Genomic DNA, 72,089 nt, shown 5'->3' with positions numbered 1-72,089 from the left:
GCATCACACAACGGTAACAACTACGACTCCATTTTCATCGATATGTTGCGAACATGTAACACCTTTTCGGCATTAGTTATTTCACAGATATTCCACCACTTTCGTAAGGCGCTACACTAAACAGCTGACAATATCAGAACTCCCTCGCGGTTTCTATGGTACTCCTAAGTGCCATCACAACATCGAGTCCTAAGACAAAAGTTACGAAGAACAACATCTTCTGTCACTCCCTGCCCATGTAATGTGTCCAATGATTGGTCTGTAGCTTCGGCGTTGTAGTATTCTTGTTGTACCCCGTCACATTTCCTGTACATTGTCTACAGGAATTCGTTTTTGTGGTAGAGCGTTGGACCCCATGTTCTGACGTGTTACACAGTCATCATCTCACACACCGAAATATCTATAAATGTTCCCGAAGATTAGACAGAAATACGTGTTTATATTGGCTTTGTGTTCGCCATGTAACTATTGATGATTTTCTAAATGTCTAAAAAAGTATTCATTTTTTCGTGTGTAACGAAATGAAAGCAGGTGCAAACATTCTTAATTAAGATGGGGCATTTCACTTCAAGAAGATTGCAGATCGAATGATGTATTTCTTTTTCACTCAAAACATTCAAATAATAAGGATTGTTTTAGAGACAGAGAAAGTATATGAGGACATTGAAAGGATAAAACAGGACGTAAAGGGAGATATAAATAGTAATGTCGTGTGGCTTGGGCCTCCCGTCGGGTAGACCGTTCGCCTGTAGCAGGTCTTTCGATTTGACGCCACTTCGGCGACCTGCGCGTCGATGGGGATGAGATGATGATGATTAGGACATCACAACACCGAGTCCCTGAGCGGAGAAAATCTCCGACCCACCCGGGAATCGAGCCCGGGCCTTTAAGATTGACAGTCTGTCACGCTGACCACTCAGCTACCGGGGTGGACGTAAAGGGAGATGAAAATCTAATAGTCATGAAGGACTAGAATGTAGTTGTAAGGAAAGGAGTGGAAGAAAAGGGTACAGGAGAATGTGGAACTGGGACAAGGAATGAGAGAGGAGAAAGACTGATTGAGTTCTGTAATAAATTTCAGCTAGTAATAGCGAATACTCTGTTCAAGAATCACAAGAGGAGGAGGTATACTTGGAAAAGACCTGGTGATTCGGTAAGATTTCAGTTAGATTACATCAGGTCAAATAGAGATTCCGAAATCAGATCTGGATTGTAAAGCGTACCCAGAAGCACATACTGACTCAGATCACAACACAGTAGTGATGAAGAGTGGGCTGAAGTTTAAGACATTAGTCAGGAAGAATCAATACGCAAAGAAGTGGGATATAGAAGTACTAAGGGATGACGAGACACGCTTTAAGTTCGCTAATGCCATAGTAGAGTGATTAGGAATAGCTCGGTAGGCAGTACATTTGAAGAGGTGTGGACGTCTCTAAAAAGAGCAATCACAGAAACTGGAAAGAAAAACATAGGTACAAAGAAGGTAACTGCGACGAAACCATGGGTAACAGATGAAATACGTTTGCTGATCGATGAGAGAAGGAAGTACAAAAATTTTCAGGGAAATTCAGTACTACAGAAATATAAGTCGCTGAGCAATGAAATTACCAGGAAGTGTAGAGAAGCTAAGACGAAGTGGTTGCATGAAAAATGTGAAAAAATCGAAATAGAAATGATTGTCGGAAGGACTGACTCAGCATATAGTAGAGTCAAATCAATCTTCGGTGACATTAAAAGCAAGGGAGGTAACATTAAAGACTGCAACGGGAGTTCCACTGTTAAATGCAGAGGAGAGAGCGAATAATTGGAAAGAGCACATTGAAGCAGCAACAAAACGATTATTCACGTTGTTGTGTAGAATGTATGAGTTTGGTGACATACTATCTGACTTTCGGAAATAATATCATCCACACAAATTGAAGGCTGCAAGAGCTGGCAAGTGCGAGAATTATAGCGAGAATTAACAAGCTCTTGCATCCAAGTTGCTGTCAATAATAATATACGGGATAATGGAAAATAAAATTGAGGATGTGCTAGATGAAGATTAGTTTGAATTTAGAAAAAGTAAGGGCACTAGAGACGGAATTCTGACGTTGTGGTTGATAATGGAAGAACGACTAAAGAAAAATCAAGACACGTCCATAGGACTTGTCGTCCTGGAAAAAGCATTCGGAAATGTGAAATGGTGCAAAATGTTTGAAATTCTGAGAAAAATAGAGGTAAGCTATAGAGAGAGAGGGATAACATACAATACGTTCAAGAGCCAAGATGGAATAATAAGAGTGGACGACCAAGAGGAAGAGGAGATCAGTGTTTAACGTCCCGTCGACATCGTGGTTATTACATACGGAGCACAAGCTCGAATTAGGGAAGGAACCATCCCGGTATTTGCCTGAAGCGATTTACGGAAATCACGGAATACCTAAATGTGGATGGTCGGAAGCCGGTTTGAATCATCGACCTACCGAATGCGAGTGCAGTGTGCTAAACACTGCCCCACCTCGCTCTGTGACGACCAAGAGCTAAGTGTTTGTGGTGTCACCGCCAGACACCACACTTGCTAGGTGGTAGCTTTAAATCGGCCGCGGTCCATTAGTACATGTCGGACCCGCGTGTCGCCACTGTCAGTGATCGCAAACCGAGCGCCACCACACGGCAGGTTTCGAGAGACTTACTAGCACTCGCCCCAGTTGTACGGACGACTTAGCTAGAGATGCAACACTGACGAAGCCTCGCTTATTTGCAGAGAAGATAGTTAGAATAGCCTTCAGCTAAGTCAATAGCTACGACCTAGCAAGGCGCCATACCAATTGATAGTTATCGTAAGAAGCATGTCTCATCAAGAACGATGTATACAAATGATGGATTAAAGTTAAGTATTCCAGAAGCTACGTACTTTTCTTTATAGCATTCATTACGTATCCTGTTTCAGACCTCACGCCATCCTGCGTGAGCTTATAGCGTGCATTTCGGCCTTCCCTAGCTATATAACAGTGTTCGCATTAAAAAGTGTGTAAGAACCCAACCCTGTTCAACCTGTACATTGAAGAAGCAATGATGGAAATAAAATAAAGTTTCAGGAATGCAATTAAAACTCAATGGGAAAGACAAAATTGATACAATTCGTTGATGACACTGGGATCCTGAATGAAAGTGAAGAAGAATCACTTGATACGCTGAATGGAATGAACAATCTAATGAGTACAGAATATGGACTGAGAGTAAATCGAAGAAAGACAAAAGTAACGAGAAGTAGCAGAAATGGGAACAGAAAGAAACTTAACATTAGGATTGATGGCCACAAAGTAGATGAAGTTAAGGAATTCTAGTACCTATGCAGCAAAGTAACCAATGACGGACGGAGCAAGAAGGGCATAAAAAACGGACTGGTACTGGCAAAAAGTGCATTCCTGGCCAAGAAAAGTCTACTAGTAGCAAACATAGGTCTTCATCTGAGGAAGAAATTTCTGAGAATGTACGTTTGGAGCAGAGCATTGTATGGTAGTGAAACATGGACTGTGGGAAAATCGGAACAGAAAAGAATCGAAGCATTTGAGATGTGGTGCTGGCGAATGTTGAAAATTAGGTGGACTGATAAGGTGAGGTATGAGGAGGTTCTGCGCAGAATCGCACACGATAGGAATATGTGGGAAACACTGACAAGGAGAAGGGGCTGTACGCAGCTGTAGAAGACAAAAACTGTAGAGGAAGACAGAGATTGTAATACATTCAACAAATAAATGAGGACGTAGGTTACAAGCGCTACTCTGAGATGAAGAATTTGGCAGAGGATGACCTAAAAAAAGTAGCTCGGACAGAAGTCTGCTTTTTTCGGAGTGAGAATCCTAACGGATAATGCAAAATGTTGGTGGAGATCTAGATTAGAGAACACGTTTCTTCAATTGCTTAGAGGTTCCAAATCGGAACCAGTAATAATATGCGTCATAACTGCTAAAAGCAACATTCTCGGAAATATCTGGATCACTGTGTTTTAATAGGTATTATAAGAGTATACACGTGAAATATGCTACCGATTGTTGTAACATTAGAACCAGGGCGGCGAGGCAACAATATCGCTACGGGTTTCCTCGGAAACAGCAGCTCAACAGAGCTGCGGTGGCTATATAAGGAGGCACCCTGTGCATGAAATTCAGTCCAGTTCAGCAGCAGGTGACGGCAACACGGGGTGACGGCAGCTGCGAGTTTTCACCCGAGTGTAGCCAAGTCTGTGACTCGACAGGTTGTTCGGCGACTACGCATCTACAGGTCTTGGCGTCTGCGACTCTTCACATCTGCGAGTTACACGCCTGAACGATACGCGCTGGCGACTGTACGCCTCTGTGGTTCACCATATCTGTGCGGGACTACTCTTCTGTGACACCTACATGTGTGTGAAAGTACGTCTGGGACTCTTCACCATTTGTGCGTACAGGACTGTGACTCGGGCGAATTTCGGACTCCACATCCAGGACTGCTGCGTTTTTGTACGCTGCTCGTCTGTGAACGAAGCTGTCGACGACTCCACGTTGCGCGTCTGAGAATCTTTCCAGCATTACGCGGTCTGCGAGTCTGTGCTGTGCCTCCACAAGTCTACGCATCTGCTACTCTTAAGTAGTTACGCGTTCGTGAATCTACGCTATGCACCTACACTAAACGTCCACGAGCCTACACTGTGTGTCCTCGAGCTTACGCGATGCTTCGATCAGGAGAAGAACACTGCAAGGGCAATGGCAAACGCCTTATAGCCGCGGTGCCAGTCCTGTTGCTACCACGTGTAATACCCAGAAGACCTTGCGCTGGACCTTCTAGGCCATGCGTTGCCTTGCTGGACCGTTCGTCGGTCTTTCGCAGGAGGGTCTTTACGGTTAGTGCTTCAGACTGTCGGGGCTGGCCGTTGGCGAGAGAGCACAAAGTGTAGTCTCGTGTACGTGTAGCGTAAGCTGCTTAGCGTAGATTCTTGGCCGTGCAATGTAGAGTCGCTGACGCCTAGACTTTTGGATGCCTAGTATAGACTCGCAGAGCGCGGACTTATTTCGAAGATTCTCAGACGCGCAGCTTAGCGTCCCCAACAATTCGATTCGCAGATAGTACAGACACGTAGGAGGGTCAGGTATGTAGTCCTAAATACGTGAGTCAGAACCCAGCGTGCAAAAATTGTGTATCCCAGATGTACTGCCCCATACATGTAGGAATCACAGAAGAGTAGTTCCAGACGTGCTGAACCACAGAAGCGTATCGAGCAGGCGTGTGATTCGCAGATGTAAGAGGCGCAGACGTGAGTCGCAGAGGCATATTCGTTGGCATTTCTGTGGTGTGACGAACTTATCTGCACTCACGTGAAAAATTCTTGCTGTGTAAAACTGCCGTCGCTCCGTGCTGCCCTCTCGTGCTGGAACGAACCGGACTTTTTTCCATGAACAGTGCGACACTACGCTGGGGGCCGGTGATGGTCTGCTACGTGTCGGCCACCCTACGCAGAGAGGGACTCTACCGACACTTCGCGCCTCTACCGACACTTTGCGCCTGTGTCACGCATGACGCCTCTACATGACAGATGCTTAGCGTCGCCGCCCCATCCAGTGCGTCCAGCTGACTACGGACCCTCAGTTCCGACCAGGGTTTTCGGGAGGTTTTCCTTGGTTGTAAAGCAAATGCCGGGACTGCTTACCCCCTCCCATCGATACAGAGATAAATCATGTACAGAAGAAAAATCATGTACAGAAGAAATTGCAAAATAAATACTATAACCTTACTTTGCCTTGTTTTTTTTTTACTGAATTTTGACATGACAGTCCCATTACTGCGCCCGTGATTACGGTGAATGGCTATCCGACAGCATTGCATGAAGCTGTGGTACAGGAAGAGAGATCCGTCGACGCCACAATAGGGGAGCAAACAGCTGTCGAAAGACACACACATACAAATCGCACGAGAGCGAGAGAGAGAAAAAATGCAGCAAAACTGTTATGTCTTAGATTTCTTTTATGTAATCATAAAATTGATGTCTTACATTTCTTTTATGTAATCGTAAAATTGATTGCCAATTACTATCTTCCTCGCCAACGTAACGTCAGCGTAGCATTGAGAGACATACGACTCTGCTTTCTTAACGATCAGTGATAACAGTTTCGTAATACTCCACTGTTCAGAGCGTATAGAAGCTTCAAGTGTGACCTATCGATAACAATCCCTGACAGTCCGGTTTTTACTGGTGACGAGATGCCGCACCAGAAAAACTGAAAAAACTTTGCGTTGTGTCTTAATGTACAAACAACAGCAAGCGTTTTCTGTATCAGAACGTGTTATGCTGACGGTACGTGCAGATTCCCACTGGAGCTAAGCAAACGTCTGTCTCCATTGTGAACATAGTAAACTATATTCCCGGTGGAGCCGGTAAGCCTTATTCAGTCGTCGTAAACCAATTAATTAGGATGCTTCGAAAAATCGCAATCTGTCCATTTAGCTTAGTGTTCACCGTAACAGAGATCGCTAACGCAAGCTTCTGCGATGGCGCTCGACTCGGGCAAAGCTGTTATGTTAGAATCCTGTTACAATATTTTCACAGGTAATATTTGGCCGGCGGAGAGGAGAGGTGGCGACGTAAAGTTCCCGAATCACCAGTCTTTGCGCCAGCACCCTGGATTAAATTCCAAAACTCTCCGCAGTGTCTGAGGAAGTGAGGGCATGTGGCACTGTTGCGGTCACTCCGTCGTAGGGGACATAAAGAGTCGGAAGCCCCCTTCATGCTCTTCGGGCGGAGTAGGCTACGTGACGGCGTGGGGTTTAACCCTCTCTCCCTTCCCTTCGTCGTTAACAACACAAAGGCAACACCGCATTGTATAAGTACCCATCACATTCATCAACGCTGTAGAGATGCACACTTGACACTTCATAACAGGTCAGAGGAAGGCATTGGCAAACCACCACCATTAGAAGCTTGTCCAGGACGGCGATGCTACTTCTACTCCCCTACATTCACTGTCTCAGTACAATACTCTATGTTATGTATTATGTATGCATCTTACTTTTACTTATAACAGCTAAAAGAAAAAAAACACTTACTGCGACATGTGTAACATAGTCAGAGGCCAGCTACAGTGTGCAGTACCAAGACGACAAAATGAGCTCACTATCGTGAGCCACTGCTCTTCGGTTACAGAAGCCGTTGCTCTTATAGAATAAAAAATTTGCCATGCGAAACAAGAAAATGACACTATCTTGAATCGAATTAGAGCGTAGTATTATTGACCGTGGCATTTCAACTAAGCCGCGTACGGAACCTGGAAGTTTCTCAACCAGTTTAGAAGAATATTATGCTGGTTCGCGATCAGCACGATATAAAGCTAATACGAAAGCTTGTTCAACAGTCTACATATCCACCCACGTCAACATACCACAATACGTCTTGCCGTAGGTGGTGGAGGGTACTTTTTGCACCACTGCCACTGCCTCTCCCCTCTCCTTTTTTCTGTTCCATTGACAAAACGTACGTGAAAGAAATTATCGTCGGTAAAGCGGTATCAGTTAAGAAGTTTGAACGGTTTTGACAAGGGCGAGTTTGGAATCGTTTTGAATATATCGAAATGCGTGTTCGGTAGGGCAGAAATTACATTCTTGGGATACTTTATTTCCTCTGAGAGCTCACGCTCGCTGCCAGAAAAGATAGAGGCTATCCTCAGCATAGCTCTATCAGAAATGGCCATGGAATTGCGCCGGTTCTTAGGGGTCCTCAACTTTTATCGTTGCCACCTGCCCCATGCAGCAGGGATCTAAAAACTCTAGCGGCGAAGCGAAGCATCTACATCTACATCATATTCCGCAAGCCACCTAATGGTCTGTAGCGGGGGGTACTTTTTGTACCACTAACTGAGCCCTCCAAACCTGTTCCAGTCCCGAACAGCGTGTGGGAAGAATGACAGTCGGTAAGCCTCAGTATTGGCTCTAGTTTCTCGAATTTTCTCCTTTTGCGAGACGTATGTAGGGGAAAGTAATATGTTGTCTGACTCTTCCCGGAAAGTGCTCTCTCGAAATTTCAATAGTAAGTCCCTCTGTGATGTACAACGCCTCTCTTGTAACGTCTGCCAGTGGAGTTCGTTAAGCATCTCCGTAACGCTCTCGTGCCGACTAAACGATCCTGTGACGAAACCTGCCGCTCCTCGTTGGATCTTCTCTATCTCTTCTATCAGTCCTATCTGACAGGTAACACAGATACATGAACAATACTCAAGAATGTGTCGAACAAGCGCCTTATAAGCCACTTCTTTCGTGGATGAGTTACATTTTCTTAAGATTCATCCTATGAATCTGAGTATGGAATCTGCTTGTCCCACTATTTTTTTATGTGGACATAGTTGAGGCGGTACTACTGGCACTTCCTGCTTTGGACGCTCCTCTCGCGCTTGTTGTTGGCGCGAGCCACTGTCGTTGACGCCAGCCAATCAGTAAAGCCTTATGTTGGACAGAGATTCGAACCCAGAACATAATCGGATTGTTATCTAAGCACAATGAACTGTTACATATAGGATTTTCTCGGCAATTGCTAGATGTTTTAACTGAAATGACGAGACGAAACATTAATTTTTTTCAGCCCAAGACTCCAGCCCGGCACCTATCGCTGTCATATTCTAGAGAAAACGAACAATTAATATGGGTTTGTTACACCAGCAACAACATGTCAACATGTTTGTACTAGAAATAATATGACGAATTGTTCAGTGCTGACTGGTAATCGAACCCCACACATATCGTTGTTGACTACACACAAAGAGACGTCAGCTACCGAATTTTCCTCCACCACCAACACGGAATAATATCCTTGAACTGACAGTGATCTCGCAAATAGTTCTGTGTCTCACTGGGAATCAAAAACGTCAGATATCATTAGTGTTGTCAAGGAGTGATAATACACTAAAAATCTAAATTATTATCCACCAGCAGATAGGTGTTATGATACGACCGCTACGGTCGCAGGTTCGAATCCTGCATGGGCATGGATGTGTGTTAGGTTAGTTAGGTTTAAGTTGGTCTAAGTTCTAGGGGACATGACTTCATAAGTTAACTCCCACAGTGCTCAGAGCCATGAATAGAATTCCGTAGACAGGAAAAGATCCTGTTCCTGGCAATTACTTCTATAATGAACAAATGGCATTAAATGATGTTCAAGCACATGTGTTCCAGCAGCAGTATGAAGAAAATGATAGTAATTATTAGCGTAATATTCGAATCATCCGGTGACTTCTCACTTCACAGTGGATTTTCTCGAACTAAAAATTTTGCTGAACTAGTGAAAATTTGAAAATGGCTTCACATCGAGGATATGATGCCTAGAAGAGTCTTTACATCCGGCTGACATGAGAATAGCATAATCTCTGTGTCAGAAGATTGCTTCTACTTAACCATTTAATAGACTCGCGTGTTTTCCACCATGACTAATTTTGTAAGCTAAGCATATCGTCCGTTGCAGCACACTCCAGGGGCTGGAAAATGTGGCCACAATGGTCTGGTGGAACAACGTATCACAGGTGCAATGTGTGGGTTCAGGCATTTACTTTTACGAGGCACAAACAGATTTACTTTATCTCTGGTAACCTCAAATGAATGACGTTATAATTCATAATCCACATTAAACATCACGTTCCTTCATTACCAACTAGGAGGAGCCAGTTTACGTTGGGAAATGACATAGGCGGAAGTCACGGTAAACAGTAATACTGTCGCCAGTAAACTTACTTACGTTAGAAAATTTAATTTTATTTGATGAACCGATAGTCATTCAAAGGAACAGGGCTCTCATATTACTTGTACTTGATTGAACTGCAGACGTAGAAAAATTGGTGCTGAACTGTGATTTGAATTCGTATCTCCTCTCTCGAAGATTTGAATCTCTCGGAACAGTGTAGTTCAGTCATTTCGTTCCTTTCCTCAAGACTGCAGTCTCCTCTAGTTCTACTCAAAAGGTAAGTATGTGTGTCCGAATACTGATCCAGTACAGAAATATTCATAATTTCATTTCAAGCCCTATGACGTGCATACCGGCGTGCTAGTGAATATTAATAAGCATTTTTAATGTCTGTTCATGTGTTGCCAACATTCCCAATATATATCGTTATTTCTGGTCAAGCACGCACACATCTTGCTGTTGGTGAGTAACCAATTGATACTTAAGCCATATTCGTGGATGATAAAGAAGGACGGTAGGTGTGCAGTTCGATTGTCGTTCAGGCACAAAAATTTGTATCCTTATTTCAAATTCAAACGCCTAGCAGCTGGTAAGAAAAACCGATACATAACATTAGATTTTACTTAGTTAACAAACTGATTACGTGTTGGTTTCGTATCTCCGTCACAGAACTTCACATCATGCGCTCCATGTTTAAGTGCATGCACACTTTGTTACTTCTGAATGGAGGTATATCAGACATCTTTCGTGGTTAGTTAATAGAGACGAAAGGGTCTTGATAGGAGTCCCGGTTTATTACAAAAACTGTGGTCTTTTATTTTCAAGTTTAGATTTGGTTACCGATATTGGCGAATATTTCGGTCAATCATGACGCTTCATGGCTAGTCAGCAATATGATTAGATTTCATTAGATTTGATTTGATTCGATTAATATTTGTTCCATGAATCATGAATACGAAATATCGTAATAATGTGGAACATGTCATTTTAATGAAATATTTCTTTACATACCATGATGCAATTTCTTTACAACAATATTTACTCTCACTCGCTCTCTCTCTCTCTCTCTCTCATTCTTATTTATATTTCTCTCTCTCTCTCTCTCTCTCTCTCTCTCTCTCTCTCTCTCTTTCTCTCTCTCTCTCTCTCACACACACATTCTTTTTTATTTTTCTTCTTTGTTGTGCTCGACTATCGGCCAGGCACGAAAACGTCCATGAATGAATATCTTAGTTTTGAGTACACTTACGAAAGTAATATATAAACAACTATGAGAGTTACTGATTTATGATGCTTAGTTTACAGTCAGTTCTGATTATTCTTAGTAACTACGCTCCAGTCGCTAAACCTAGTTACAGAAATGCAAATCAGACGCATACCAGACCGTGCCAGCTCCGTCTTTGAGATGCCAGCTATGCTCACATCCCAACCCTCTGTAGGAACACATCGGTTCGTCCTTTCCTGCTGGTACTGTAACTGAGATTAGGCAATAATGTAAGGTATGTATGGCAACTCAGTGATCGACGAGTTACTTCCTGGTGTGCACGGAATTAAGTCTCAAAGTTCACGTGATTTTTCTTGTCATTTCCATTGAATAATCTGAGTTATTATCGCTTGAGGTGTAACAAACGTCTATACATTTACGGTTTTCAGCCCAGGAAAGTCGTTGCACATGGAAATTGCAACTAATCTTGTCCTTTAAATAGCGATTTACGAGTTCTTTTCACTATTGGCCTCTTAATAGGAATGCCAAATGTATACCTCTGCGCTAGCTCTGTGATAACATGCTGCTCTCTAAAAAAGCGTCTGTCCTGGGTCCCGGATCCAGTCTCGCTGACTGTGACGTTTATATCCATTTTGTCAAAGAGCTACAAACAGGCAGATCAAACATCGATAAGGAAAACGCAAGAAAATACTTTCGGCTCATAATGCAATGGTGAAAAACTTACAATGCTGCACAACAGGTAATGCCTCTTTCCGTTGCTGACAAACAAATTTTGGGTTTCTAGGAATACATAACTTCATTCATGAAATGCTATATTTGCATATCTCTTGAGTATGACACAACATACCAATTAAACACAGACTCAGTCGAAATCAAAGTGAGTGGTATTTTACTATTTCGGTTTGAGAAAGGCACGCTTGTGTACAGATACACAGCTATATTAAAGCAGACTTTCGTCGTAAAGTTATTGTGGGTAGTTTGATTATATTTCTTATAATACAGTGCACAATTTTCGTAGGGTTTCTTTTAGTGTTGTTTAAACAATAGTAAACATGAGAGAGAAATTAATCGTCAACGATATATGCGAATTCTCAAGGTTTGAAGAAGAATAAAATGTCACTACCACACGACAGCTGAAGTAGAAAATACTTTTCTGACGTATTTTGTCACGATGCGCGTTCCCTAATCATAATACAAAAGTTTAGGGATGCATTTGCTGCCTGCCCGTCTATTAAACTTGAAAAATACAAAATGTTGCAGTAGTTAGCCCTTTTCCCACATGCAACTATTTTGAGTTGAGAAGTGAAGGGAATTATGTTCAAAGTTCCATTAGACTGATAGCTTCAGCAGACAGCAGAATTGCGTTTTAAATAATGTAGCAGTGGATGTATTTGAACTCGGGTCACTTTGTCTATAGTACATTATACTTACAGCTACACTACTAGCAGAACAGTAGCTATGCTTGCTCAAGAAGTCAACAACAAATCCTACAGAACTTCCGCATTCCACAGTGTTGTGAGATAATGCATATGGGCGGATGTAGACTTGTGAGAGATAGAGAGTTATAGTTTTTCTTTTGCACTGCACGACGCTTTCAACAAATAGATAGCGCGATAGAGTAGCTCAAGTGGAAAGGAACACTTCCTATATAAATTTCTGGATCCTACAATTTTGGCAGTTCTGTGTAAGTGGCAGTTACGTGATTTTATTTCGGTGATTACTAAATAGTCGAATGTATGCACTGGGTAGCCGAGGCAGCTAGTTCATGGCGATTCGGTCAACCAAGTAAATGAAGGTTCTGAACATGCTCAAACCATTACAGGGAGCCTGTGTGTCAGAATTGTCTTCCAGTGTGACACAACGGCGTTACAATAGAAAAATGAGCCACAGAGATGCGTGTCTGGTGGACTGTTGGGTTGCTGAGAGGTTGAAATACTCATGGTCTGGTTTCGATTCGAACTTCTGCCGATGATTTTTGATAGGGAGAGACAGATTCTATTCTCTTCTGGCTACGCCAAGTGAAGAAGGTATAATGGCATTGTGGTCTGAAATTCACATTAAACATGATATTCCTTCTCTACCAAGTAGACGTTAGGTTGAACCTGTAACGTCTAGTAAGAAACAAAAACAACATATTATGTAGTAACGAGAAAATTATATGTATCATATTGTGTTATTGTATAAAATTATGTATTTTTTTTTATTATTTATTTTTGAGAATATCTGCGTCGGCGAGTAATGAAACCGCCACAGACGATAAATGTCGAACAAAGATTAAAATAAGTAACTAGTATATAATACGTGACGAATAGCAATTTCTTTGTCTTCTTCATCTGGGAGTCGAACGAGTAAGATATCCTGTGTCGTAGTAGCGAACGCTAGTGTAGCATTCTTTTGTCGAGACTAAGCAATGTACGCCATTACGTGTGAATTCACAAAGGTCTGTAATCACTGAGATATTTAAAGGTTTTAATAGAGTTGTTTAAATGAAAACTTGTATTATTTATTGTTAAGCTTGCTTGCATATTATCCCATCCTTTCAGACATTTTTCAGTGATATAAATATTATCTGTTGTGCTGAGCTGCGTGGAGAACGAAGAGCCGCTGCCGCGGCGTATTTAAACGACTTACAATATAGTCGAGCATACCGCAAGGAAGCGGTAAAATAATAGTAAAATAATATTATTTCTTTTAGCTCCCAGACTGGCAGTGAAGATCAGCAGATTTTATGATGTGTTGCAGATTGACGCGGGCTGCTGATAGGATATAATTTACAGTGCAAATAATTTAATGTACCTTCAGAATCTGATAGGAATCTTGCTGTGCTCCGTTCTGATCTGGCAAACTTTATAGTGACAACGTATTTTTTAATGAGAGTCTCATGTTCTTGGGCTAGTCGTGGTATGAAATAGCATTTTAACGAGAAATAAAATCCACTGGGAACTTGTGTTTTTGAACGATCACACGGACTGTAACATCAGTGCTCATAACAAAGTAATTTCAACTTTTAATCACTATGAAGTAGGGAAGATATATTGATTCTTAGCATGAGTTGCAGTTACGAAAAATCGTTCCTTAAATTGTAGGCCAGATACAGAACAATAAGACTTCCATATATACATTTTATTCCGCTAAAGGGTAATGATGATAAAGAAAAGCAAAGCACAGCATTATTAACAGATATTTCGCGGATCTTTTCGTATATGCGATACCAAAATCGCGAAACTGTCGCCCAAAAACGCGGGGCACGAATTTGCAGTGGCCACAAATATAAAATTTTATGTATTTTTCTTTTAGTGTTGATTGTTATGTATGTGTAGATATATATGTATTTAGTGATAAATGTATGTATGTATATCATGATCAATGCTATGTATTAATGAATGTGTAAACACTCTTTCATGACAAAACGTACTACTGCAAACGAGTCTGAGAAGACGATCCTGATAGTACTGAGAAGCTGTAACGACTACGTAATCCGGGGGCAGCCGAACCCCGAGATAAGATAAACTAAAGGTAAGACTACAGTGTAGTTGTCCTGTTTGTAGAAGTCGAGCTCCAGTGAAGTGATCTCATTTCGCTAGTGGTGTGCATATGGTGCGTAGTTTGATGTTAGTGTTTGTGACAGGACAAAGTTGATGGTAGATAGTAATTTTTAGTGTGCAGTTAGTGGAGATAAATTAACGTATTTTGTGTGCAAGGGGCAAAACTGTCAGACTTTGTGGTTTAGTAAGCAATTTATGAATATGGTTAAGTTGCGTAGTCAACGTCCGAGCAATATGGATACTGAGGAACAACAATTAGTTTCTGCAGGAAATGTGGAACCGGGTACCTCAAGTAGTACTAATACTCTCTTTGAGGATATAACATGTGAGAATGTGGGGGCAGGGGCACAGGAAGTGGTGCCACCGCCCACTAGTCCTCAAGGGGATGTAGAGAAAGAAGTTGTACCACCACCAGAAAAGCAGGAACCAGAGAGTGGTAATCTGCCTGGTGGGTATTCGCTTCAGGCTATATTAGAGCGCGTGCTGAATTACCAGGCAGAATTTGTGCAACAGCAAGTCGAGCGAGACCGCCAGCAAGCTGAGCGAGATCGCCGGCAAGCTGAGCGGGACCAGCAACTTGTGCAATCGTTAGAAAACATGAAAAAAGAGATTGCAGATATGAAACAGAATTATGAGTCGATACCTAAGGCCGTGCAGGAGCTGACTGAACAGGTCAACAACCTGCAAGTAGCAAACACTAACAGGGTAGACGAAATAGGTGTATTAGCCAATCGAGTAGAAAAGCTAGAAATAGATTCCACGCAGCTTGTAGAGCAGAAGTGGAACGAACAAGCGACTAAAATTGAAACAGAATTCAACTCATGGCTAGAAGTGAAGGAGTGTGAGATTGACAAGAACGTTAATTCCAAAGTACAAGCAGCCATAGCAAATAGAGGCTCCGAATCGTTCAATACCGCAGTGAATAGTCAGGTACAGAACGACGTGCAAACCATCAAACAAATACTCAGTGAGGATATTCTGCAGTGGCAAGTGAATATGAACAAACGGATATCCGACCTGGAGAAGGGTTTAGCACAAAGCAGAAAACATTTGGAACAGGAACCTCTGTCGCCAACAGCCCATGGTTTCGGCAACGCACAAACTTATACGCGATACAACAATGGGGAATCTGTAGTCGATAATGCGAAGAGCTGTAGCTTCGGTTCGGAGCACACAGCATATGTCCAAGGAGCAAAACCATGTAGTTCAAAAATATTAGTGGAAGAAAGTTTAATCAAAATTAGACAATTTCAAACGTTTACTACTGAACGGAAATCAGTACACCCAGTAGTATTCATAAAAAGCTTTAAAAATATCTTGCCCAGTGTGTGGAATGAAGCACAGAAAATTCAATACGTAATGTCATACATTCAGGGTGATGCAGCGTTGTGGGCTACGGAAGTTGCAGACAACTGCATGACATATGAACAGTTCGAAAGGGCGTTTCTGTCGAAATATTGGTCGCCTTGTATACAAGAGCGTCTAAGAAAAGAAGTATATAATCCCGAACCGTACTCACCCCGTCTTGGGAATTTGAGACGGTATTTTGAAAAGTATATAAACAAAACGCGCTACTGGGACGAGCCTATATCACCAAGAGACATAATAAGACTACTAAAATCACATTTACCCATTCATATCAAAGAGAAATTAATACACGTACCAGAAAGCGACATGGAACATTTCCTGTCTGTTCTAGATTCAATAGACTTGATCCAGGATAACGCAAAATCAGCGTGCGATCACTCGCGGAATAATGGATCAGGGTGTAACCATGACAGAAATAATAGTGCACAAAACCACAACCATGGAAATGGTGGGGGTGGTAACAAGCGGCAAGAGCATTCGCAAAATGGTAGTAATGGTAGAAGCCAGAACGGGTATGGGCAACCAACTTATAACAAAAAGCGTCGATTTGACGACCGGTACGAATCCGGAATGTCATGGACCAACCGCTGGAAAAATGCGCGAGGTCAGTGGCATAGCAATTATAGTGATAGTAATCGAAATTGGCATCAGAATCAGAGAACAAGCCCAGAGCGACAGGGTAATGACCGGGGTGACAACAATAGACCACCACCGCAAAATGCGCCTATTGCGCAGCCGTGGCGGCCTACAAATCAGAATGTACACATAGTGGAGGTCACGGACAATAGCCGTCCAAGTACCTCACAAGTAAGCAACCCAACAAACTAGGATCGGCCTCGATATGCTCTCCATCGCGGGCCGAGGGGTGGAGTGAGAGCAACACGAATGATAATAATATACCTGGAATATGTATGCTGCGATACAACGACGGTATCAGTATGGATAAAGATCTACTGAACGAACCGCACGAATGTAAGAAAGATAATAACGAAAATGTGCAAGCCATAATAGAAGCGAAAATCAATGATGTTGCAGTGAATATAATCATCGACACAGGTGCCTCAGTCAGTGTAATGAGTATAGAGTTATTTAAAGCACTGGGAAAAGGACGTAGCATACCGACTTTCCTGGTTAATAATTGTAAGGTGTCTGGAGCCATAAGTGCACAGAGCCAATTAGTTAAATACCAGGTGCAGGTAGAGATTTGTAAGGAGGGCGAAGCCATAGTGAGCTCGTTCCTCATTGTTAAAGGACTAAAGGTGGCCTGCATTCTGGGAGTAGATTTTCTCCGTGAGAGGGACGCAGTGATCGACCTCTCCTTGGGGAAACTAAGCATAGTTAATAAAGGTAGGAGGATTGAGTTGTCTATGATGAAATCGAAGGAGGTACTTGTGCCATGTTGTAATCGAATTAATATCAAATGTAGGAACCCCTGGGTACTACACCTCGATGATTTTTCACATGTAGCAGACCTCTATTACCCGAATTTAGAGGATCGAAATTTTGAAACAAATGTTGAGGCATTTCAAACCAAAGTGCAGGAATCTGAAGGTTTAAGCGGTAAACAAAAGCAACAGTTGACGCAGCTGCTATCGGAATACACTATGGTATTTACCGACCGACCAGGAATAGTCAAAGGGTACCACTATCACATAGAGGTGATGCCCCACAAAACATACTGTCGCGCAACTTACTCCATCCCTTGGTCGAGGAGGGAATTAGTAGCTAAAGAGATTCGGAAGATGTTAGAGTGGGATATCATTGAGCCCTCCTTCTCTCCATACAGTAGTCCTCTTGTAGCAGTGGCGAAAGCCAATGGAAAAATCAGGCTAGTGTTAGATGCGAGGGACATTAACAAAATTATCATACCTGTCCGGACTCGCCCTGAGAATTTAGATGAGCAGATACAAAAATTTCATGGAGCACAGTACTTGACCTCGGTCGATCTGAAAAGTTCATATTGGCAAATTCCCCTTACACCGGAATCCAGGAAGTACACAGCTTTCATATTCGGAGGGCGGAGTTACCAATTCAAGGTACTTCCCTTCGGATTGAATGTGAGTGCTGGAGTGTTTATTACTGCACTAGACACGGTACTGGGTCCAGACTTATTAGAAAAAATCACTGTATATGTTGATGATCTGGTAATCGCTACTGCTACTTGGGACGAACATATGGAATTGTTGCGTAGAGTACTAGAGAGATTTAAGCAAGCAGGTGTGACAGCAAACCTAGAAAAGTCAAAATTTGGACGAAATAAAATTAAATTTTTAGGCCATCTTATTACACCACTTGGTATACGCCCAGACAACAAAAAACTAGAGGCGATCCGAGAATTTCCAAGCCCCCGCACTAAGAGGCAATTGAAAGCGTTCCTTGGGCTCACGTCTTTTTTCAGAAGGTTCGTGCCCAATCAGTTGTTAAATGACGCGTCGCTACTAAATCTGCTACGAAAAAGTGTGCAGTGGGTTTGGACTGACAAATGTCAACAAGCTTTTGAAGCGATTAAAACCGCCCTACTGAATGCAAATATTTTGCAGCACCCAGATCTGTCAAAAGATTTTTGTCTTGCGACGGATTCATGTTCCTATGGCCTGGGAGCGTGCTTATTTCAGTGGGAGGAAGGAAACGACCCGACAACAATAAAGATTATCGGCTTCGCCAGTAGGACTTTAACTAGCTGCGAGAGAGCCTACTCGGCAACCGAACTGGAAGCACTTGCAGTAGTCTGGGCTGTGAAAAAGTTTAATTATTATTTACAAGGGAAGGAGATTAAAGTGTATAGTGACCACCAGGCGTTAAGTTTTTTGATGTCATGCAAACTATTCCATACCAGACTGAGGAGATGGATGCTTGTCTTACAAGAATACCGGATAAAGATTATGTACATAAAAGGCCAAGATAACGTAATAGCGGATGCTCTGTCGCGACTGCCGGTAGGATTACCGGATTTAGCAGAAATGTTAGAGCAATCCGCGGAGTATAAAGTGCTGTTAGTGCGTGACAATACTTACATGAAGGATTTTTTATATATATGTAAAAACCTGTGCGAATTACAAAGGGCAGTACACCGTTGTGGAATGTTTGTTTCATGCGCTACAACGGGGAGCCATGTGGAGAAGCCGAGACGAGTGCCGTGCCGCCAGCCAGCCGGTCGCGGTAAACCACTGCCACTCACCGACATCGGCGAATGGTTCGCCGCGGTTCGCGACTGCTTGGGCGCCACGTCAGCACGACGTCGCTGTTACTGAGAGCAGGTCGTCGAACCCAGCGGCCGTCGGCACGCGGCGTTCCAGACGACGCGACTCAACAATTGCTTCGCGCCGCCAGCTCCGTACAACATTGTTGTCATTCAAATGAACTACCAAATATGTGTTTAATGCACTAACATGAATAGGGTTTAGTGGACACGAAATGACGTGACAAACATTTGTTTTTTTTTCTTGAGTTATTCAATACGGACCCAAAGTATTCATTGGTTCAGTGATATATAGATATAATATGTTTTCGTCATGTTAATGGAGTATACTCGCATGAATGCTAGACATTTTAAACCAATTGTCGCGAGTAAATGCAAGGACGATTCATGATACTACTGTAAAAATGTGTAATAAGTGACTTTCATTACAATCCAAAACACAAATATTATATGGGTAACAAAGAGACTAAAGGTTTAACATGCTCTCACAAATAGCCTTTGTTATATGTGAACATTGGATAGAATCTGAACTTTTTGTGATCAAACTGGGTATTAAAACAAACCAGACGAGATGACCATGGCTCCGGCGCAGTTTTCCCAGGTTTTCTGATCGCACGTAGCCCGAATGGGGGAGCCAAATAAATGTAATGACCCTGGGACTAGGTTTATGGTCACCTCGCAAAGTGTAAGAACAGTATAAAAAGTGTAATTAAACCTACAGTGTAAAAGAACTAAGAAGTTTAAAGTGAATGTTCTAACCAAGGTAACAGACAATAACCAAACAGACGTTAGTGGCAGCATATTGCCGAACATTCTTAACGTTAGTCAATTGCTGCCAGGGGGCATTGTAACGTCTAGTAAGAAACAAAAACAACATATTATGTAGTAACGAGAAAATTATATGTATCATATTGTGTTATTGTATAAAATTATGTATTTTTTTTTATTATTTATTTTTGAGAATATCTGCGTCGGCGAGTAATGAAACCGCCACAGACGATAAATGTCGAACAAAGATTAAAATAAGTAACTAGTATATAATACGTGACGAATAGCAATTTCTTTGTCTTCTTCATCTGGGAGTCGAACGAGTAAGATATCCTGTGTCGTAGTAGCGAACGCTAGTGTAGCATTCTTTTGTCGAGACTAAGCAATGTACGCCATTACGTGTGAATTCACAAAGGTCTGTAATCACTGAGATATTTAAAGGTTTTAATAGAGTTGTTTAAATGAAAACTTGTATTATTTATTGTTAAGCTTGCTTGCATATTATCCCATCCTTTGAGACATTTTTCAGTGACATAAATATTATCTGTTGTGCTGAGCTGCGTGGAGAACGAAGAGCCGCTGCCGCGGCGTATTTAAACGACTTACAATATAGTCGAGCATACCGCAAGGAAGCGGTAAAATAATAGTAAAATAATATTATTTCTTTTAGCTCCCAGACTGGCAGTGAAGATCAGCAGATTTTATGATGTGTTGCAGATTGACGCGGGCTGCTGATAGGATATAATTTACAGTGCAAATAATTTAATGTACCTTCAGAATCTGATAGGAATCTTGCTGTGCTCCGTTCTGATCTGGCAAACTTTATAGTGACAACGTATTTTTTAATGAGAGTCTCATGTTCTTGGGCTAGTCGTGGTATGAAATAGCATTTTAACGAGAAATAAAATCCACTGGGAACTTGTGTTTTTGAACGATCACACGGACTGTAACATCAGTGCTCATAACAAAGTAATTTCAACTTTTAATCACTATGAAGTAGGGAAGATATATTGATTCTTAGCATGAGTTGCAGTTACGAAAAATCGTTCCTTAAATTGTAGGCCAGATACAGAACAATAAGACTTCCATATATACATTTTATTCCGCTAAAGGGTAATGATGATAAAGAAAAGCAAAGCACAGCATTATTAACAGATATTTCGCGGATCTTTTCGTATATGCGATACCAAAAACGCGAAAAACCACAATAAAGTTAGGAGTGTCAACATGTAGAATCTCTATCACCAGTAAGCTTCCTTATACTAGTTATTTTTTTATAGTGACGAAACAAACGTTTTGTAGGGTCGCAGGACACTTATTCCATCTTTTATTTGAGCTTCTGTATGTCGATAAAATTGGTTCTGAACTGGGAATGCAACTCAGACCACCCTTAACACGGAATTTGATCCCTTCGTGACAATACAGCTCGACGATAGTTTCTTGTTTGTTCAAAACTGCAGATTCCTCAACATCTCCACATATTGCGCCTGAATGGGTTCGAATCCTGGCACGGCACTAAAGATTTCATTATGTATTATCAAGCTCTGGCATGAGAACACCTATCTGCTGGTGGATAATAATTTTGATTTCTAGTGTATTTTCATTTGTTGTCTACACTAACGGTATCTGATGTTTTTGACTCCCAGTGAGACACAGAACTATTTGCGAGATCACTGTAAGTTCAAGGATGTTCTTCGGTGCTGCTGGTGGAGAAAAATTCGGTAGCTGACGTCTCCTTGTGTGTAGTCAACAACGATATGTGTGTGGTTCGATTACCAGTCAGCACTGAACTCTTCGTCATACTATTTCTAGTTAAACACGTTGACATTGTAAGGAGTATGCTTCGCCGGCGATGGGCGAAGCATGTCAGAATCTCTGACCAGAGAGTAGTTTATTGTTTGTTCTTGCTTGTCGCGAGTCTGCGCTAATGTGCGCGAGTCGACAGTAGTAGTCTGCGCGAGTCTGCAGTAGTAGTCAGTCGGATACAGTAGTAGTCAGTGTGCAGTAGCAGTCGGTCGGCTTTAGTAGCGAGTGGACGGTTGTAGCCTGCGGGAGTCGGCATGCGTCGGCTGTGTGCTCTGCTCGCGACTCTGGTCAGGACTCTGGGCGATGAGTATTGTTGTAGAAGGTAAGAAGCAGCATTGCGCATATCTAATATTGTATGTTAAATGTAATTAATTTGTTCAAAAAATGCCCCAATAATAATTTTTTTTATAAAATAACCCTTTTAAAGAAAAACATTCATTTCAATTTAAAGAATATTTCCTATGCATTCCCTCCAAGAATCAATATATATATATATATATATATATATATATATATATATATATATGCCAGCATTGCACGAAGCTGTGTCGAAGAATGTATAATTAAGAGCAGATATAGATGCAGTTTTTATTGAGGTAAGAATTTTTGCTTTTTTATTCAGAATGCAGGGCCGAAGGTCAGCGCTGCTGCCCTTATAAAATTTACCAGATATCATTATTTCTGTTGAGAGGTTACATTTGGTTCATGGTTCATTATTTAATTAATATTATTGTGGGTTCATGGTCAATTTTCATTCATTAATTTTTGTGTGAGGGGGTTACACTTGGCTCCGTTTTGCATTATTATTAAACATTATTTTTGTTGGGAGGTTAAACTTGGCGACATCCGCCCAGGATCGTATTTCTTTGGGAATCTTCTGATAAGTAGTCACATATCTGCTCTTCATTGCTTAAATGTAGTTTGCATCTGGCGCAACGCATTTACTAATTTGTCACTCTTTCTTTCACAGATCATCGGCAATTTGTTTGCTCTTTGTTGTATTTGTGTTTGTTGCATTTTGCATTATCTTTGTTTCATTTGTAAATAATTTTGATTTGTGAAAAATGCCGCGAAAAACTGTTAACAGTACATCGCGATGTGTAATGAGTGAAATAGCCAACTCAAATAATACGACCGATAGTACTTGCGACACTCAGTGTAATGATGACAATCCTCCATTTGTAGACAATCAGTGCGTACCGACCACTTATATTGATTTTGATCCTAGTGATGAGCAAACGAATTCAGTTGTGTCGTCTGTTAATTTAATGACAATTGATGACGCGGGACGTTCTGTTACAATGAACACTGCCCAGCTTGACACACCCGGTTTGCAAAATTTACGTAACGAACAGACAAATTTTTCTAATGAAAATGAACAGTATACTCAAAGTAGGGCAGATTTATTAGATCCCGGTGTAGTGATTAACAGTGCACATCAGATTGGCAAACATTTTCAAGAATCACAGAATAACCAAATGGTTACACAAAACCTGACAATTGCAGGTACGCCATCAAACAGCACAGAGAATAGAGTAGGTAGCATTGGCTTGGATCAAATTATGGCAATATTGCTACAACATAGTGCATATTTCGAACAACTTAACGAGAGTCTCAGACAAGAATTTAGTGAAAATTTCAAACAACAGAGTGAAAAATATGACAACCTTAATGAAAAATTAGACAACAATTCCAGACAGCTTAGTGAACAGATTACAGCCGTTGCCGCGCAGTGTCATGATACTAAGGAACAATTACGTGTGGAAATTGAGGCTTGTGCTAGGAAAAGTGGTGCAGAAATTAGATCTGTTGCTCAAGAATTAAGGAATACGCTAGCAGCTGCAACAGAATCACTTGCACACGAAATTAGTGCAGTCGCTAAACAATGCTCTGAAAACACAACACAGTTACGCGAGGAGTATAAATTAATGACAGTAGAACTTTCGCGCAAACTGGATGCAAAAATAGACGCGAAATTCGACCAACAGAACAGTCAAATTGACGAACGCTTTAATCACCGCCTACAAAACAGTGAAACGCGTTACCGTAAATTCCTACAGGAACAAAATAAAGTAAAACGACAGGTCATGGAAACAATTACCGCACAGAGACAGGAAGATAAACGTAAATTGTTTACGAAAGCAAAAACATACGTAGACAACAATATTGCTACAGTATCGGACGAAATTAATACAATCAAGCAGTTGAACACAGAATTGCGTGATGAAATTTCTGCTCTTAAATCAAAAACAGATTCACACACAGTAAATATTCAGACGGTGACAGACTCGAACAATTAGAACTAACACAGGATTCCGATGACATCAAAGCTGACGTTAAAAAACTGAACGAAACCACACGTAAAATACAAAAACAAATTAATGCTTCTGACACTAAAAACGATGATCAGGTAAAAATACGGTTTGAAAAATATGATGAATTGTCCAGTCGTATTGACGTTATTGAAAGTAATAATGACAGCAAATCGGACGATACTTCACCGATTTCGTTTAATCAAACACCTGAATTCCAAAATCTACAGCAGACAATCAGTGAGATAGATTCGTCTAATAATACATTACGAAGAAAATTGTCAACTTTACAGCAAGAAGTGACAGAGATGAAAAGTACATCAGTTAATAACACGTCACAACATACGGCACATTCGGAACATTTCTCACACTCACACAGCCAGTATAACTTAAGTAATTTACAGAGACTACGTGACTTAAAATCCGAAAAGATAAAGACAAACAGATTCTTATGTAATCATGAACCTGTTCACACATTCAGAAACGATAACGATGACGAGCAATTTTTATCCGTAAGAAAATCTAAGGAATTTAATAATGACAGAGCACAGATATACGCTTTGAACCGTATACAACAATTTGTGTTTGTATTTTCAATAGCATTGCCTGTAATGCAGAAACTACAGTTAGCATGGATACAGCAATTTGCTTTTGATTTATAACGGCATTGCCTATAACGCAGAAACTGAAATTTACTTACAGCGCGTAATAGACCTCAGGGGATTCATTATGCTTTAATGAATATGTGCCGTAGCGTGCACAGGGCCCCGAGCCGTAGTAGTGCTGTTTCATCTTTAGTTTTCTGCACTGCTGCCTTCTCTTCTACTATCCTTTATATCTATCAAGACAGCTCTTCAACTATTGCTCTATCTAGGATTAAGAATGTATAAAGAAAACCTGATACGACAAGTTTTACCGAAAGTGACATTTATCTTTAGACACTCCCGAAATGACAACTGCCGCCGTAACTTTAATAACAGTGAAAAACTTTATAATCATCAGTATGTGTAAAATTATCAGCAACAGGAACCACATTTTAGTAACAATACAGGTTTTTCCCAACAACAGCAACAAAACCAACCGGTTAGCATATCTAACCAACAATGTAATGTACAAGGTCAACCAAGCTTTAATGTTTCGCCGCGTGCACGTATAGTCTCAGCTCCAACAAATAGTAACGCACAGCAACAAGGAAATCAGTATATACAGAAAACACACTATTTCAATTCCTGTCGCAATGCGCCGTATAGAAATGACTATCATGACAGACGTAAAAATAATGAGCACAATTTTCAGCGTACGTTTAGTAACAGTCGATCTCATCAGCAGCGAGAACATCAGCGACAACATATTATCATGAATGAACCAGGCAGTAGATATCATCCCGAACGTAATACGTCAGGAAGAAATAACAGAATAGTTCAAATAGTTGAAATGCCACAGCATCCTCCTGAAAATCATAGCATGTCAGATAGAATTTGACTAGATACAGTACAGGTTGCATCTTCTAGTAACGCAAGCAATACTTTTGACACAGAGAATTTTGTACACGAAAATGTTATTACTTTTGACGACATCTGAGACATACTTTTACATGAAAAACCAATAGTCTGAATTAGTCAATCTGAAACATGCTTTGTTGACTGCACCACTTTTATTGCACCCAGATCTTACTAGAAATTTTTCCATTGCCACCGACAGTTCGAACACCGCTTTAGGCGTACATATTTTTCAGGAAATTGAAGAAGATGGTTGTATAATAATTAAAAACATCGCCTTTGCGAGTCACATTCTGTCACCTGCTGAACGTAATTATTCAGTTACAGAACTTGAAACATTATGTGTTGTTTGGGCATTTATGAGATTTCGGCATTTTCTTTATGGGAGACGTACGACCGTTTACACAGATCATAGGGCGATACAGTTTTTACTTTCCGCGAAATTTACACACGACAGATTAAGGCAGATGGAAAGTCTATTTACAGAAATTTAATTTTTACAATTATTCACATTCCCGGCACACAAAATATTGTAGCAGACGCACTATCCCGTTCTCTCAGCAACAATCAGCAAGACATCGCAACCAACTTCTGCAAAGCAAATTTTTAGCGTCATGTACATTCAACAAGTTGCATTTGAAAACTTCATTTCGTCGTAATTACAAGACATAGCAGAAGAGCAGAGTAAAGACAACGTGTGGAAAGAAATTAAACACCTTTGGCAAGATAGGAATAATGTTACCATTAGGAACCATTACACCGTACGCAATGACATTCTGTTTCGCCGCCGTCAACCTGACAGCAATAATTGGTTGTTATGCATTCCTGACGAACTTGTTAACAAATTAATCTGGTATACTCATTTAACTTACGCACATTACGGAGCTAGAAAATGTTTTCTTATACTGAGACAGAACTGTTATTTTACCAACATGGAGAAACGTATTCGACGAGTTTTAGTGTCATGTAAAATCTGCCAGAGAGCTAAATCAGATACGACTTCACATATTCCTCCATTACATCCCATTGTACCTGTTAAATTAAGACACATGGCCGCTGTAGACATTTTTGGTCCAATTCCCAGAACTGATAGAGGTTTTTGCTACATCTTTGTCACTGTTGAACTCACTTCAAAATTTGTTACCTTCACTCCGCTACGCAAAGCTACTGCTAAAACTGTTTCGAAAGCATTTGTAAAACATTTTCTATTTCATGTAGGGCATGTGTTGAAAGTAATTTCCAACAATGGACCACAGTTTAGATCTGCTATATGGACACGTATATTACGAGCTAGAAACATTTCTCCGGTCTATATATCCAGGTACAATGCTTCTTCGAACCCTTGTGAACGATTAATGAAAGAAATTGGTAAACTGTGTAGAATTTACTGCCATAAAAAACATATTGATTGGGACACACACATACTCTCATTCCAAGATGTAATTAATTCCATACCAAATGAATCTGCTATGCTATCTCCGTCTGTTATGCTGAAAAATGTTGAACCACCTAACAAAATTAAAGAATTAGTATCATTTCCTACATCTCGTCGACTACGACACCATGAAATAATTGACATTGCGCTGAACAACATCAAACGTGCCGCAGAGCGCCGGAGAAGACAGCAAACACAGGTTTGTACACGCCGTGACTTTCACATTGGACAGAAGATATTAGTACGTACACACTATTTATCCAACAAAGGAAAGAGTAGATGCAGTAAATTTGAGCTTCTTTACGCAGGTCCATATCGGATTCGCAGCATTCCTCACCCCAATGTAGTACACGTCGAAACTTTGAGAACCAGAAAAACCAAAGGGAACCGCCACATATCCAACATCAAACCTTTTATGGAATGAAGATAATTTATGATTTATCACACTGTAATGCCATTTCCTACTTTTTTATGACCGCTTATGCAATTATATTCACATGAACACCTACTGATGATTATCGTAATTTTTTCTTGGCAAGTGCCCGGCAAGATAAGGTTAGCAGGTCGCTTTTCTTGTCGTTACACATCAGACCGTGCATATTTTTCCAGATGAACTTACACATTTTATGACCACTTATGCAATTGTATTTATGTGACTACTTACTCATGATTGTCGTATTTTTTCTTGGCAAGTGCCCGGCAAGGTAAGGTTGGCAGGTTGCTTTTGTTGTCGTTACATATCAGACCGTGCATATTTTCCATTTTTTATGTATGTATGATTGTTTTCCTGTTTTTTTTTGTATGTACTATGAAACATTTAAGATTTAACAAACACCAGTTGACTTTAACATTCTCCCTTATGATAGCTAAACATCGCGACTACTTCACATTTTATTTTATTTTTTTTATTTATTTATTTATTTTTTTTTTTTTTTTTGCTGCTACATTGTGATACACTGTGTACATTTTTGCTTCTGAACATTGTCGATGTTTTTGACATATTACGTTTTCTGTCATGCTATGCTGTATGCTCAATTATGTTACTATAAACCAGTTTTTATCTAATGGGTATATGAATTAAATGGAAGACATTAATTTTTGTTCATCATTTTCAGAAAGAAATAACGTGTAAACGAAATAAATTAAACAGAAATGGGAATTTCACCTTCGGAATGAACGAAAGAAGATGCAATACGTCGTGATGAAGAGTAAATGGATCAGAATTAACAAGAATTAACAAGAATATACTATACACATCGTATGATAGCAGTCTTGACTAATTTTTTCTTTTCAGAATACGAGGCGACTGATGCAGGCTGTCACACAGAACTACACATCTTAGTTTTAGTGATGAAATATGCTAGAAATAAGGAATAGTTGTATAATGAATAATGAAGTGACTCTTTTGCGGATGATAATGAATGGTGATGAATAATGATGAAGAATGTGCTACTATGGATAATGAAGTTTTTCTTTACAGGTGATGATAATAGTGGAGTTATGATAATATGGATAATGAAGTTTTTTCTTTGCAGATGAGAATAATGATGAAGTTTATATATGTATTGTTAGTTAAGAGGTGCTATGTAGTTATTTAAGTATTTGTTGCAGTTCGTTTTGACAGTATGTCTTATATCGCATGGTATGATGACTGAAGGTTTTGGAAAGGACTGCTAGAGAACATATATATTTTTATACACATTTCAATACCTGTTAATTCGAAGTTCACTACTTTTCAGCATAATATGCGTTTCTTCTTTCAGTTTCATAATCCATTTTGTATATTTTGCAGGAGAAATTATTCATGAAATTAATGTGGTATAAATAGTTGTTTATTAAACCTATGTCGTGTATGAATGTGATCACATATACTCTACTTGTTTCACAACCTTGCTACAGCTGACTCATGATGAATGACGCTACACATCTTCATTTGCAGCAATAACTCAAAAGGAAACAAAGTAATTACCAGTCCCAAGTAATGCTACTAGTTTAAGAGTGATCTGAGTAATATTGATCAGCTCTGAATAGTATGTCACTTCAATAATGACTTCTGAATAATACATACAAAAAAAATGTTTTGTAACTGGCCAATGAATGCCATTGACTATTGTAATAAGATGATCTATGATGCCAATGATTACTATAATTACATTAATTATGTATAATTGTAACTGGCTAATGAATGCCACTGATTACTGTAATAACATGACCTATGATGCTAATGATTACTATAATGAGATTAATTATGTATAAATGCTATGTCAATAATTAACTCATGTAACTGGCCAATGAATGCCATTGTTTATTGTAATAAGATGACCTATGATGCCAATGATTACTATAATTAGATTAATTATGTATAAATGCTATGTCAATAATTAACTCATTTTGAATAATGACTTCTAAAGAATACAAAAAAAATGCTTTGTAACTGGCCAATGAATGCCATTGATTATTGTAATAAGATGACCTATGATGCCAATGATTACTATAATTAGATTAATTATGTATAAATGGTATGCCAATAATTAACTCATTTTGAATAATGACTTCTGAAAAATACAAAAAAAAGATGCTTTGTAGCTGGCCAATGAATGCCACTGATTACTGTAATAAGATGACCTATGATGCCAATGATTGCTATAATTGAGTGAATTATGTTAATACTATGCCATTCATTAGCTTCTGTTTTGAATGATGACTTCTGATGGTTTGTAACTGGGCAATGAGTGCCAATAATTACTATATTCAGATAATTTATGAACATTATTCTGTAATACTACATACATGGTACAGAACTGTTCAGTAACTGGGCGATGAGTGCCACCAATTACTCAGATCAGTTGTTACACTAGTGTAATTCTCAATGAAGATTACTATGTGACCTAATGTCCTTCACCTTCTGACCTAATTACCAGAAATTACTGCAATATCCATTTGTCCTGTCTATCCTCATGATCATGGAGCACTATATTTGGTTTTAGCACTAATTCTACGTTGGCCTACTTTACAACAACATGGTGTTGAAACGACATGCTGTCCACCACCTTGAGCGATGGAGATGTTATTATGGTCCCACTGTTTGGTGTACCTAGTGTACTACCAAAATGATAGGATGGAATATTATTACGACATTCCAGTGTCTTGGCTACACTGATTAATACTTCAAGGAAAAGAGCTTCAGATTGTCTTACTTGGTGTTGTGCTTCTGTAGAAAGATATGGATTTTCAGTGCAGTTGCGTGCAACCTAAAGTGCTACAACCATGACGCAATCCTTCCCATTCCTTTCCTAATTCTTGTAAAATGATAAAGACATATACAGTGCGTGTGCACTTCCTTTCATTTGTTAACAAGATCAGTTGTCCTAAAATACTAAAGACTTCTATAGTGTGTGTGCACTTTATTTCACTCCTTGATATGTTTATTTGTTGTAAAAATATTAGAGAGTTTTACAGTGCGTGTGCACTTTATGCCATTTGTACTCATTACGTATACTTTTTTTTGTGATTTCCAGATATGTTCTGTATTACAGTGCGTGTGCACTTTCGTCATTTTGTTAACATGATTTGTATTCATTGTTTATACATTTTGTCTTCACCTGATATGTTCTGAACTTCAGTGCATGTGCACTTTTGTCATTTGTCAATATGATTTGTACTCATTATGTTTATTTGTTGTAAAAATATTAGAGAGTTTTACAGTGCGTGTGCACTTTATGCCATTTGTACTCATTTCGTATACATTTTTTGTGATTCCCAGATATGTTCTGTATTACAGTGCGTGTGCACTTTCGTCATTTTGTTAATATGATTTGTATTCATTGCATTGTGTGATTTGCTGATATGTTCTGAACTACAGTGCGTATGCACTTTAGGTCGGTCGGCTTTAGTAGTGAGTGGACGGTTGTAGCCTGCGGGAGTCGGCATGCGTTGGCTGTGTGCTCTGCTCGTGACTCTGGTCAGGACTCTGGACGATGAGTATTGTTGTAGAAGGTAAAGAAGCAGCATTGTGCATATCTAATAATGTATGTTAATTGTAATTAATTTGTTCAAAAAATGCCCCAATAATAATTTTTTTATAAAGTAACTCTTTTAAAGAAAAACATTCATTTCAATTTAAAGAATATTTCCTATGCATTCCCTCCAAGAATTAAATATATATATATACATATATATATATATATATATATATATATATATATATATATATACATACATACATATATATATATATGCCAGCATTGCACGAAACTGTGTCGAAGAATGTATAATTAAGAGCAGATATAGATGCAGTTTTTATTGAGGTAAGAATTTTTGCTTTTTTATTCAGAATACAGGGCCGAAGGTCAGCGCTGCTGCCCTTATAAAATTAACCACATATTATTATTTCTGTTGAGAGGTTACATTTGGTTCATGGTTCATTATTTAATTAATATTATTGTGGGTTCATGGTCAATTTTCATTCATTAATTTTTGGGTGAGGAGGTTACACTTGGCTCCATTTTGCATTATTATTAAACATTATTTTTGTTGGGAGGTTACAACATGTTGTTGCTGGTGTAACAAACCCATATTTAACGTTCGTTCTCTCTAGAATATGACAGCGATAGGTGCCGGGTTGGAGTTCTCGGATGGAAAAAAATTAATGTTTCGTCCCGTCATTTCAGTTAAAACATCTTGCTATTGCCGAGAAAATCCTATATGTCACAGTTCATTGTGCTTCGATAACCATCCGATTATGTTCTGGGTTCGAATCCCAGTCCAACTCAAGCTTTACCTCACGGCATTTCATTTAAGTTACTTATGAAGAAGCAATATTTAACATCTCTCGTAGTTCGTTAACAGAGACAACTGATTCTGGGTAGGAATTCGCGTCCGTTAAAAATGTTTACGTTATGTAATTTAAAGTTGATATTTCCCAACGTATACTGTCTAAAATCGAGGTATATCACTCTCTGTATGCCTAGTCAGGAATGACTGTTAGTTTCCGTCAGTCACGAGATCTTTGCTTAGTCTGCTTTACCTGGGTTTGAGTCCATATGCAGAACGAGACGGTTCGTCGTGTCATTTGAAGTTCATACATATTCTCAACTAGCAGCTCGTGAAAAACTTAAATTTTTGATGTCATTTTGTGTTAACTAATAAGTGCGGTAATTACTTTGAAGAGGAAATCATGAATATGACGAACTTGTTACGTGCGTTACCTATCTGATATGATAATGACAGTCGTAACATTTCAGGTACGCCATTTATTGTAATATATGTGAGCTTACAAGACCTAAGGACAGTCTTATCTGTGATAAGGCGTTCCATAATATTTTTAGTATCGTGTTACTACTTTACATCATGAGTTATTGCGATATAGAGCAGTGTTTTTAGTGGTTATTTGTTGGAACCATTTTCAATAGTCAAACGACTGTACCGAGGAGCGATTAGAGAACCTACTAGACAGCTGCGTTATGTGGGTGGCATGCGAATCAGGCGAAATGCAATTCAGGTCGTTCGGATACTTTTGAGCACCACTGTACCTCGATCAACACTGCACCGTGTAGTTCACCAGCGTCTTCGTATATGTGCTTACAAAAGTGCAAATTCTGCAACATCTGACGCTGAACGACAAACCACGCCAACACCAATTTGCTGCGGATAAGCTGCAGCGTATTGATGAGGATGCCAGCTTCCTGGATAAGATGTATATTCTCAGATGAGGCTACCTTTAATCTATCAGGAAGGGTTAATCGGCACAATGTTCGGATTTGGGGTTCGCATAACAGGAGTTTTGCACCGTTCTTCTTTGCCGAACAAACATTGAATGGGTCAGTGTATCTGTACATGTTGGAGCAGTTTGTGTGCCCTCACATACAAGACTTCCAAAACAACATTATTTTTCATTGCTCCGCCACATTGGTCAATAACTGTTCGGAAGTTCCTGGATAGGAAATTTCCCAGTCGTTGGATCTAACGCGGTGGGCCCATTTTTTTTCTACAAGAGCAACGGCTTCTGTAACTGAAGAGCAGTGGCTCACGATAGTGAGCTCATTTTGTCGTCTTGGTACTGCACACTGTAGCTGGCCTCTGACTATGTTACAGATGTCGCAGTAAGTGTTTTTTTTTTTCTTTTAGCTGTTATAAGTAAATGTAAGATGCATGCATAATACATAACATAGAGTATTGTGTCCTGGACAAGCTTCTAATGGTGGTGGTTTGCCAATGCCTTCCTCTGACCTGTTATGAAGTGTCAAGTGTGCTTCTCTACAGTGTTGATGAATGTGATGGGTACTTATACCTTGCGGTGTTGCGTTTGTGTTGTTAACGACGAAGGGAAGGGAGAGAGGGTCAAACTCCACGCCGTCACGTAGCCTACTCCGCCCGAAGAGCATGAAGGGGGCCTCCGACTCTTTATGTCCCCTACGACGGACTGGTCACAACAGTGCCACATGCCCTCACTTCATCAGACACTGCGGAGTGTTTTGGAATTTAATGCAGGACGCTGGCGCAAAGACTGGTCATTCGGGAACTTTACGCCGCCACCTCTCCTCTCCGCCGGCCAAATATTAGCTGTGAAAATATTCTTCTCTCTCACGCTATCGTGCGATTTGTATGTGTGTCTTTCGAAAGCTGTTTGCTCCCTTATTGTGACGTCGACGAATCTCTCTTCGTGTACCACAGCGTCATGCAATGCTGTCGGATAGCCATTCACCGTAATCACAGGCGCAGTAATGGGACTGTCATGTCTAAATTCAGTAAAGAAACAAGGCAAAGTAAAGTTATAGAATTTATTTTGCAATTTCTACTGTACATGATATATCTCTGTATCGATGGGAGGGGGTAAGCAGTTCCGGCATTTGCCTTACAACCAAGGAAAACCTCCCGAAAACCCTGGTCGGAACTGAGGGTCCGTAGTCAGCTGGAAACACTGGATGTGGCGGCGACGGTAAGCATCTGTCATGTAGAGGCGTTATGCGTGACACAGGCGCGAAGTGTCGAAAGAGTCCCTCTCTGCGTAGAGTGGCCGACACGTAGCAGACCATCACCAGCCCGCAGCGTAGTGTCGCACTGTCCATGGAAAACAGTCCGGTTCGTTCCAGCACGAGAGGCCAGCACGGAGCGACGGCAGCTTTACACAGCAAGAATTTTTCACGGAGTGCAGATAAGTTCGTGAAAAAGTTCGTGAAAGTTCGTGACACCACAGACCTGCCAACGAATATGCCTCTGCGACTCACGTCTGCGCCTCTTACATCTGCGAATCACACGCCTGCTCGATACGCTTCTGTGGTTCAGCACGTCTGGAACTACTCTTCTATGATTCCTACATGTATGGGGCAGTACATCTGGGACATACAATTTTTGCACGCAGGATTGTGACTCACGTATTTAGGACTACATACCTGACCCTCCTACGTGTCTGTAATATCGACTCACGTATTTAGGACTACATACCTGACACTCTGTACTATCTGCGAATCGAATTGTTGGGGACGCTAAGCTGCGCGTCTGAGGATCTTCGAAATGAGTCCGCGCTCTGCGAGTCTACTCTAGGCATCGAAGAGTCTAAGCGTCAGCGACTCTACATTGCACGGCCAAGGATCTACGCTAAGCAGCCTACGCTACACGTACACGAGACTACACTTTGTGCTCTCTCGCCAACGGCCAGCCCCGACAGTCTGAAGCACTAACCGTAAAGACCCTCCTGCAAAAGACCGACGAACGGTCCAGCAAGGCAACGCATGGCCTAGAAGGTCCAGCGCAAGGTCTTCTGGGTATCACACGTGGTAGCAACAGGACTGGCATCGCGGCTATAAGGCGTTTGCCATTGCCCTTGCAGTGTTCTTCTCCCGACCGAAGCATCGCGTAAGCTCGAGGACACACAGTGTAGGCTCGTGGACGTTTAGTGTAGGTGCATAGCGTAGATTCATGAACGCGTAACTACTTAAGAGTAGCAGATGCGTAGACTTGTGGAGGCACAGCACAGACTCGCAGACCGCGTACTGCTGGAAAGATTCTCAGACGCGCAACGTGGAGTCGTCGACAGCTTCGTTCACAGACGAGCAGCGTACAAAAACGCAGCAGTCCTGGATGTGGAGTCCCAAATTCGCCCGAGTCACAGTCCTGTACGCAGAAATGGTGAAGAGTCCCAGACGTACTTTCACACACATGTAGGTCTCACAGAAGAGTAGTCCCGCAGAGATATGGAGAACCACAGAGTCGTACAGTCGCCAGCGCGTATCGTGCAGGCGCGTAACTCGCAGATGTGAAGAGTCGCAGACGCCAAGACCTGTAGACGCGTAGTCACCGAACAACCTGTCGAGTCACAGACTTGGCTACACTCGGGTGAAAACTCGCAACTGCCGTCACCCTGTGTTGCCCTCACCTGCTGCTGAACTGGACTGAATTTCATGCACAGGGAGCCTCCTTATATAGCCACCGCGGCTCTGTTGAGCTGCAGTTTCCGAGGAAACCCGTAGGGATATTGTTGCCGCACCGCCCTGGTTCTAATGTTACAACAATCGGTAGCATATTTCACGTGTATACTCCTTATAAACCGAGCGAGGTGGCGCAGTGGTTAGCACTGAACTCGCATTCGGGAGGACGACGATTCAATCCCGCGTCCGGCCATCCTGATATAGGTTTTCCGTGATTTCCCTAAATCGCTCCAGGCAAATGCCAGGATGGTTCCTTTGAAAGGGCACGGCCGACTTCCTTTCCCGTCCTTCCCTAATCCGATGTGACCGATGACCTCGCTGTCTGGTCTCCTTCCCCAAAACAACCCAACCAACTCCTTATAGTACCTATTAAGACACAGTGATCCAGATCATTCCGAGAATGTTGCTTTTAGCAGTTCTGGCGTATATTATTACTGGTTCCGATTTGGAACCTCTAAGCAATTGAAGAAACGTGTTCTCTATTCTCGATCTCCACCAACATTTTGCGTCATCCGTTAGGATTCTCACTCCGAAAACAGCAGACTTCTGTCCGAACTTGTTTTTTTAGGCCATCGGTCTTCTGACTGGTTTGACGCGGCCTGCTACGAATTCCTATCCTGTGCCAAATTCATCATCTCAGAGTAGCACTTGTAACCTACGTCCTCATTTATTTGTTGAATTTATTTCAACCTCTGTCTTCCTCCACAGTTTTTGCCTTCTACAGCTGCGTACAGCCCCTTCTCCTTGTCAGTGTTTCCCACATATTCCTATCCTGTGCGATTCTGCGCAGAACCTCCTCATACCTCAACTTATCAGTCCACCTAATTTTCAACATTCGCCAGCACCACATCTCAAATGCTTCGATTCTTTTCTGTTCCAATTTTCCCACAGTCCATGTTTCACTACCATACAATGCTCTGCTCCAAACGTACATTCTCAGAAATTTCTTCCTCAAATGAAGACCTATGTTTGATATTAGTAGACTTCTCTTGGACAGGAATGCACTTTTTGCCAGTGCTAGTCCGTTTTTTATGCCCCTCTTGCCCCGTCCGTCATGGTTACTTTTCTGCATAGGTACTAGAATTCCTTAACTTCATCTACTCTGTGGCCATCAATCCTAATGTTAAGTTTCTTTCTGTTCTCATTTCTGCTACTTCTCGTTACTTTTGTCTTTCTTCGCTTTACTCTCAGTCCATATACTGTACTCATTAGATTGTTCATTCCATTCAGCATATCAAGTGATTCTACTTCACTTTCATTCAGGATATCAGTGTCATCAACGAATTGTATCAATTTTATCTTTCCCCGTGAGTTTAATTCCATTCCTGAAACTTTCTTTGATTTCCATCATTGCTTCTTCAATGTACAGGTTGAACAGTGTTGGTGTCTTACACACTTTTTAATGCGATCACCTAGGTCTTGGTCGTCACAGAGGATTTCTGTGGATGATACTTTTTCCAAAAGTCAGATAGTATGTCACCAAACTCATACATTCTACACAACAACGTGAATAATCGTTTTGTTGCTGCTTCAATGTGCTCTTTCCACCTATCCGCTCTCTCCTCTGAATTTAACAGTGGAACTCCCGTTGCAGTCTTTAGTGTTACCTCCCTTGCTTTTAATGTCACCGAAGGTTGTTTTGACTCTACTATATGCTGAGTCAGTCCATCCGACAATCATTTCTATTTCGATTTTTTCACATTTTTCATGCAGCCACTTCGTCTTAGCTGCTCTACACTTCCTTTTTATTTCATTACTCAGCGACATATATTTATGTAGTACTGAATTTCCCTGAAAAACTTTGTACTTCCTTCTCTCATCGATCAGCAAACGTTTTCCTCATGTTACCCATGGTTTCTTCGCAGTTACCTTCTTTGTACCTATGTTTTTCTTTCCAATTTCTGTGATTGCTCTTTTTAGAGACGTCCATTCCTCTTCAAATGTACTGCCTACCGAGCTTTTCCTTATCACTCTACTATGGCATTAGCGAACTTAAAGCGTGTCTCGTCATCCCTAATACACGGCATAAACTCCAAGACTGCCCCTCCTGACAAGCTCAATTTTACACTTGGGATAGGAAAGGACATGTGCAATCCGTATGTTTGCAATGGAACAAATATAAGCATTGAGCCCACTCGAAACTCTCGTCACAAGGCCTATGTCATTAATGCAGTATATTCTAAGTTTGCAACTAGCAAGCGTGCTGTTCCGTCAGTGATACATTAGTCAAACGAACTTTTTGTTCAGTTACTGCTTTGTGGAAAACGTGTGAACTTTCAGTTGAACACAGGTGCCTCCATCACATTGTTCAATCCTCACACATATGAACTGTTAGGTTCCCCAGCCTGCCTACATCTAACACGCAACTGACGGCTTATAGTGGACAAGACATTCCTGTTCTCCGAACATGTACTTTTGCTGCCATGTGTCGCCGCATACTCGAACAGTGACATTTATAGTGCTACAATCACGGGAGTGTGAGAACATATTTGGACTTTATTCTTTTGACTTGTTTCGTTTTGACATTCAGAGCAATGTGTTTTCAGATCCTGCGTTCATTGCAAAAGACAATGTAGCTAGCTGTATCAAAGAATTACCGGAACTCTCTTCTGGAGGTTTAGGCAAAGCTAATTATATTGTTACAAATTTTACGTTGAAATACAATGCTTAGCTGAAATTTCGCTGGTTCAGAACTGTTCCCTTTGTATTACTGGACAAAGTCGATTCTGATTTTAAAGAACTGTAGGATAAGAGAGTTATATCCACCCATCTCAGCTAGTCAGTGGGCAAGTTCACTGGTTTTGCTCCCCAAACCTTCAGGTCGCATTCGCCTTTGTGTTTACTTTGAATTTACAGTCAACTCACGAACAATCATTGATACATGTCTACTGCCGCCGCCAAAAGATCTTCTGGACAAATTAGGCGCTGGACGCTATTTTTCAAAAATTGGTTTGCGCGACGCGCATCTTCAAATACTGCTCGATAAATATCACTTGGGTTTGTTTAAATATTTGAGTTTGCATTTTGGCAGTGCTTCCGCACCCGCCATATTTCAACGGAATTTGGAACAGCTGATTTCACAAATGCCAAACTGTTGAAATTATTTGGACGATATTGTAGTAGCAGATCGAACACATGAAAAACATACTGGAAATTTAGGTGCTTTCTTTCGTGTCTTATCTGATGCAGGACTAAACTGTAGACTGGACAAGAGTGACATTTTAAACCTGAGTTGCAGTTTCTTGGTCATGTCGTAAACAGTCAAGGCGTACATCCTCTGCAGTAGCATTTGTTAGCTATACGAGACTTGACAGTTCCTCGTAATATCAAAGAATTGCAGTCAGTTTTAGGGAAAAATGGCTCTTAGCACTATGGGACTTAACTGCTAAGGTCATCAGTCCCCTAGAACTTAGAACTACTTAAACCTAACTAACCTAAGGACATCACACACATCCATACCCGAGGCAGGATTCGAACCTGCGACCGTAGCGGTCACGCGGCTCCAGACTGAAGCGCTTAGAACCACACGGCCACACAGGCCGGCTTGTATGTAAACTAGTAATGTTTCGTTCCTAGCCTCAGTTGAGTGGTACCAGTACACTACTCTTTATAATTTCAGTACTAGTTTACCAACTCTTTTATGCAAATTGTGTGTGCGATTTGCGAATATTCTACTCAAAAATGGTGGGCAATATTGACATAATTAATGGTTTTCCTATCTAGTAGCAAAGTATGTGCATACTTCTGTAAGACATCACAAATTTCGAGACTGCACAGCAAACATGTCCCTAGAATTATTTTCTGTGTCGATCACCTTGACTGTAAAATTGGCAATAGGACGCCAAATCTGAAATTGGCAAAACTAGTAGAATAACCAAAATGTAGACATACGAACCAAAAACGAATTCGTGGACATTTGAATAAGTTTATTCTTACAGACTTGCACTTACTGCAAAAAATATTTGAGTGATGGTCGCCCAACAATGGGATTGGAAGCGTCTCCACAGGTGGTGCGGCGTCTCCGCCCGTGAAGCTTGAGGACGCTTGGTGTGCCCGTTGGAATGAGCCTTTTTTTGATCTCACACTGAAGTGTCTGCTAGTATGAAACCTGGCCCAACGCGGTGTACTGTGGCAGTGCCGAAATGCAAGAGGGAGTGGGCTTCCTCGTGGTAATACTTAGTTAATTAAGTGTACAGTACATCGGAAGAGTACTTGGAGGTGCTTGTGCACTGGCTGTAAAAGCGAGCACGGCCCACCTAGGTTAACGTGGCCGGGAGCAAATGAATTTGATTAGAAATTCCTTTGGAAATTTGTGGTAAGTTCCTATGGGACCAAACAGCTGACGTCATCGGTCCCTATGCTTTCACACTACTACATCTAACTTAAACTAACTTACACTAAAAACAACACACTCACCCATGGCCGAGGGAAAACTCGAACCTCTGACGGGGGGGGGGGGGGGGGAGGGGGAGCCGCGCGTAGAGTGGCAAGGCGCCCACGACCGCGTGGTTACCCCCTCGCGACTTGCGACTTGATTAGAAATTTCTGAACACTTGCCTACGACTTTCGAGTGTTTTGGGAGGTATTTTTGTGGCTGCGCGAGTTTGTTGGGCTCCTTGTTTCAGCAAGTTTAAGCGAGGACCGTTGCAGATTTTTTTTGCCTTTCTTTTGTGACAGCGCAAAACTGAGAAATGGAATTTGCTGTCACTTAAAAATTTACGAGTTAAATAATTTATCTTTATTTTTAATGACTTCTTTCAATTTAATCTACCTTGCTTTGTGAATTCCTGTGAATAAGATTGCCGGATCCGTACCCAAGGTCTTCAGAATGTTATTGTAGAGGATCTTTGCTAGCCTTTTTCCTGACTTTAAGTAAACTTCTTTATGGTTTTGACAAGGTTCTTGGATCATTACAAGTATCTAGTTTACCTATTTTACCTGTAGAAAAGAAGTTTGTTCTTCATATTAACGTGTTTTTATGTCAATTGTTTCTTTTTATTGTAGTAGTTACCACATTGTACTATTCTTTGTACGTATTACAGATGTTTCCAGATATTTTTACTTTTTTAATCATTGGGGCTCAAATCACGAGAGAAACTGCCCTGGTTCTCACTTGAAACTGTAAAGAGCGGCTTGTGGGCGTTGTAGTATGCCCTGCGGCTGCGTGAAATTAGACGGAAATTGTGTCGGGAGTCACATTCAGCGCTGGTGGCCAGTGCCGACTTCTTGCATTATTAGCTTATTTTGAAGGACCTGTTTGGTTCATTTAGCATCTTCAAATTAGCGTGTATTTTTTACCAATTACTTGGCTTATTTGAGTATTTCATTAAATTAACGCAGTCCTGACCTACATGAATGAAATTTTCACCTCGTTGTAAACGATCTTTATTTGATTGCCTGGCACTCCCGCTGCCCTCTGCTTGCTCTCTACCTTCCAGTGGTAGCAGAGCGTGGTTTCAATCCACAGATCTCTGGGTTGTGGGCCAGCACCCTTCCAAGGGTCTGTAGCTTGATTTTCTGATCCTGGTATATGTTTCACGGAAAGTCGGAAAGCGGGAATGGGCACGGCCCATTGCGTAATTCACCCACTTTTCCGCGGCCGAACAAGCACCCAGCTCAACACCTGATAGTCTGTTTCTAGTAAATATTCAACAATTTCTAAACAGAATTTGAATTTGTCAGCCGGCCGCGTTGGCCGTGCGGTTCTAGGCGCTCCAGTCCGGAGCCGCGCTGTTGCTACGGTCGCAGGTTCGAATCCTGCCTCGGGCATGGGTGTATGTGATGTCCTTAGGTTGGTTAGGTTTAAGTAGTTCTAAGTTCTAGGGGACTGATGACCACAGCAGTAGAGTCCCATAGTGCTCACAGACATTTGAACCTTTTTTTTTTTTTAATTTGTCTAACACGAACAAAACCGCCAACGCCTCCAATTCATATACCAAACACTTAAGTAAGTTGCGGGCACTTGAAGCTTATCCATCTGGTCACTGGTCGCCCTTTGCTGCTGGAGGAGGCAGGAATATGAGGCATCCGTTTGAGTTACGAAAAGGCACTCAAAATCCGGGATGGCCAGTTTGGGAGCATTAATCACGGCGGCTCTGAGAGCATCAAACAAACTCGTGCAGCCACAGACATGCTTCCCAGAACACACAAACGGGCAAATGGTCACAGAGGCTCTCACCAAATTCACTTGCTCTTTTTATCGGTCAGGGTTAAATAAGTTGGACCCTGCACGCTTCCACAGCCAGTGCGCCAGCGAATCCAACGACAGCTTGCAATAGATCGTTCCACGTAGCCCGCTGCGTGCTGAAGTATGCTAGTTTCCAAATAGCATGCACGATTCGGATAATAGTTCGGAACTGCCACAGTGCGGCACGTTTGGCCAGGATTCACTCTTGCATATGATCCAATGTGAAGCCGGAAAAACACTCCGTTTAGTGAGGACGGAAAGTACCTTCACGTTTCGCAGGCAGACAGTCCGCGCTCTCTCAGGAGGCCCTCCCGAACCCGTTGCTGTGCGAATAGCATAAAGAGAGACACAAAGGAATTAAACCCATCCCTCCTGATTAATAGGCAAATCCGGACACAGTGGTCAGTACAACCGCACGGACTACCCTAGCACACTTCTCGTCAGACCCACAGTTCTCAACTTATATCACACTGCTGATGTCCTGCAGTGCGCCTACTCATTAGCCTCATTACTCGCGTCATCTTTACGATTCCCGTAAGGGTTGGAGACTGGTTTGCATCTACGCTGAAGGGGTCTTTGGCAGTCATCGCCGTATGTATGTGGCGTCTGTTCGAAAGAACATCTCCCATGGTCATCACAATCACCCAACCTCAATATAATTGAGCCTTTGTTATCTACTGTGCAGACAAGTGCGCGTTATCGTTATCCACCACTAAAACCGGATCTTTGTCACCCATTTTGGAGAGAAATGTGCGTAATCGCTGTCCACCTACATCATCGTTGCCTGAACTTGCCACTATTTCGCAGAAAGAGTGGATACAAGACTCCCTAGAAAACCTAACAGGACCTTTGAATGCCAAACAATTTCCTACACCATATTATGCATGGTAATGTGTTGTGATTTTATGGTGTTATACTTTAGTCTAGCCTCCTGTATTTCTTACTAAAATTAGTATCAGTCTGCGGACTTTTCCTCTCGCCTTGCTAAACGTGGTGATGCGCTGTGGTACAGGCAAATGCACTTTGACTTTGCAAAGCGCGGACAGGAACTGCACAGTTTGCGGTGCAGCGCGTCGCCTACATTTGTATGCAAATAGCCCCTCGGCCAGCGCTCTCGCTGTATTCATCTCGCAGCAGGCAAGTTGGCCGGTATTGTGTAAGCCCTTCTCCTGCGTACTGCGTATAACGCACGCGACGGCAGCGGTGCACGGGCAGAGCGGAATATAAAAGATATCGTCAGCGCTTAGGGCGTATGGCATACCCGTCAGGGAAAACTATTGTAGATTTTCTCATTCAGGAGATTTTGTTTGTGTACGCTGCAAGCGTATTCCGTTTGTATTCATTTTCGTTTGTGAAGTACTGGATCTGGGGGACTGAAACATTTAGCCAATGGTAAAAGATAAGAGAGTTTCCTCAGCTACACGTTTAAAGCCATAAACTGTAACATCACAACAACAGGACGGTACAATGCAATATCACGTCTGATTTCACATAAAATGATGAATTAACATAAAACAGAAATTGGACGAATATCTGACTCAATGTAGAGGGAGAAGCGCCTAACTTTTTCACTTCAAGCTACTTCTAATCCCTTAAGGAGTTTTCTAATCTGTTTCCACCTGAATAAACAGTGAACGAAGGCTAATGAAGCAGCATTTTATTTAATAGTCGGGATGCAGGCATCAGCACTTGTAACGCTCTATTGTAAGTTGTTGCCATTTGGCAACAAACCATAAATTTAAATATAATTTTAGAGAAACCACTCGTACATGCGTGATGTTGCTGTCTGGCAACACACAGTCTGCTTGCATCGGGCCAGACTGTCTTTAGCGTCGTCATGTTGGCAGAAACAGATGAAAATTAATCTCTGCTGAAGGTCAAGTGCCAGCCGTTGTGACCGAGCGGTTCTAGGTGCTTCAGTCCGGAACCGCACTGCTGTTACGGTCGCAGGTTCGAATGCTGCCTCGGGCATGGATGTGTGTGACGTCCTTAGGTTAGTTAGGTGTAAGTAGTTCTACATCTAGGGGACTGATGACCTCAGATGTTAAGCCCGAAGTGCTCAGAGCCATTTGGATCATTCTTTTAGAGGTCGAGTGTGCGTAAATATATGCGGAAGCAGCTGCCACTTAGAGCACGTTAGATTTTAATATATTTAAATTAATGCTTATTGATAGCACAGATTATTTCAAATTGTAATAAAAATTCTACTAAAAATGAAGAAGTAAGAGTCACGATCGAAATGAGGCGCAGGCTGTGACGGAAATCGGTCACATTGTCTCCGACAAAGAATGCGATTGTGAATGAGATGGGCGCAACGTGACGTAGACAGCGAAAGGTTAAAAGTTGATGACGTCTCTGAATCGTCACTTTTGAATTGGATGAATTTTTCACCCTGAAGGAACCGTAGAATTAAGGGTTGAGTTATTATTCCAAGTTTACAGAATGTCAATAAAATTACAGATAAATGAATCAAATTTACCTTCCCTCCCAAGGAACGTAACGGATGTTTCCTCCTCATCTGATATCTCAGATTTGTTACTCCTCGTCCCATTTTTAATCCTTCAAAGCAACTAGAACATTGTACTTCATTGCTGCCGCACTTCGTAAAATACTTTCACTAACTAGGGTTGGTACCATTTTGCAATCACCGAGCGGGGTAGCGTAGTGGTTAGCACAATGGATTGGCATTCGGGAGGATGACGGTTCAAACCCGCGTCCGGCCATCCTGATTTAGGTTTCCCGTGATTTCCCTAAATCGCTGAAGGCAATGGCGGGATGATTCGTTGGGAAGAGCGCAGCAGCTTTCTCTCTCCATTCTTCCCTAATCCGTGCGTGTGCTCCGTCACTAATGACCTCGACGGCGCGTCAAACACTAATCATCTCCTCCTTCACCATTTTGAAGTACAATTGATGTTCGAGGACTACAGCGAAAAACTAAAGTATAAAGCAGGTGTTGCATTGTGCACGTACTCAAGTACGGTCTAATAGTCCACGTCGCGCCAGGAGTCCGGCTTTAGCCGGAAATCTCCTGCTCTTTACGTTCTTGTTCGACCAGATATATCGGCTACGTTGATGCGATGAAGTACAGAAAGAACAAGCAAGTGACGTAAGAACGAGTAATAAGTATGAGGAGGAAAAGGAGGGTAGACCATAAGAATATATAGATATACCAACCAGTGCTATACTTATGTCCGTGTCCTATGTTTCCTTCGTCTGATGAAACATCATATCACAGTCGTACCAGGGGCAGAGCGAGCGACGCAAGGCAAAGGGTGTGTGTATTGTGTATTGAACCGGGGACCTAGAAATGACGGAGAGGCTTCGTTTCACCGTAGCCCTCAGTGGTTCACAACCCCACAACAGGTCACAGCAGCCAGCCCACCCAGCGGTTCCCCCCCCCCCCCTCCCCTTCCCCAGTGGGGGCGTCTCATAGCAGACGAGTGTAACGCCAAATGTTTGCATGTAGGGTAATTATGGTGTACGCGTACGTCGAGACAGTGTCTGCACAGCAATTGCCGACATAGTGTTACTGAGGAGGAATAAGGGAAACCAGCCCGCATTCGCCGAGGCAGATGGAAAACTGCCTTAAAAACCATCCACACGCCGCGGTGCGGATTGGTGCCGGGGACCTGCACGCCTTCCCGTTCGTGAAGCAGCGCGTTAGACCGCGAGGCAAAGGGTTCCCATCAGCTGGTTCCATTCGTCCCGCCCCACAATAGTCGCCAGTCGCCCCTACCTATGTAGAGCCAAGCAAGTCCATAGTGAAGAATTTTACTTGTAATCATTGAAATTGGCAGAATATTACCTTCCAATTCGATGCCATAACGTCGATGTCAAATAGGTGGTCTGTTTCTTAAACGCCCGGTGGACACAGGAACGCAATATATTGCAAACCGCCACAATCAAAAAATGGTCTTGTTCTCGTTGTTCTTGTTGTTTTTGAGCGCTTTAAAATTATCCTGTCAAGAGTGCCATGAAATGATTTCCAAGAAAAATAATGTTGTTGGTGAAAGGGGTTAAAATGAGAAATATTAACAGACCTATTATTGTTATTTGTTTATAAGTCTAACTGAAATGACCTTTATTGAATATAATTTCAGTTTCTGACGAAGGAGAACGTGCAATTGTTTATTTTCTTACTGATGAACATTTAGTTTATTTTGATATAAGATTATCATAGGAAGAAACAGCAATTAGGAAGGCTGAGAATTTTGTTGCTATCATAATTACCAAATTATAAGGAAGTTTACCGATATTTTTGAAGCACACATTGTGTGAGTCTTGCGAGAGACTGACTGTAACTGAATATTAATAAGAGATTGAAAATATCCGGCTGACGTTTTCTATTCAAAACGGGTGTCTGGCCTTTAGGGAAAAAAGTCGAGCGAAAAGTCCAGCTAAACATAACGCCGAGTCCGGCTTTTCTGTTTTCGGACCTGGAAACCCTGCACGCCACACGGCAACAGGTACATTATTGTCTCTGCAATGCTGTACCAAGTCTTATGTCATCTGCGTCTTGCTAGTTCCTAACTATACACGTTGTTAAAACAGTGCTGGCCGCTTTTCCCAATTTCTATACTGAAGCAATATCTCAAAGTAATGTAAATTTTACAAAGAAAAATCACTCATTTATTAAAAAAGTCTCATTTAAAAACCAAAATTTTTAGCGCTGCTGCTGTGGCAAATTGGCACCCGGTCTTAAACGGGCTATTAGTCAAAAAATTAAAATACCTTTTATAGCCGAGACCAATTAAATTCCGAAAAATACCGGTTATTCTGAACCGCAATACCAGTACCGGTTTTAGCTGCTCTATTTTTTCCTTCCATACTTCAAGTACCCCAGCTGGTGGACGAGTGTGTCAGCACTACCGCTAGAGATGTCTAGGTGAGCAGTAAGGTGTTTGACTGTAATCCATCTGTCACCTCGAATCAGGGAGTCCGCACATTCCAACACTGTAGGAGTCAGGGCTGTGTGCGGCCGGACAGGTTTGCACGACCTTTTTGCGATGACGACAGACGCCTCACTCAACGATTCACCAAGGTTAAGTTCACTGCCAGGTCTCTGTAGGTACTGTGCAAGCGCCTACAAATATCAGGGATGCTCTGGTTTTCCTCGGAAAGAAAATGAGTGAAAGTTCTCCGTTTGGATCTCCGTTACGGACGACATTTTGACGGTTACGTAAAGCACCTCCATCAATCGGAACGTCGTGAAGCTATAGCGGCTGAAACGACAATATTCCACAATGACACGCAACAAATTCCGCATTTTTTCAACCGAAATTGGCCAAGAAAAAGTTATTGCATTACTTGTAGGACACCCGCCGTACTTTTAATTCTCTGTCCCACATGTAACTGAGTGTTGTTCACGCTCTGGCCGAATACTGAGTCAAAATCTCTTTAAATTTAGATTATAAACCTCGACAGCAGTGAAGAAATCGGGATGCAATTAAGATGTGTGGCGTTCTTCGACAGATTAGTTTCGAAACATTACTACTCTTACTGACGCACTGGAGAGGCTCGTACAACCAGAATGGACTGAGCGAACATCCCCTTTGTCATGCCGTACGCTGCTGATTGTGTAGGACAGACTATAAACAGCTTCACGGCAGGAGTATTGCAATGCGGTAAGCCATGTTATCCTGCCGGAACACTCCCACACATACAGAAGCGCTGTATTTACGATCATGCAGTGTGTCCGTTGGTCATCTGTAGCTCGGCGCACGGAAGATAACACTGGAATATGGGACGGAAATCCCTACATACATGCAATTAACCAGCAACGAACGATGTGTTAATTAAGGGGTCTGAAAATAGTGTCACTGAGTTTCTCGCAGAGGCACTCTTCTGTTAGTCCATTTTCCAATAAGTAGTAGGTAGCTAACCGCTGTTGCTGCTATATTTAAAATTTATTATTTACATTTCGCACATCGTGGCTTACATGTTATACATTCACTACCCTGGTGGGAGTAACGTAGATGTCACGAGTAAGGGATGGTGACATCACAACAGTTCGATTGAATATACATGGGTAAAGTGTGCTGCCGGAGTCCCTTTACAATGCTGCTGAAAATATGCAGAGTTAGCGACGAAATATTGTCGGGCAATGAGTATGATGTTCAGTGCTTGAAAATATTTGCTGACAGTTATATACAAAAGCATGTATATGTCTGAGGATCAGGTCCATAAATCAGGAACAACAGGAGTAAAGAGAGAGAGAGAGAGAGAGAGAGAGATCAAAAATGGTTCAAATGGTTCTGAGCACTATGGGACTCAACATCTGTGGTCATCAGTCCCCCAGAACGTAGAACTACTTAAACCTAACTAACCTAAGGACATAACACACATCCATGCCCGAGGCAGGATTCGAACCTGCGAGCGTAACGGTCACGCGGTTCCAGACTGAATCGCCTAGAACCGCACGGCCACACCGGCACAACGGCCGGCAGAGAGAGAGAGAGAGAGAGAGAGAGAGAGAGAGAGAGAGAGAAGGGGAGAGAGAGAGAAAATGTCGCTCGAAAAGTGGTGAATGTACCCAAAAAGGATTTCTAACATAGACCTCGGGGCTGTGAAAATGAATTAAGAATGAGTTGATACACTCACACCACAAACAGAAAGGTTTTGACAGCATAGGATTACGAGTTACTACAGGGTAATTCCGTGATCATGCTACAAGTTATCAGAGATGATGGAGAAGGGTAAATAATCAATATGCGGTAAGAGACCCCGATCAGGAAACGACCGAGTCGAAAGTCTTAAGTGAAAAGCGCTCCGATGCCTCTGACAGAGGAATATATGCACTGGTACCGTTGTTGCAAAGATTACTAGGATTATAGGGTAGGCAACTTTCAGAGGTGGTAGTATCGACCAAAACAAGAAAAATGATCTAGTAAACATTCGCTCTAAACTGCATGCCTTAAGAGCTATGAGCACTTGTTCAGCCTTGATACTGTACTTCTGCGCATAGCTCTGAAGGTATGCATTTCAGATCCCATGTTTACTCAACATTTTTTTTTCGTTTTGGTCCATACTACCACTTCTGAAAGTTACATTAAAATCTTAGCAACAGCAGTAGTGGCACACTTCAGAGGTGTCAGAATGATTTCGCTTATAACTTTCGTGTCGGTCGTTTCCGGAATATGGTCCCTTACCTCAAATTTGTACATTTAACATTCTCCATCTCCCCGAAATTATGTAACATAATCATGGAATCACACTGTTTGTGAGAAACAATGGAATTTTAATGCCGAGTATCAATAAATTGCAAATGGGAGGGATTACATTTGCAAATAAGGCAACGTGTTTACAGTGAGGCTGATGAAAGGAGGAAAAGAAATTAAATATTATAATGAGAATAAAAGTTTAAGCTTAACCAAGACGAAGAAATACTACGTAGAATGGATGTGGTATATGTGGCATAAATTTAGTTAATGACATGACAACTAGTGTCTTCGGTGTGTGCATGCGTCAATCCTTCTTAGCTTAATTAAGTTACTTGTGAACTCACTGAGGATTGTTTGAAGGTGAAAAAATTACTTTCGTATAACACATAGTGTGCATTATTTTCAGATCGTGGGATGCCGCTTCCAAGTTCATAACGGTGTTAATGATATATTAAGATTCTTTTATATTTGATATCGAATCGGTGATGAGACGTAAAGCTGGGTAAAAGTTGCATAATAGTCCCCCTTCTATCGTATGTGCGATATACGTGCATAATATGGATGAGAATACACGTTGGAGGTTTGTCCATTACTTAATACCCATTTCTGGATTTACATTACAGATTCAATTTTTGACGAATAGTGCATTAAAAAGGGAAAGAACATTTAAAAATTGCCGAGAAGTAAACATTAGCCTACGTTACAGGCACGACAGGTTACCACATTTATTTAGCGTTGACATATGTTGATTGCATCAGTCACTTTTTAACCGTGGTTGGACCTAGGGTTACTCTTCAGATTGGTCTGTAACCACAATCAACATTTCATGGGCATTTCGGGGCGTGATGGGGGGGGGGGGGGGGGAGGTGGTCGTTAACACACTCGATCGTAAAACTACAAACGGAAGCCTGTATCACAATTTTACTTCTTACTGCATCTTTTACAAATGTTCTTTAGTAACTGTTCTACAGTTTGCGTATAGCCTGTAAAACTACAAAGTGGTCCACATGTCAGAAACCACATTTCTAAAACGTAAATGTGTGGATAAACGGGTCCTGCGGTCAAGAGGTAACATCCTTTACCACATGTTCAAATCTCCTGGGTCTCGGATTCGAATCCAGGCTCGGTCAAAATTTAAATAACAGTCATAAGTAGTGGCGGCCGAAGATATCCGGCACAGTGTGTCACCTTTGTTCTGGGTCCAGCCTTCTCAATGAGACCATAGGAGCGGAAAGAGGCTAAGAACACACTCGTATCCTTGGGGTGGATAACTTTCCTCCATAGGCAGAAGAAACACCAATAATCAATCGCGTGAAAGTGCAGAAGGCAGTGGAAATAACTGAGATAAAGTCAATGTGTATCCACAGGGCCTGTAAACAGAAAATATTCTGGATTACTCCCCCATTCAGATCACGGGGTCGTGACCGCAGAGGGGCTTCTGATCAGGGGAACAATGTTGAATAACCAACGAATGGGTAACATTCCAGAAGTCGGAGTGTGGAATGTCGTATGTCTGAATGTAGTAGGGAAGATAGGAAGTCTGAAAAGTAAAGTGCATTTTAGATATAGTGGGGGTCATTGAAGTGAAATGGAAAAAACATAATTATTTCTGGTCAGACAAATACCGAGTAATATGAGTAGACAGTGGAATAAACGGAGCAGGATTCATGATGAATGATAAGGTACGGCAGAGAGTCATTTACTGTGATATTTTCAGTGATAGGGCTGTTATCATTAGAATCGGCAACTAAACACTCAAACAACAACATTTCAAACGTACATGCCGAAGTCACGAAGAGAAAAAGAAAAGATACGGACAGTATACGAGACCATCAAAACATAATTCAGTTTGTAAAAGAAGATGACAATCTAATAATCATGGGAGACTGGAACGGAAATAACGGAAGGAACAGAATGCTAGAGGTACACAAGAATATTAACTTCGTAGTAAGTATGAGCGAGGAGATAGACTAATTTACTTCTGCAATACATTTCAGCCTGTAGTAGTGAATACATTCCTTAAAAATCATAACAGGAGGAAGTACACTTGCAAAATGCCCGGAGACTCGACAGGATCCCAGCTGGATTATATCAAATGGTTCAAATGGCTCTGAGCACTATGCGACTGAACTTCTGAGGTCATCAGTCGCCTAGAACTTAGAACTAATTAAACCTAACTAACCTAAGGACATCACACATATCCATGCCCGAGGCAGGATTCGAACCTGCCACCGTAGCGGTCGCTCGTCTCCAGACTGTAGTGCCTAGAACCGCACGCCCACTACGGCCGGCGATTATATCAGTGACAGGGATTCTGAAAGCAAATTGGTTTGTAAAGAGTACTGCGGAGTAGATATAGATAATGATCACAATGAAGTCATGATGAAGATAAGAGTGAAATTCAAGAGCATCGTCCGCTAGTATCAGTGTGGAAGGAGGTAGTGTGCTGAGTACTGAGGACGGATGAGGAGCGACTGAGTTCTCTATGGCTGTAGAAATCGCGATAACGAATGCCAAAGTAGTCAGTTCAGTTGAAAAGAAATGGACATCTTTAAACTGGTAGCCACATAAGTTGGACTGACAAAAATACGTACATGGTAGTTTACTAGGTTGCTTCACCTAGAGTTACAGAAGAGAAGATGGATATAAAATGGAAGCATAAAAATGTTTAGGGAAAAATTTCAATATTAATCAGCCAGATTTGAAATAAATAGGAACTGTAGGAAAATCAAGAAAAATGGAAAGAAATCAAAAGAGAAATTGTCGTTGGTAGAACAGGTGCCTGTACGGCTCCAATCGATACTTGACGACAGTAGTCAAAGATCGTGTTGCTGCACCCCAACCCCGTTGTCTTCTCCGGGGCCCGATAAGGAGGCGCGCGAAGAAGAAAAGTGAGGATTTAGCGCATCACGGCAAAGATAGAGAGAGGTCTTGTTAGCCGGGTTCTCACGCTAGAGCTCTCGCTTGGTAAGCGGCAGAGTGTGTAAATTCTGGATTCAATAGAAAAAGAAAAACAATATGCGTTCCGACTTAAGTGGTGTGAAATCTTGTGTAGATTACACTGCTGCATACCTGTGTAATGCTGCGGTGGTATGCCAGTCACAAATCGATACGATACGTGACATTACAGTCATCGGTATACCGTGAATAGGGCAACGACACATTTTTCAGATTTTCTTTCTGCGGCCCGTTTAATATATGACAGCGATCCCACCTAGTTTCCAGGGTAAAATAAAATGGATGGCACTCCAGAAGTTTCGTTTACGACATTCTGATCGATATAATTACGTACATCGACTTCAAACTACTACCGAAACTCTCCGGAATCATTGTTTACAACATTTTTTGTGCGTGATCCCGCTTTTGTGAAAGTCTTTAATATAGCTGACGAGTTCAAATTTATTTGAGAGCGCGTAATTGCACTTTTTAGCGGATGATAATTTGTCATAGCCGTGGACGAGTTGCATTGGGATGTTTACTGGGGTGAGTTGCGCCTTGAGAAGCGATGTTATCGAGCGCTGTCGTCAGGCAGCTTGTTGCGCCGTTTGCACTGAAGATTTCTGGCGGGCAAGGTTAAAACTTGGCTGCGGCTGCTGAAGCGTCTTCATTGGTGATCTACGGCCATCTCAACTGCGAATCAGGGCTGCGTTGGATCTGGTAAGCCTCCACAAAAAAAAAAAAAAAAAAAAAAAAAAAAAAAAAAAAAAAAAAAAAAAAAAAAAAAATTGTTGAGTGTCATGTAATATTTTGTCTAATGTAATATCTTGTATAGACACCTTTTATTAACCTGACACGTTCAACAGCATTACGAAGTGTTGTATTCATGATCTATGGAACAAGTACTAATCTAATCTAACCATGTTGTTAGGTGTGAGACCCGTTGTGATTGTTCTGTGGCAAAACCAGTTTGTATTCTGCTTAGTTTCCAAGAGCCTACTAACGTGAAGTGTGAAGTACTACCCATTTCACGTCGTTAGTAATTTTGTATGCATGTACATGTAGATGCAGATACTATTCCTGGGAGCATCACGTACCCTTATATAGCAAGAGGTGTTTCTTACAGAAAAGAGACAAATAAACAATGCGAGCTTGTTATCTGTCTCTGATGACGTCATTGTCGATGGAAATGTTAATCAGTAATGTTATTTACTTCCAATCTTCCTTCGTTCGAATAAGTCAGCAGCTCGTGGTCTAGTGGCTAGCATTGCTGCCTCTAGATCAGGGGGTCCCGGGTTCGATTCCCGGCTGGGTTGGGGATTTTCTATGCCCGGGGACTGGGTGTCTGTGTTGTACTCATCATTTCATCATGATTAGTGGACGTGGTAAGATTGGAATGTGTCAAGATCGGGATTTTGTTCGGGCGCTGGTAACCGCGCAGTTGAGCACCCCTCAAACCAAACATCACTATCATCATCCGTCGAATAAGAAACTAATTTTGGTTCTTTTTCCATTGGGGACATCACCATCACATATTTCCAGTTACAGGTCACATGTCCTTTGGATGCACACCCTGTGCCGTTAGTGTAGTAATTACTATGGCCTCCTGCATCCTTACGCCGTTGATAATTACTGATGCATCTGCGTGTTACTGGCAGCTTTCCCTCTCTAACGTCTGTGCGCTCTTGCACACTCATGACAAGGCCGTTGGCAGAACGAGAATTACTCCATGTGACGGAAGACTTGGACAGTATTGCTGATGGTTTTTATTCTGATTTAACCACAGGCTGGGTTTGAACACAGGACCCACAACTTACAAATTCGCATTCAAAGATGCTACCTGTAGCCTTACGTGAATTGATTCTATGGATCTCAGACTCATTGAAGGACATGTTGAAGTTTTGAAGGACAAAAGGTATCACTGTATCTTGTAACCGTATGACATTTCGCAAAGAAAGCGATTAAAGAAATGTAATAATACTTAAAAATGGCCTCTGTAGAGATTGATGACTGTTTCAACGAATATATGGATTGAACATATAGATAATGAGTAAAAATAGTTTCGCAATACCTAGTCACAGTCTCAGTGCAATTGTGCGAGAGGCCCTTCTCTTACTGAACGACGACAAATAATTAGCTTCCGCTTGTCCCGCTACTGGTACAGATAATAAACATCAGAAAAAATAACATTTCGGCCTCTACATGTACGAAACGTACAGGAAGCTATGGGAGAGGAAATATTGTGTGAAAAATCCTGAAAGCATATCAGCTTCGGTAAGCGCAACCCTGTCATCTCTAATGTCAATTTATGGTCTTAGCACGATATTCGCAATATTTACTCAATTTAAAGAATTAGCGTGTGACAAACATTCTCTGATTTATCGGGAAAATTACTGCCGAGCTAAAGTTAAGTCTGCATTAAACAAACGGTTAATATTGTACTGTCGTACATCACCCGGAGGTATAAATTCCGACATTTATGATAACTACGCAAGGTATCATCTGCTAAACAGTGACAATGTTTTCTGAGGAACACTATTTGCTAGTACAATCTCGTAACGCTCCCGTAATAAAAGTGCAGATGTCTGTCAGATAATATGAACATTATGATAAGGGGGAAGCTCAACTACTTCCGATATGTGTAATCACTGCTACGGTCGCAGGTTCGATTCCTGCCTCGGGCATCGATGCGTGTGATGTCCTTAGCTTAGTTATATTTAAGTATCTCTAAGTTCTAGGGGACTGATGACCTCAGATGATAAGTCCCATAGTGCCCAGAGCCTTTTGAACCATTTTTTTGTGTATTCACTTTTAAGTCTAAGGGAAATTGTCTCCGTGCACGGTGTAACATCTCAGGTAACGCCATTTGCTTCTGCAGTGCACCACTATTGCAAGTGTTTGCAATATGGACACGATAGCAGCTAGTATCTGAGCCATCGAAGATGTAGCAACCATGCAGATTCATTCAAGTTAAAATGCACTAGGCTGTTGGTCCGCGCCATTTCTTCTTTAACTTCTTCTTATACAATTTGCGCTTCGATCCCTCTGCTAGGCCTGCCGGAGTGGCCAAGTGGTTCTAGGCGCTTACGTCTGGAACCGCGCGACCGCTACGGTCGCAGGTTCGAATCCTGCCTGGGGCATGGATGTGTGTGATGTCCTTAGGTTAGTTAGGTTTAAGTAGTTCTAAGTTCTAGGGGACTGATGGCCTCAGATGTTAAGTCCCATAGTGCTCAGAGCCAATTGAACCCTCTGCTAGGATTTTCTTCCTATGCTGGTCCCAAAACGGTAAAGACTGTGAAAAACTAAATCTTGTGCTAGGTATCCACTGCGTAGGTCTCTATAAAGCTACGCGCTGGATTTGCTCAGAGTTCAGTAGGCAAAACGAGATTAATAGAGTAATGACTTTGAGCGAAATGTCTTATTACGAAGCAGGGACTTTTGTTGAGAAGGAAACGTGCAAAACATGCTGCATCAGACATTCGGGCCAGCCAGTGCTACAACTCCACTGCTACCAATTGCCAAAACAGAAAGCGTAGCACGCCTAGTTGGCTGCCAAGCTGCCTAAAATTCTAGGGTACCTGCAGCAGTACAGTATAGCCAGTCCAGCATAGAAGACCCGGGGAAGCGATGGTCATTCAGAAAGTCCCCGAGACAACACATGAAACGGATTGCTGTTAAAACACACACAACAAACATGCTGAAAGTTTATTGTCTACAATAGCTGGTCACACGTGACCAGTATTAGATTATTATACCAGCATCGTGCCGTAACCACTCATCCTGCACCATTGTCGCACGTAACACTTACTTAAACTGATATCACATAAATACGCAAGAAAAACGGAATTAAATAAAACAATGTGTTTATATTCATCTCCACTACTGACACACACACACAGAAAGCATATGATATTATCGGTCACATTCAGGTTATTGAAATTCAGACCTTTATAAGTGAAATGTTAACGCGAGTTTGGTATCCAATTTTCAATCAAGCTGAAATTAGCTCTTCGGAATTTGAATGACAGGTATTAATGCCAGTATTATTTTATGGAACGCACTCACAGTAAGGTACAGAATAGGACATTTTGTTAAATTCACCAGTGGACATTAAATAAAAGTAGCGCTATTAATGAGACGTATCTACGGTAATAACAGACGTTTAGTGTCAGAGGACGCGAAATAAAGCGACGTAATGTGTCACCAAATGATCAGATGACAAATGAGAGAACTCTGCAGGTTAGTGAATCCCTTAAGCTACTAAGAATTGATAATGGGAGACTTTAAAGCTCACCATTTCAGTTGGGATACCATACAGGAAGGACTGTTTTCCGATAATGACAGCAGAAATCTTACAACCATAAAATCTTGTTCTACTAAATGACTGTTGCCTACGAGTATAACAGGCCTAACGAAGATATACTATTTATTACCTAACCTCCACGCAGAACACGCATCGGAGCTTGTAACAGAACCACTCGGTTCAGATAATCTTCCCATAAGAAAGCAAAATCAAGCAGCTGAAATATCAAGTATAGCTATTTCCGTGTGGTATCAGTGGAAACTGCAAATTGCGGTCTGGGAGAAATATGAACCGATTCTGGCTTTGAAAAACAAAAGACTGGTGAATTAGCCAATGATGCTAATAAATAAGAGAGCGTTTATGCATGCAAAAAACAGCAAGGACAATACCTATGAATGAAAGTCTCACGTTATGGTAAAAGATTCCTCCAATACGCAAGGATGAAGATTGTTCGTCGCTGGTAAAGGAATGTCGTGAAGTGTTGAAATTGTACAGAAAGATTACCAAGGAAGATAATTACATAAGTCTTGGATGAGTTCAAGCGAAAGCAAAGGCATATTGAAACAAAGAAGAGAAATGAGTGGAAGAAGTTTTGTGCAGTTTCAATCGACCAACACCACAGTCCGTGATGTGAGAAAAGTGTAATATAATTAGGCAACCATATCAAAACGTTCAGACCCTTCTCTTGAAGATATTTCCGAAAGGTTTGTGACTCAAACTGCTCATTAAGTCAGCGTATATTTTATTATTGCAGGAGACATAAGAAAAGCCGAAGAATTGTTCAGATTTAACATTCATGCTTACATTTCTCGACTTCTGCTCTGCAGGGCAAAAAGACGTCAACAGAATTTCTCAGGATAACACTATCCTTAAATTAGTCGCAATATATTGACGGTAATAATCAGTAGCGTAGCTGGTGACTGATAAAACCAAACTCAGAGACGTCATTCCTCATACTAAATTGTTACTATCGCTCATGTGACAGAACCAGAATCTAAATGACATTTATCACGGAAGTATTAAAATACTGTGTATAAACGGTGCGGTGGTCTTGTGGCATTAAAACTTATTTACATAATACAGATAAGCATAGAAAACTGATAATCGACTGTCGCCGATCACATACACGTTCGCATTGCATTCGCTGATAACTCTTTGCCGATTTGCATCACTCTGTCACCATATCGGCCGTTCGTTCTGCCACACACACTGCAACCATCCTGACGGACACACAGAATTCCGACGTCCGAGTGACTGATTAGCTCGTACTATACTGGGACATAAATACGATTTAAATGTTGTCATAGCTGATCATGATTGTGATGAAGCCCAACGCTGCACCTTATTGGGCCATTGCAATCAGATCACTGTAACAATGTGTGCACGCATGCCGCGAATACTAATGAAATTGCTGATTTAGCCCTTCCAATTTATTGACGCCCATTAACGGAATTAACACTCAGTATCTCGCGATTGTGTCATGCCGCTTTGTTAAATGTACATCATATTGATTGTGGCTAATTTTAAATTACGTGTAAGAACACTGCGCCACTAGTTTCGTAATGCAATATGAAAACGGAGATTCTGCTTCATTCACTCACATCGCTTGGACCAATATAATTTTTTTTGACTAGACGAAATCCTTTTACTCTCTACGGCTCCCTCTAGCGCCATGGAAGTTATTCCCTGATGTCTTATCATCCTGTCTCTCCTTCATTGCCGGCCGGGGTGGCTGAGCAGTTCTAGGCGCTACAGTGTGCAACAGCGCGACCGCTGCGGTCGCAGGTTCGAATCCTGCCTCGGTCATGGATGTGTGTGATGTCCTTGGGTTAGTTAGCTTTACGTAGTTCTAAGTTCTAGGGGATTGATTACCTCAGAAGTTAAGTCCCATAGTGATCAGAGCCATTTGAACCATTTCTTGTTCTTCATTTCGGTAATTACTCGCTGATTCTGCAGAGAGTCCGCCTGATTTTCAACGTTCTTTTGCAGCATTACGACTCAAATGCTTCGATTCTGTCTCGCACAGTCCATGTTTCGCTTCCATACACTGCTGCGCTCCAACGTACAACCTCAGAAATTCCTTCCTCAAATTAAGACCTGTGATTGATACTAGTGAACTTCTCCTGGCCAGAAATAGCTTCTTTGAGAGTGGAAGCCTGCTTTATTGTCATCGTTGCTTTGCCCATCACGGGTTATTTTGGAGCCTAGGCAGAACGTTTACTCGACTTCATCTTCTTCGCGTTTCCCAATTATGATGTAATTTTTCTCGTTGTTACCATTTCTGCCTCTTCTGAATGCTATCGTCTATCCAAGATTAACTCACAGTCCATATTCCGTACGCATTAGACTGTCCATTGTCTTCAAAACATCCTGTAATTCTTCTTCACTTTCACTGAGGATAGAGCTGCTGGCAGCGAATCTGATCATTTACATCCTTTCATGCTGAATTTTAATACCACTCTTGAACCTTCCTTTTATTTACGCCATTGCTCCTTCGCTGATAAGATTGAACAGTAGAGGCGGAAGATTACATCCCTGTCTCACGCTCTTTTTAATCCGAGCACTTCTTTCTTCCATTCTTATTGTCCCCTCTTGGCTCTTGAGCATATTGTATATTACCCGTTTTTCCATATAGCTTACTCCTATTTTTCTAAGAATTTCGAAAATTTTGCACCATTTTACAGTGTCAAACGCTATCTACAGGTCACAAATCCTATGAACAATGTTTATTTTTCTTGTTTTGCTTCAGTTATCACCGCAACGTGAGAACTGCTGTTTGGTACCTTTAACTTGCCTAAAGACAAACTTATCGTCATCTAACAGATCCTCAATATTCATTTCAGTTCTTTCGTGTATTATTCTTGTCAACAACTTGGGTGCAGGGGCATTTAAACAGATTGTTCGAAAATTCTCTGACTTGTCGGCTCGAGCTATCTTCCGAACAATGTGGACGACTTCTGATTACATATCGCCAGCCAGTCTCATATATTCGCAAACCAACGTGAATAGTCATTTTTGTGCCACTTCCCTCCAATGATTTTAGAATATCCGATGAAATGTTATCTGTCCCCACTGCCTCATACTAAGTCGTCCATGAGCTTTTAAATTCTGACTGTAGTACTGGATCCCTATCTCTCCCCTGTCGACTCATTTTCTTCTTCTGTCACGCCATCTGACAAGTGCCCTCCTCATAGAGACCTTCAATGTACTCTTTCCATCTAGCCATTCTCTCCTCTGCCTATATCAATAGATTTCTCGTTACACTCTTCGTATTACCGCTGTTACTTTTAATTTCAGGGAAGGTTGTTTTGAATTTTCTGTATGAGGGGTCATCTCTATGAAAGTCCAGTGAGTCAGTCCTAAGAGTCCGGTACTATGGCATAAATTAGTAAGTCGTGGAGTATGAAATTTTTACAAATTATAAGAGAGTCATAAAACGAATTCTGCTCCATGTGTGAATACTGGGTCACAAATACAGGGAATAATCACGACCATTATTCATTTCAGTACAGTCTCCCTCACTTATAATTGTGTGTGTGAAATCTAATGGGACTTAACTGCTAAGGTCATCAGTCCCTAAGTTTACACACTACTTAACCTAAATTATCCTAAGGACAATCACACACCCATGCCCGAAGGAGGACTCGAATCTCCGCCGGGACCAGCCGCACAGTCCATGACTGCAGCGCCCTAGACCCGCTCGGCTAATCCCGCGCGGCTCACTTATAATTCGAGTAGTAGTATCAGAGCGATAGAACTGAAAAAAATGATTGCTTTGTTAAAATATATTTCAGTCTTGGAAACTTCTCTACAATGTACAATGGCCGTTGTGGCTTCTATGAATGAATTTCAGCTCCGTTAATCCTTTGAACCCAGTGATTTCTGTCCCAAACAACGAAAAAAAAATGGAACACCAGAAGGCAGAAGGCAGAGACTTCTAGTGGCACACTGATGTACTTCTACAACTGTAGTGCATTGCAGCATTTACTCATTGCGTTCAAAGCAACAGTCAGCGCGGAGAGAATGGTAAGTGGGACTGGTGTCCAACATTAAAGCATCAAACCGCTATTTCACCGTCCTGCGTCTAATTCAGGATATGATCATAGAAATTATCGACACATGTTAGTATGAACGCGTTCTGCATGGAAGATGGCATTCCAGACAATGGACAACCACGCCAACGATGACGTCAGTGCACCTGCCAAACAGAGTAGTGTTTGTCGGATAGTGTGTACGTAGTCACAGGTGGTGCGGTGTGGCACAGAGAAGACGCCTACCAGATTCTCTACGGTGGAGAGCCATAGGAAGAATGGAGGCAGGTCAGTCGCAAGCTGATGTGGCTCGCAGCTTACTGTGAATCGCTCTGTTGCTTCTAGGGTGTGGCGACAATTTATAGACCGAACCAATTTATGGAGACCGAACCTGTATCACGAAGACCAGGGCAGCGTCGACCGTGCGTGACATCTGAGACAGAGGACGGTGACTTACACGCCCCACACCATTACAGAGCCTCGACCAGGTTGAGCAGTCACCTGCTGACATGCAGGGTCCATGGATTCATGAGGTTGTCTTCATACCCCTACACGTCCATCCGCTCGATACAAATTGATACGAGACTAGACCGACCAGGCCTTGTTTCCAGTCATCAACAGTCCAGGAGAGCCATAAAGCTCTGTGTCGTGCAGTCATCAAGGGTACACCGGTGAGCCTTCGGCTAAGAAAATTCATATCGATGATGTTTCGCTGAATGGTTCGCTTGCTGACACTTGTTGATGGTCCAGCACTGAAATGTCCAGTAGTTTGCGGAAGAGTTGCACCTCTGTCATGTTGAACGATTCTCTTCAGTCGTCGTTGGCCCCGTTGTTGCAGGATCTTTTGTCGGCCGCAGCGATATCGGAGATTTGCTGTTTTACCAGATTTCTGATGTTCACGGTGCACTCTTGAAATGGTCGTACGAGAAAATCACCACTCCATCGCTACCTCGGAGATGCTGTGTCCCATCGTTCGTACGCCGACTACAATACCACGTTCTGACTCATTTAACTCTTGACAACCTGCCATTGTAACACCAGTAACCGGTCTAATAAATGCGCCAGGCACTTGTTGTCTTACAAGTATGTAGGCGTTGCCGACTGCAACGCCGTATTCCGCCTGTTGTCATATCTCTGTATTTGAATACGCATGCCTACACCAGTTTCTTTAGCGCTTGAGTGTACATAAATTTGGCCGTATGTGTGTGTGGGGGGTGGGGTGCGGAGGGAGGGAGGAGACAGAGAGAATGCGAGAAAGCGTAAAGTGTATCTAAGTAATTGTAATGTAAATTTGAGTTTGCACTACTGCTTTCATGAGCATTATGTAAATGAAACCACAGGGGCTGAATGTGGTTGTGATACAAAATTTGAAGCCAATTTTTGCTTGTTACTGAGTTCTATAATTTGTTTTAGGCTTTGTGTGTTCATGAATGCTTCGGGATGTCAAAATTTTCTTCCGTGTATTGCGCATGACGTGATGGGTGGTACCAAAGTGAACCCATCTCTTTAAAACAACTGACTGTTTACCGTTGGCCAGTTTGATGTTGTACTCTTTGCTTACTTTTGAGTAAATTACAAAGTATATCCTCCTTCTTAAAGCAATAGGTAGTTCACTTCTGCAAATTTCTTCTTGTATTCGTTGCTTACTACGATAAAAAAATTATGTGAAAATAGCTTTTTAAATTAAGTTTTTTCGTTGTGTTGAAATTTTAACCCACCAGGGTAGCCGAGAGCGCTAACGCCCTGCTTCCTGGACTCGGGTAGGGCGCCGGCTGCGCGGATTAACAACGAGGGCCGGTGTGCCGGCTAGCCTGGTTGTGGTTTTTAGGCGGTTTTCCACATCCCGCTAGGTGAGTGCCGGGATGCCCCCCCCCCCCCCCCGTTCCGTCTCAGTTACACGGCTTGCAGACATCTGAACACTTTCGTACTATTCCCGGGATTACACTAGACACTTGGAGTGCACTACTTCCTTTCCAGAGGCAAGGGTTGGCGACAGGAGAGGCATCCACCCACCCCTTAAAATTAACATGCCAGATCCGATTAACCTGCAGAACCCGCAATGTAGGATGATTGTTCGGAAAGAGAGAGATTGTGTTGAAATTTTAACGGGTAAAAGAAAAGTATTTAAAAAATTAGATGGAAGAGAACAAGTGTAGCCTTTGAAACGGATTCAGAAAGGTGAAGTTTGAGTGACATGAGGCCCCTGACACGTCTAAATACGTCTCTGAAAGGTGACACGTATGTAAGCATCTTGTCTGATCACCTTCATCCATTCATGTCCATCGTGCATTCCAAAGGAATTGGGGGATTCCTGCAGGACAGTGCGACACCCCACACCCAACAATTGCTACAGAGTGGCTCCAGGAACACTCTTCTGTGTTTAAAGACATCTGTTGGCCACCAAACTCCTTAGACATGAACATTATTGAGAATATGTGGGACGCCTTGCAACATGCTGTTCATAAGGGATCTCGATCCCCTCGTATTCTTACGGATTTATGGACAGTCTTGCAGGACTCACGTTGTCAGCTCTCTCTAGCAGTATTTCAGATATTAGTCGAGTCCATGCCACATCGTGTTGCAGCACTTTTGCGTGCTCCCGGGGAATATACACGATATTAGGCAGGTGTACCAATTTCTTCGGCTCTTCAGCGTAATAGAACAACGAGAAAATAAAAGTATGTATAGAATCTAAGCCTACAATAGAAAAATGTATTAGGATTGTAACTATAGTTGAATAACACATAAATAATTGCTAAGTTTAACTTCATAATGGATTATGTTACAGAAAAACACTGAGCTAAAATTTACTGGGGAGGCGAGGCTCCACGAAATTCTGAGATTCCTCTCCCACAGGAAAAGCCATGTCATGGCCAGTAATTATTCTAGAATGTCATACCAGAGCCTAATGCCACCTAAGCCGTAAATTTCGCATAATAGATCATTTCCCATAATGCATTAGTAGAAACTGCATTATTACAGTAAAATTGGTATGAGAAATCTGTACCAAAATGTTACTTATTATGAAAAAGTGTAAGTAACCCATAATTCAATACAATTTGTACTTAGATGTAGGCAAACTGCTGCGCTCTGCGACTGACACGAATTTGTTACGGTGCTCTCCCATTTAGGACACCTTCGTCTAGTAAAACCCACTCCTATCATCTATTAGCTTCCTCTTAAATAAAAAAAAAGGTATCTGTTCTCTTTTCCGCAAATTATGTTCATGTTATACCAATATTAACTGATTATTGTTACTTTTGTTTTATTTGTCAAAACAAATGTTGTTAGAAATGTAGAACAATGTACTGTAAAATATAAAATTGTAAAATAAAAACCAGCTTTTCAAAATAGGCAGAAGATTTCAAATACGCACCAAAAGAAACGAAATGAAATGTCAGCGAATTGTAGCTCAAGATTATTTTGCTTATTCTCAGTTTGGCTCTTCTATATTTCAATCTGCCTTACTATGTATGTTAGCTACACTTTAGAGGCACACTGCGCTCCAGAGAACCAGGAAGCAGGAATTCATGGAAGAGCTATACCCCAGATTCTGACATCATTCAATAGTTGCCAAGTGATGCACATTCCTCAAACAATTTAAAAAGACAATAGTAAAACACAGTAATAGCAAAATGATACCAGGCTAACAATAGTTTCAGTTGCAGACACGAAGCATAATATGGTCCTTTAAAATACCTGACAAATTTAAAGAAGAAAAATGTTGAAGGTCAATCGTAACAAAGACTAGTGCAATTTTTGTAACCGGTAAAGTGGTTAGACAATTTAAATGTCCCAATCTAACACAATGATTTTAAAAATACAAATCAAAATTAACACGGTCCTTGGAATTGGCTGAAAAATTTAGGCGATACAAGGGCCAACAGATGGCGCGCCTGACTAAGGAAAACTTGATACAGAGAGGGTTCGGTACAAAACTGTATCCAACGCAAAAGACAAAAATAAGGGGACTCTGAGAAGGTGCAGGCCCGCGCGAAACAGAGAAGCATCAGTCACCATGCCATAGAGCTGCTCCGCACTGGGCAACGGCAGGGGCGAATCCCAAATGCACTCCTGCAGTATCGGTACCGCCGGTGGGTTCACCCATGTAAGGACAATTGCAGACACAGACTGCGGAAACAATAGCTGTCCAATCAGGCCACAGCAGGACGCTCGTAAAATAAGCGCGATGCGACAAGAGGATTCCTACAAACGCCAACAGGTCAATTAGTACAATAACACACTTTCAGCAAATAGCTGCCTGTACAAGTAATCCCGAATAAGGTACAACAACAGCCGGTAAACGCCAATTAACAGACTAAACTAAGAATTTCAAGAATAATACAATTTAAGCACTATCGAGAACCAAAAATAAGTGTACTAACTTAACTAAGCTACAAACATAGTTCAAGAGGTTTTTAAGCAACGTTTTTGAATCGTGGTTCTATTAATAACATAATCGTTAGATACCAGTACAATCCGCCCGCAAACCCAATCAGTTCCAAGAATCAAGTAAGGAATCTCACATTAAAACACCCAAGGGTGCCAAAACACCTCTCCGCCAGTGCACCTGGCATACTAATAGACCTGGCCAGATCAGAATCTAAAACATTATTAAAAGATCTCATTGATAAAAATGTTCAAAACAGCACCAGTAGCGCCAGCGACCGCCTTGAAACACCAACCGCTTGCACAGTCGGTGACATTAATAATTTTAGGCGTCATTGGGAAAGGAGAAACATCATTAAAACCAAACCAAAAGAACTACCACCACATTCGTCACATCCGGGAATTGCAAATAAGATACTTCACAGGAACGCAACACAGGGCACTCAGCGGACACAGATGTGGGCGGGATCAAACAGTTTCTATAAGCGACACAGACCACACTACGGCCTTCCCGGAAGGCAAGTATCACAAAGGGTAGGGCAGTAACAACAGAGTACGCTAACGCAGCCAAACTAGATCACACAATACGGCCCGACACCGGGAAAGAGCTGCCCTTTCAGAGCGCCGGAATCAACTAACTACAAAGTCGTTCCCGCTGCAACTCTTCCCTCAGAGCGAATCGGCCAAGGCACCGATCACCGACGCATGACAACACACGTTTGCTCCAGCCAGCTCCCTTCCTCCTCGCCCCTGGGTGACTGTTCGTCGAGCACTCGTCCGCCTCGCAAGCATTTGGAACCGAAAGACGCAGCGCAAGATGACCGCCCGGCGACCAGAGGGGAAACGAACCAGAGATGCGATCGACAGACTATAACCGATACGGGCCTAAACACGGGGCACACCTCACTTACTGTAAACTTGTAAGTGTCCGCTGCTCGTAATTATAGTTCCTTTCAATCACTACTATTTCATTTGGGAGCAGACCTTTAGTAATTTTAAACTTTTGGAATTGTGTTATTGTTATTTATTTATTTTTTTAGTGTCGCCAAGAGCTTTTCAAGCTATTATTAAGCTTATATTTTTCTGTGATTCTATAGGAATAGTAACGAACTGTCTTCCTAAATTTCTTTCTCGTTGGTGAATCGCTGGTTTTATTTATTGCACCTTGCAAGGCGCTTTGTCCAGAACCATAAGAGCGTCTACATTAAGTGTTTATTATTGTGTATTTGGTGACTCTTAATGTAATTAACTGTTAAAATTTTGTATGGGCTTGTTGGCCCAGCACCTTACGACTCATCCTACCACCTTCCTACCACTTCACAGGAGACGTTCCGACCCATTCGGTAAATGCCTACACACAATAGTTTCTTCATACGAGGAAGGTAGTTACTAGCTCCATATCCGAAGAATTCAGGGTGTGCTGAATTTGATATCTCACAGAAGCAACATGTATAACTGTATTTGTACAGACAATCGTCAAGCAAAACCACCCCATTGGGCAGACTTCGGTGACTTCGTCAGATTTCGGTAGTATGCTTCTGTGACATTTTGCCCCTTAAGAGCGTAGTCTGTTGGAACCACTCTATTGCAGTCCAAACAAATACTCCGCATCACCTTATAGGATGAAAAGAGCTTCTTCATACTTTTACGTGGTGGTGGATCCACATGTTATGCTGTTAGCTGTGCTCCCTTGTCTCAGGGTACCAGTGATAAACGTAGTACTTATCCATGATGACTACGCACTCTGACGTCAGGCCACGAGTGGCCTACTGGGACCATCCGACCGCCGTGTCATCCTCAGTGGAGGATGCGGATAGGAGGGGCGTGGGGTCAGCTCACCGCTCTCCCAGTCGTTATGATGGTACTGTATTATTGACCGACGCCGCTACTATTCGGTCGAGTAGCTCGTCAATTGGCATCACGAGGGTAAGTGCAGTCCGAAATATGGCAACCACGCATGGCAGCCTGGATGGTCACCCATCCAAAGGCCGACCATGCCCGACAGCGCTTAACTTCGGTGATCTCACTGCAACCGGTGTATCCACTGCGGCAAGGCCGTTGACATGATGACTACGCAGCAAAATAAATCTACGTTAGCTCAATGGAGCTGTCATATTTCCGTTGCTATCTGAGTTAGGCATGCTTCTTCAGTGGATAAAAGCAGTTGCGGAACCCAAGAGTCAGCGACAATTTTCTTGATCAAAACGTCGAGAAACGTGCTGAAAACTGATTCATGACAGATTTTTACTGTTCCCGCTATCACCTAGATTATATTACAACGGTTTTATAGCACAAGGTCCTCGATTTCCCTTAAGATTCACCGTTTGCCACAGATAGGTGCTTAATCAATTCGTTCTCCATTATTGAAACTAGTATGACAACACTGGAAGCTGACGTGCCACTTCAGTATAGTGTCATATGATAGTGCAGTGCCGCTGTATACTTCCGAAAACTGAGAATGAAATGTTCTACATCTACATCTACATTGATACTCCGCTAGCCACCCAACGGTGTGTGGCGGAGGGCACTTTACGTGCCACTGTCATTACCTCCCTTTCCTGTTCCAGTCGCGTATGGTTCGCGGGAAGAACGACTGTCTGAAAGCCTCCGTGCGCGCTCTAATCTCTCTAATTTTACATTCGTGATCTCCTCGGGAGGTATAAGTAGGAGGAAGCAATATATTCGATACCTCATCCAGAAACGCACTCTCTCGAAACCTGGACAGCAAGCTACACCGCGATGCAGAGCGCCTCTCTTGCAGAGTCTGCCACTTGAGTTTATTAAACATCTCCGTAACGCTATCACGGTTACCAAATAACCCTGTGACGAAACGCGCCGCTCTTCTTTGGATCTTCTCTATCTCCTCCGTCAGACCGATCTGGTACGGATCCCACACTGATGAGCAATACTCAAGTATGGGTCGAACGAGTGTTTTGTAAGCCACCTCCTTTGTTGATGGACTACATTTTCTAAGCACTCTCCCAATGAATCTCAACCTGGTACCCGCCTTACCAACAATTAATTTTATATGATCATTCCACTTCAAATCGTTCCGCACGCATACTCCCAGATATTTTACAGAAGTAACTGCTACCAGTGTTTGTTCCGCTATCATATAATCATACAATAATGGATCCTTCTTTCTATGTATTCGCAATACATTACATTTGTCTATGTTTAGGGTCAGTTGCCACTCCGTGCACCAAGTGCCTATCCGCTGCAGATCTTCCTGCATTTCGCTACAATTTTCTAATGCTGCAACTTCTCTGTATACTACAGCATCATCCGCGAAAAGCCGCATGGAACTTCCGACACTATCTACTAAGTCATTTATATATATTGTGAAAAGCAATGGTCCCATAACACTCCCCTGTGGCACGCCAGAGGTTACTTTAACGTCTGTAGACGTCTCTCCATTGATAACAACATGCTGTGTTCTGTTTGCTAAAAACTCTTCAATCCAGCCACACAGCTGGTCTGATGTTCCGTAGGCTCTTACTTTGTTTATCAGGCGACAGTGCGGAACTGTATCGAACGCCTTCCGGAAGTCAAGAAAAATAGCATCTACCTGGGAGCCTGTATCTAATATTTTCTGGGTCTCATGAACAAATAAGGCGAGTTGGGTCTCACAGGATCGCTGTTTCCGGAATCCATGTTGATTCCTACATAGTAGATTCTGGGTTTCCAGAAATGACATGATACGCGAGCAAAAAACATGTTCTAAAATTCTACAACAGATCAACGTCAGAGATATAGGTCTATAGCTTTGCGCATCTGCTCGACGACCCTTCTTGAAGACTGGAACTATCTGTGCTGTTTTCCAATCATTTGGAACCCTCCGTTCCTCTAGAGACTTGCGGTACACGGCTGTTAGAAGGGGGCCAAGTTCTTTCGCGTACTCTGTGTAGAATCGAATTGGTATCCCGTCAGGTCCACTGGACTTTCCTCTATTGAGTGATTCCAGTTGCTTTTCTATTCCTTGGACACTTATTTCGATGTCAGCCATTTTTTCGTTTGTGCGAGGATTTAGAGAAGGAACTGCAGTGCGGTCTTCCTCTGTGAAACAGCTTTGGAAAAAGGTGTTTGTTATTTCAGCTTTACGCGTGTCATCCTCTGTTTCAATGCCATCATCATCCCGTAGTGTCTGGATATGCTGTTTCGAGCCACTTACTGATTTAACGTAAGACCAGAACTTCCTAGGATTTTCTGTCAAGTCGGTACATAGACTTTCACTTTCGAATTCAATGAACACTTCACGCATAGCCCTCCTTACGCTAACTTTGACATCGTTTAGCTTCTGTTTGTCTGAGAGGTTTTGGCTGCGTTTAAACTTGGAGTGGAGCTCTCTTTGCTTTCGCAGTAGTTTCCTAACATTGTTGTTGTACCACGGTGGGTTTTTCCCGTCCCTCACAGTTTTACTCGGCACGTACCTGTCTAAAATGCATTTTACGATTGCCTAGAACTTTTTCCATAAACACTCAACATTGTCAGTGTCGGAACAGAAATTTTCGTTTTGATCTGTTACGTAGTCTGAAATCTGCCTTCTATTACTCTTGCTAAACAGATAAACCTTCCTACCTTTTTTTATATTCCTATTAACTTCCATATTCAGGGATGCTGCAACGGCCTTATGATCACTGATTCCCTGTTCTGTACATACAGAGTCGAAAAGTTCGGGTCTGTTTATCAGTAGGTCCAAGATGTTATCTCCACGAGTCGGTTCTCTGTTTAATTGCTCGAGGTAATTTTCGGATAGTGCACTCAGTATAATGTCACTCGATGCTCTGTCCCTACCACCCGTCCTAAACATCTGAGTGTCCCAGTCTATATCTGGTAAATTGAAATCTCCACCTAAGACTATAACACGCTGAGAAAATTTATGTGAAATGTATTCCAAATTTTCTCTCTGTTGCTCTGCCACTAATGCTGCTGAGTCGGGAGGTCGGTAAAAGGAGCCAATTATTAACCTAGTTCGGTTGTTTAGTGTAACCTCCACCCATAATAATTCACAGGAACTATCCACTTCTACTTCACTACAGGATAAACTACTACTAACAGCGACGAACACTCCACCACCGGTTGCATACAATCTATCCTTTCTAAACACCGTCTGTACCTTTGTAAAAATTTCGGCAGAATTTATCTCTGGCTTAAGGCAGCTTTCTGTACCTATAACGATTTCAGCTTCGGTGCTTTCTATCAGCGCTTGAAGTTCCGGTACTTAACCAACGCAGCTTCGACAGTTGACAATTACAATACCGATTGCTGCTTGGTCCCCGCATGTCCTGACATTGCCCCGCACCCGTTGAGGCTGTTGCCCTTTCTGTACTTGCCCAAGGCCATCTAACCTAAAAAACCGCCCAGCCCACGCCACACAACCCCTGCTTCCCGTGTAGCCGCATGTTGCGTGTAGTGGACTCCTGACCTATCCAGCGGAACCCGAAACCCCACCACCCTATGGCGCAAGTCGAGGAATCTGCAGCCCACACGGTCGCAGAACCGTCTCAGCCTCTGATGCAGACCCTCCACTCGGCTCTGTACCAAAGGTCCGCAGTCAGTCCTGTCGACGATGCTGCAGATGGTGAGCTCTGCTTTCATCCCGCTAGCGAGACTGGCAGTCTTCACCAAATCAGATAGCCGCCGGAAGCCAGAGAGGATTTCCTCCGATCCATAGCGACACACATCATTGGTGCCGACATTAGCGACCACCTGCAGATGGGTGCACCCTGTACCCTTCATGGCATCCGGAAGGATCCTTTCCACATCTGGAATGACTCCCCCCGGTATGCACACGGAGTGCACATTGGTTTTCTTCCCCTCTCTTGCTGACATTTCCCTAAGGGGCCCCATTACGCGCCTGACGTTGGAGCTCCCAACTACCAGTAAGCCCACCCTCTGCAACTGCCCGGATCTTGGAGACTGAGGGGCAACCTCTGGAACAGGACAAGCAGCCATGTCAGGCCGAAGATCATTATCAGCCTGAGACAGAGCCTGAAACCGGTTCGTCAGACAAACTGGAGAGGCTTTCCGTTCAGCCCTCCGGAATGTCTTTCGCCCCCTGCCACACCTTGAAACGACCTCCCACTCTACCACAGGTGAGGGATCAGCCTCAATGCGGGCAGTATCCCGGGCAACCACAGTCGTAGTCCGAGCAGGGGATGCGTGGGACGAGCTGGCCGTCTCCGACAAACCCCCATCCGGACCCCCACAGTGATGCCCATTGGCAACAGCCTCAAGCTGTGTGACCGAAGCCAACACTGCCTGAAGCTGGGAGCGAAGGGATGCCAACTCAGCCTGCATCCGAACACAGCAGTTGCAGTCCCTATCCATGCCAAAAACTGTTTTGCAAAGGACGTCTGAACTAATCTACAGAGAGCGCAAACAAATCGACAAAATTTAAACGGTTATTAAAATACAAGATTGCCTAGTAAATGCAGTAATGCTGCTACTTGCGCACTGCTGACACTACTCGGCGGCGGAAGGAGACTAAGCGAAATTACACTATTCAGGTACTAAAGCGCGATGCTACACTCTCAAATACTATAATACGCCCGAAATTTATGAATTAAACAATGCAAGTACCAAAAACACGCAAAGAAATTAAGAATTAAACTATGTAACAAATGAGTGAGCTAGGAGTATAGGACTTGCTGCTCAGCTGCTTATCCAACGGCGGCAGGGAGCACACTGACTGTGACCAACCGACACTGGCCGTTCAAAACAAAAACAGTAGACAAACGACTACGCGAATTTACACTATTCAGGTACTAAAACGCGATGCTACAACTCTCAAATACTATAATACGCCCGAAATTTATGAATTAAACAATGCAAGTATCAAAAACACGCAAAGAAATTAAGAATTAAACTATGTAACAAACGAGTGAGCTAGGAGTATACGACTTGCTGCTCAGCTGCTTATCCAACGGCGGCAGGGAGCATTCATTGTTGGACCGATATTCCCCTTCAAAATCAGAAAACTAATTACCGCACGATACTTCTCCTTAACCATACGCAGCGCCATTTTCTTTCATCTACTATAATGGCTTCCTACGATACTGTAGATGGGGATTAATTGTTTACTAGGACTGCAGAGATGCACCTGTGGATAAGCAGCTTCATTTATTTCAAGTGATGATAAAACTGTATTAACAACCCCCAATTTATTTCATGTTTGTCGAGAGTATTATCTCTTACAAGAAAACCCAATATGCTTCTCCTTATTTTCAACTGTGAAAACTTGTGCTCGGTAATGGTTGTGCGAAATGGTGTGTTACCAAACTCCTTAGAGTAACTACTAAGTTCTATAGATACGTAACTCCAATAATAGGGACTTCTTTTTTACACCTAGCCCCTGTTTACCTGCGGCTACTGTGCAAAACCGCCTTTTTAGGTGGACTACCTAGCTTATCAGTTGTTAATAACTCAATAATGACGTTTACTGCAGTTGTTGAACAGTAGTGGGCACCTCCAGTACTAAGTTCGTTACAGGACACGTATCCCGCCTTCCCTGTCTTTCAGAATACCACTGCGGCTCATGCTTCTTGTGTGCTCCACCATCTGCACGTAATTTCCTGTTTGTGATTATTTAGTACAAATAATTCCACTTTTTGTTGATGGGAACTGTTGATGCGTCTTTAAATTATGTTTTGTGTGCCGGCAGTTCTCATCACAAATAAATTTTCCTACTAAGCGAGATTGTAATTTTTTGCTGTTTCAGAAGTAAAATTATGGAATCTGCTTGCTGATGACACGTTCTATAAGAAGTCTGTAACCTCCGACAGGGACAATAAAGTGAAATGTTAGCATCACACAGGGAA

The sequence above is a fragment of the Schistocerca americana genome, chromosome 3, assembly GCF_021461395.2.
Source record: "Schistocerca americana isolate TAMUIC-IGC-003095 chromosome 3, iqSchAmer2.1, whole genome shotgun sequence".
Classification (NCBI taxonomy): domain Eukaryota; kingdom Metazoa; phylum Arthropoda; class Insecta; order Orthoptera; family Acrididae; genus Schistocerca; species Schistocerca americana.
This window is presented reverse-complemented; position numbering follows the sequence as displayed.